The sequence below is a fragment of the Aegilops tauschii genome, chromosome 5 (genome assembly GCF_002575655.3).
Source record: "Aegilops tauschii subsp. strangulata cultivar AL8/78 chromosome 5, Aet v6.0, whole genome shotgun sequence".
Lineage (NCBI taxonomy): Eukaryota > Viridiplantae > Streptophyta > Magnoliopsida > Poales > Poaceae > Aegilops > Aegilops tauschii.
In genome coordinates, this window is record NC_053039.3 from 62,327,101 (window position 1) to 62,399,189 (window position 72,089).

Below are 72,089 nucleotides of genomic sequence, written 5' to 3' on the forward strand. Positions count from 1 at the left end.
CTGAGCGACATCACATAAAGGGCTTATATTGTAGCTTAATAATACAGTAGCTTGAGAACATGAATTATCACCATTACGAAACAAAAATAAGGTTAGTCCATCCGCAGGAATAACAATTAAATTGGGTTTACCACTTAAGCTTGTTCACCGGGAATATATTTCCACGAGGATAGATATAGATGTACTGATTACTCTACTTGATCATGGATACGATGACTTGGAAGGATTTGACTCTGCAGAGTTTGTACTTAACCACAGCCAACGGATTTCAGTAGTCATAGGGACTAGTTCCGTTTTACGGTGTTTTGGAAGAAACGCGTCTAACCAGTACACACCCTTTCAATCTTCCGAAGCCAAGGATCACCCTCAGCAACGTTCAAGAAAAACCTTGAGACGGGGAGGCTACAACCTCGCGTAGCATGGGATCAAAATTTCTATACGCGCGCTCTAAGGGGGTGCCCCCCCTCTCGGTCCCAACCGAAAACACCCATGCCCCCTGACGGGATGACTGGCTTTAATCCTGGGCCAAGGAACCATCATCCCGGCCCCTCTGTTTGGTGTGTACACGGAAAGAGGTTACCAACTTACTAAACCGCATCTTGGCAAAGAAACACGTGGTAGCACGGAAGGGAAAAGAACGATAACGTGATTCCGTCCACGTTAACATCAGAATTTGTCGGATAACGCAAGGCTGGTATGCTACAACAGTACCACCTTGCTGCCCTTCATGTCACCACATGATTAGGCCATCTCTCATCAGAGATCATCGCAACTTTGGGACATGCGGGTAGTTGCCTCACAAGCAACGAGGTACTCACCGACACTCATATGCCACGCACAAACTTTCACGCAAACATGTAAAACACCTATCATATCAAAGGTTCAAACATGCTTGCCTGGTTCGGAGAAGTCCGAGTCTAGCTCGGCGAAGTTCGCGGCTCCGTCACCTCTTCCGGAACCTACGGCATAACGAAAACGGGTACTAACGTGAAAACCAACGCGTGCACAGAAACTTCTCCAAAAAAAATCCAAATAAATCCCATAAAAAACTAGACAAAATTTTAAGACTGTCAGAAAAAGAATCACTCAAAAACCCCTTTTTATTAAAAAGTTATAAAGGTTTCTGTCCAGGGACTCATCTGTAATGAAACAGAAAAGTTCCAGGGTTTAAACTGAGAAACCAGAAAACGCTTCGGAAAGAAATGCGCTAGCTAAAGAGGGAAAGCGTATTTTTCCCGAAGGCGCCAACAGAAAACGGTTCGAGGGAGAAAAGAACAGAGGCTGACATGGGGGTCCACATGTCAGGTTTAAAAAGCTCGCCGGCGCCCGAAGACTGCGGTGGACGCCGGCGTCGAACCACGGCGAGTTAGGGGATCGGAGGGTACCAAGAGCTTCAGCGTGTCCTTCCGCATCGGTGGGTGGTGGACTCGACCGTCGGAGAGCACCACGTCGACGGCGACACTTTCTCCGGCGGACGGCGGCTCGGGTGATGGTGGGGAACTCCGGTGGTGAGCTGCGAACCTCGAATTGAAGCGCGGGTCAGAAGAGTGGATGCATAGGGAAGCTACTGGCACGACATGGGAGGCGGAGGTGCACGCACGGGGGCGAATCGAGCTGGATCCCGTGGCGGGTCGCGGCGGCCGGAGTCGAGGAAGGAGACCTCCTCGGGGCTCTTCCAGTGGCTAGGCGTGCTCTAGGCGGAGTGCAGGGATGGTGTGGGTTTGAGTTGAAGCTCGGGGCCTCTATTTATAGGCGGATCGAGGGGGTGGCCGTGAACGGAGAATCTCCGGCGAGCAATTACGGTGATGTCGTGGATGAGCAGGTGGTTTGAGTGGCCAGGCAGCATCAGTGAGGTCCACTGGTGCTGTTCCACTGCTAAACTGAGTTGGTCTTGGCGTAATGGCGTCGGTCCACGGTGGGGTGGCCGCACGGGCACGACGGCGGCAGAGAGCGCGCTCCGCGCCCTGCGGTTCACGACGAGAGTGGCAGCGTGTTCTGGGGAGTGGAAGGCCACGCGGCGAGCTCCGGTGGCTTGGGCGGCGCTGGGTGGCGCCGTCTGCGCCGCGCCTCCCTCTGGCGGCCGCAAAGCCGCCGCTGCCGTCGGTCACGGGGCGGCGCACCTCTTCCTGCTCGACGCCGACGTCCGCAAGGCTCCAGGCGCTCGTGCGGTGCGGGGACAAGGGGGAGAGGATGGGGAGCAAGGCGACATCGGGGCACTATCGAGATCGACAACAAGTTCTGAAGAAAACGACAGTAGCACTGAAATGTTCTCTGAACTTTACTGAACCTGATTTTGACAATGCATTGCAGGTGTTCGACAGAATGATTTGGTAATGAGAAAAAATTTCCTGGGGCTGGGACTTGGTGAGGTGACCACTCAATGCACCCAGAGGCTGCCTGATTTTTCTTGGAATTTTTGGAGAAGGATTTGAATGAATTTCACCAAATTTGTCAAATCTGGTCCAAACTTGCAGCAAGTGTAGTTTGAAAAATTTGAACTGAAGACCAGTGGATCTTCATGGATCTTGGTTGAGGGTTCAAAAGACTAGGAAGGGGAATTGGTTTGGGGGCAAAAATCAAAGCAGAGATGGTAGCTCCTTTGTAAATCTCCAAGGGCTAGAGTAGAAGGCAGAAATTTATTTGATAAGTTTTAAATGGAAAAAATAATCATAGGGGGAGGTCCAACTTGCTGGCTTTGATGCAAAACATGATCCAAAGATGAGGGGAGGGTTAGGAGAGTGGATTTGCACTAAGGCCATGGCAAGGGAGAATTGTTGAAAGTGGTAAAGGATTATTCCAAAAGCCATAGTGCATTTTCAAAGAGATTTTCAAAAGTCATTTTCCCCAAATGAAACGCATTTTGTCTTGAGTCCAAATAAAAAGCAAGAACCTCCAAGACCAAAAACAAATCTTGGGTGAATCCAAATAAAACTCTTGCCATAAAAAAAGTATTTGAGAGGGAGAGTTCCTTTGAAGAAAAAAAATTGAATCACCTCCCTCAAGTCAAATAAAATCTTTTGAAAAAAATCCAAATAAAATAATTTGGGTGTCACACTAAGTTCATGATAATTAAGTTCATCTAATCAAATTATTCAATGAACTCCCACTCAGATAGACATCCCTCTAGTCATCTAAGTGAAACATGATCCGAGTCAACTAGGCCATGTCCGATCATCACGTGAGACGGACTAGTCAACATCAGTGAACATCTTCATGTTGATCGTATCTTCTATACGACTCATGCTCGACCTTTCGGTCTTCCATGTTCCGAGGCCATGTCTGTACATGCTAGGCTCGTCAAGTCAACCTAAGTGTATTGCGTGTGTAAATCTGGCTTACACCCGTTGTATTCGAACGTTAGAATCTATCACACCCGATCATCACGTGGTGCTTCGAAACAACGAACCTTCGCAACGGTGCATAGTTAGGGGGAACACTTTCTTGAAATTATTGCGAGGGATCATCTTATTTAAGCTACCGTCGTTCTAAGCAAATAAGATGTAAAACATGATAAACATCACATGCAATCAAATAGTGACATGATATGGCCAATATCATTTTGCTCCTTTTGATCTCCATCTTCGGGGCGCCATGATCATCTTCGTCACCGGCATGACACCATGATCTCCATCATCGTGTCTTCATGAAGTTGTCACGCCAACGATTACTTCTACTTCTATGGCTAACGTGTTTAGCAATAAAGTAAAGTAATTTACATGGCGTTGTTCAATGACACGCAGGTCATACAAAAATAAAGACAACTCCTATGGCTCCTGCCGGTTGTCATACTCATCGACATGCAAGTCGTGATTCCTATTACAAGAACATGATCAATCTCATACATCACATATATTTCATTCATCACATCCTTTTGGCCATATCACATCACAAGGCATATGCTGCAAAAACAAGTTAGACGTCCTCTAATTGTTGTTGCAAGTTTTTACGTGGCTGCTATAGGTTTCTTAGTAAGAACGTTTCTTACCTATGCCAAAACCACAACGTGATATGCCAATTTCTATTTACCCTTCATAAGGACCCTTTTCATCGAATCCGTTTCGACTAAAGTGGGAGAGACAGACACCCGCTAGCCACCTTATGCAACTAGTGCATGTCAGTCGGTGGAACCTGTCTCACGTAAGCATACGTGTAAGGTCGGTCCGGGCCGCTTCATCCCACGATGCCGCCGAAACAAGATAAGACTAGTAGTGGCAAGAAAATTGACAACATCTACGCCCACAACAAGTTTGTGTTCTACTCGTGCATAGAAACTACGCATAGACCTAGCTCATGATGCCACTGTTGGGGATCGTTGCAGAAATTAAAAAATTTCTACGCATCACCAAGAACAATCTATGGAGTCTTCTAGCAATGAGAGGGAAAAGAGTGCATCTACATACCCTTGTAGATCGCGAGCGGAAGCGTTCAAGTGAACGGGGTTGATGGAGTCGTACTCGTCGTGATCCAAATCACCGATGACCGAGCGCCGAACGGACGGCACCTCCGCGTTCAACACACGTACGGTTGGGGAAGACGTCTCCTCCTTCTTGATCCAGCAAGGGGGAAGGAGAGGTTGATGGAGATCCAGCAGCACGACGGCGTGGTGGTGGAAGTAGCGGGGATCTCGGCAGGGCTTCGCCAAGCTCAGCGAGAGGGAGAGGTGTCACGGGAGGGAGAGGGAGGCGCCAGGGGCTTGGGGTGCTTCTGCCCTCCCTCCCCCCCTCTATATATAGGGCCCCTGGGGGGCGCTGGCCCTAGGAGATCCCATCTCCAAGGGGGGCGGCGGCCAAGGGGGGGGGCTTGCCCCCCAAGTCAAGTGGGGCGCCCCCCCACCCCTAGGGTTTCCAACCCTAGGCGCAGGGGAGGCTCAAGGGGGGCGCACCAGCCCACCAGGAGCTGGTTCCCTTCCCCACTTCAGCCCATGGGGCCCTCCGGGATAAATGGCCCCACCCGGTGGACCCCCGGGACCCTTCCGGTGGTCCCGGTACAATACCGGTGACCCCCAAAACTTTCCCGGTGGCCGGAACTGGACTTCCTATATACAATTCTTCACCTCCGGGCCATTCCAGAACTCCTCGTGACGTCTGGGATCTCATCCGGGACTCCGAACAACTTTCGGGTTACCGCATACTAATATCTCTACAACCCTAGCGTCACCGAACCTTAAGTGTGTAGACCCTACGGGTTCGGGAGACATGTAGACATGACCGAGACGACTCTCCGGTCAATAACCAACAGCGGGATCTGGATACCCATGTTGGCTCCCACATGTTCCACGATGATCTCATCGGATGAACCACGATGTCGAGGATTCAATCAATCCCGTATACAATTCCCTTTGTCAATCGGTACGTTACTTGCCCGAGATTCGATCGTCGGTATCCCAATACCTTGTTCAATCTCGTTATCGGCAAGTCACTTTACTCATACCGTAATGCATGATCCCGTGACCAAACACTTGGTCACATTGAGCTCATTATGATGATGCATTATCGAGTGGGCCCAGAGATACCTCTCCGTCATACGGAGTGACAAATCCCAGTCTCGATTCGTGCCAACCCAACAGACACTTTTGGAGTACCCGTAGTGCACCTTTATAGCCACCCAGTTACGTTGTGACGTTTGGCACACCCAAAGCACTCCTATGGTATCCGGGAGTTGCACAATCTCATGGTCTAAGGAAATGATACTTGACATTTGGAAAAGCTCTAGCAAACGAACTACACGATCTTGTGCTATGCTTAGGATTGGGTCTTGTCCATCACATCATTCTCCTAATGATGTGATCCCGTTATCAATGACATCCAATGTCCATAGTCAGGAAACCATGACTATCTGTTGATCAACGAGCTAGTCAACTAGAGGCTCACTAGGGACATGTTGTGGTCTATCTATTCACACATGTATTACGATTTCCGGATAACACAATTATAGCATGAACAATAGACAATTATCATGAACAAGGAAATATAATAATAACCATTTTATTATTGCCTCTAGGGCATATTTCCAACAGATCTTGCCTTCGGATCTGTGATAAGGTGTACCCGACAGTTTCTTTTGGGTATCCTATGAAGGCACACTTCTCCGAGTTTGGTTCGAGCTTATCAGGCTGAAGCTTTTTCACATAAGCATCGCAACCCCAAACTTTAAGAAACGACAGCTTAGGTTTCTTGCCAAAGCATTGTTCATACGGTGTCGTCTCAATGGATTTGGATGGTGCCCTATTTAAAGTGAATGCAGCGGTCTCTAATGCATAACCCCAAAACGATAGTGGTAAATCGATAAGAGACGTCATAGATCGTACCATATCTAATAAAGTACGGTTACGACGTTCGGACACACCATTTCGCTGTGGTGTTCTAGGTGGTGTGAGTTGTGAAACTATTCCACATTATTTTAAATGAAGGCCAAACTCGTAACTCAAATATCCGCCTCCGCGATCAGATCGTAGAAACTTTATTTTCTTGTTACGATGATTCTCCAATTCACTCTGAAATTCTTTGAACTTTTCAAATGTTTCAGACTTGTGTTTCATCAAGTAGATATACCCATATCTACTCGAATCATCTGTGAAGGTCAGAAAATAACGATACCCGCCGCGAGCCTCAACACTCATTGGATCGCATACATCGGTATGTATTATTTCCAATAAGTCAGTAGCTCGCTCCATTGTTCCAGAGAACGGAGTTTTAGTCATCTTGCCCATGAGGAATGGTTCACAAGCCTCAAATGATTCATAATCAAGTGCTTCCAAAAATCCATCCGCATGGAGTTTCTTCATGCGCTTTAACCAATATGACCTAAACGGCAGTGCCACAAATATGTTGCACTATCTGAAGGAAATATGCCCTAGAGGCAATAATAAAGTTGTTATTTATATTTCCTTATATCATGATAAATTTTTATTATTCATGTTAAAATTGTATTAACCGGAAACTTGATACATGTGTGAATACATAGACAAAACATAGTGTCCCTTGTATGCCTCTACTAGACTAGCTCGTTAATCAAAGATGGTTAAGTTTCCTAAACATAGACATGTGTTGTCATTTGATGAACGAGATCACATCATTATGAGAATGATGTGATGGACAAGACCCATCCGTTAGCTTGGTATAATGATCGTTAAGTTTTATTGCTATCGATTTCTTTATTACTTATACATCCTTTGACTATGAGATTATGCAACTCCCCAATACCGGAGGAATATCTTGTGTGCTATCAAACGTCACAACGTAACTAGGTGATTTTAAAGATGCTCTATAGGTATCTCCGAAGGTGTTTGTTGGGTTGGCATAGATCGAGATTAGGATTTGTCACTCCGAGTATCGGACAGGTATCTCTGGGCCCTCTCGGTAATGCACATCATGATAAGCCTTGCAAGAAATGTGACTAATGAGTTAGTTGCGGGATGATGCATTACGGAACGAGTAAAGAGACCTGCCAGTATCAAGATTGAACTAGGTATGAAGATACCGACGATCGAATCTCGGGCAAGTAACATACCGATGACAAAGGGAATGACGTATGTTGTCATTACGGTTTGACCGATAAAGATCTTCATAGAATATGTGGGAACCAATATGAGCATCTAGGTTCCTCTATTGGTTATTTACCGGAGATGTGTCTCGGTCATGTCTACATAGTTCTCGAACCCATAGGGTCCGCACGCTTAACATTCGATGACGATTTGTATTATGAGTTATCTGTTTTGGTGACCGAAGATTGTTCCGAGTGCCGGATGAGATCACGGACATGACGAGGAGTCTCAAAATGGTCGAGAGGTAAAGATTGATATATTGGACGATAGTATTCGGACACCGGGATGGTTCCGAAGTGTTTCGTGTACGTATCGGAGTACCGGGGGGTTACCGGAACCCCCCGGGGGAAGATATGGGCCATAGGAGGGAGGCTAGGCAGCCCACAAGGGGTGTGGCGCCCCCCCATGGGAGTCCGAATTGGACTAGGGGAGGGGGCGCGGCCCCCCTTTCCTTCTTCCTCTCCCTCTCCTTCCCCCTTTCCCCCTCCGATAGAAGGAAGGGGGCCGAATAGGACTAGGAGTCCAAGTGGGATTCCTCCCCACTTGGCGCGCCCCTAGGCCGGCCTCCTCCCCTCTCCCTCCTTTATATACGGGGGCGGGGGCACCTCTAAGGTTCATTAATTGTTCTTAGCCGTGTGCGGTGCCCCCCTCCACCGTTTACTCCTCCGGTCATATTGTCGTAGTGCTTAAGCGAAGCCCTGCGCGGATCACTTCACCATCACCGTCATGTAATCTTGTCTTGTCCATCACCGTCTATGTTTGGCAAGAAACCTAAGCTGTCGTTTCTTAAAGTTTGGGGTTGCGATGCTTATGTGAAAAAGCTTCAGCCTGATAAGCTCGAACCCAAATCGGAGAAGTGCGTCTTCATAGGATACCCAAAAGAAACTATTGGGTACACCTTCTATCACAGATCCGAAGGCAAGATCTTTGTTGCTAAGAGTGGATCCTTTCTAGAGAAGGAGTTTCTGTCGAAAGAAGTGAGTGGGAGGAAAGTAGAACTTGATGAGGTAATTTTACCTTCTCTCGAATTGGAAAGTAGCTCATCACAGAAAACGGTTCCCGTGATGCCTACACCAACTAGTGAGGTAGCTAATGATAATGATCATGAAACTACATATCAAGTTACTACCAAACCTCGTAGGTCAACCAGAGCATGTTCCACACTAGAGTGGTACGGTAATATTGTTCTGGAAGTCATGTTACTAGACCATGATGAACCTGCGAACTATGAGGAAGCGATGATGAGCCCAGATTCCGCAAAATGGCTTGAGGCCATCAAATCTGAGATGGGATCCATGTATGAGAACAAAGTATGGACTTTGGTTGAGTTGCCCGATGATCGGCAAGCCATAGAGAATAAATGGATCTTCAAGAAAAAGACTGACGCTGATGGTAATGTTTTCGACAAGTTCAAGGAGTTGACTATGATGAGACCTTCTCGCCCGTAGCGATGCTTAAGTCTGTCCGAATCATGTTAGCAATTGCCGCATTTTATGATTATGAAATCTGGCAAATGGACGTCAAAATTGCATTCCTTAATGGATTTCTTAAAGAAGAGTTGTATATGATGGAACCAGAAGTTTTGTCGATCCTAAAGGTGCTAACAAAGTGTGCAAGCTCCAGTGATCCATTTATGGATTGGTGCAAGCATCTCGGAGTTGGAATATACGCTTTGATGAGGTGATCAAAGCATAAGGTTTTATACAGACTTTTGGAGAAGCCTGTATTTACAAGAAAGTGAGTGGGAGCTCTATAGCATTTCTAATATTATATGTGGATGACATATTGTTGATTGGAAATGATATAGAAATTCTGGATAGCATAAAAGGATACTTGAATAAGAGTTTTTCAATGAAAGACCTCGGTGAAGCTGCTTACATATTGGGCATCAAGATCTATAGAGATAGATCAAGACGCTTAATTGGACTTTCACAAAGCACATACCTTGATAAAGTTTTGAAGAAGTTCAAAATGGATTAGTCAAAGAAAGGGTTCTTGCCTACATTACAAGGTGTGAAGCTGAGTCAGACTCAATGCCCGACCACTGCAGAAGATAGAGAGAAAATGAAAGTCATTCCCTATGCCTCAGCCATAGGTTCTATCATGTATGCTATGCTATGTACCAGACCTGATGTGTGCCTTGCTATAAGTCTAGCAGGGAGGTACCAAAGTAATCTAGGAGTGGATCACTGGACAGCAGTCAAGAAAATCCTGAAGTACCTGAAAAGGAGTAAGGATATGTTTCTCGTTTATGGAGGTGACAAAGAGCTCGTCGTAAATGGTTACGTTGATGCTAGCTTTGACACTGATCCGGATGACTCTAAGTCACAAACCGGATACGTATTTATATTGAACAGTGGAGCTGTCAGTTGGTGCAGTTCGTAAAGTGTCATGGCGAGATCTACGTGTGAAGCGGAGTACATAGCTGCTTCGGAAGCAGTGAATGAAGGAGTCTGGATGAAGGAGTTCATATCCGATCTAGGTGTAATACCTAGTGCATCGGTTCCAATGAAAATATTTTGTGACAATACTGGAGCAATAGCCTTGGCGAAGGAATCCAGATTTCACAAAAGAACCAAACACATCAAGAGACGCTTCAACTCCATCCGTGATCAAGTCAAGGAGGGAGACATAGAGATTTGCAAAATACATACGGATCTGAATGTGGCAGACCCGTTGACTAAGCCTCTTCCACGAGCAAAACATGATCAGCACCAAGACTCCACGGGTCTTAGAATCATTACACTGTAATCTAGATTATTGACTCTAGTGCAAGTGGGAGACGGAAGGAAATATGCCCTAGAGGCAATAATAAAGTTGTTATTTATATTTCCTTATATCATGATAAATGTCTATTATTCAAGCTAAAATTGTATTAACCGGAAACTTGATACATGTGTGGATACATGGACAAAACACCGTGTCCCTAGTAAGCCTCTACTAGACTAGATCATTAATCAAAGATGGTTAAGTTTCCTAACCATAGACATGTGTTGTCATTTGATGTACGGGATCACATCATTAGGAGAATGATGTGATGGACAAGACCCATCCGTTAGCTTAGCATAATGATCGTTAAGTTTTATTGTTATTGCTTTCTTCATGACTTATACATATTCCTTTGACTATGAGATTATGCAACTCCCGAATACCATAGGAATGCCTTGTGTGCTATCAAACATCACAACGTAACCGCGTGATTATAAAGATGCTCTACACGTATCTCCGAAGGTGTTTTGTTGGTTAGGCATAGATCGAGATTAGGATTTGTCACTCCGAGTATCGGAGAGGTATCTCTGGGCCCTCTCGATAATGCACATCATAATAAGTCTTGCAAGCAATGTGACTAATGAGTTAGTTGCATGATGATGCATTATGGAACGAGTAAAGAGACTTGCCGGTAACGAGATTGAACTAGGTATGAAGATACCGACGACCGAATCTCGGGCAAGTAACATACCGATGACAAAGGGAATAACGTATGTTGTCATAACGGTTTGATCGATAAAGATCTTCGTAGAATATGTGGGAGCCAATATGAGCATCCAGGTTCCGCTATTTTTTATTTACCGGAGAGGTGTCTCGGTCATGTCTATATAGTTCTCGAACCCGTAGGGTCCGCACGCTTAATGTTCGATGACGATTTGTATTATATGAGTTATGTGATTTGGTGACCGAATGTTGTTCGGAGTCCCGTATGAGATCACGGACATGACGAGGAGTTTAGAAATGGTCGAGAGGTAAAGATTGATATATTGGATGATAGTATTCGGACACCGGAAGTGTTTCGGAATGTATCGGGTACATATCGGAGTACCGAGGTGGTTACCGGAACCCCCCGGGGGAAGATATGGGCCATATTGGCCTTAGGAGGGAGCACACCATCCCACGGAGGGGTGGTGCCCCCCCCCCCAAGGAAGGAGGCCGAATTGGAGTAGGAGGAGGGGGCGGCACCCCCCCCTCTTTCCCTCGTTCCCCCTCTCTTCCCTTCTTCCCCCTTGCGGTAAAAGGAAAAGGGGGCCGAATCCTACTAGGAGCCCAAGTAGGACTCCTCCTACTTGGGGCGCGCCTAGGGCTGGCTCCCTCCCCCTCCCTCCTTTATATACGTGGGGAGGGGACACCTAGAACACACTTCAACTATTCCTAGCCGTGTGCGGCGCCCCCCTCCACAGTTTACGCTTTCGGTCATATTCACGTAGTGGTTAGGCGAAACCCTGGGCGGAAACTTCACCATCACCGTCACCACGCCGTCGTGCTGACGGAACTCTCCCTTGACACTTTGCTGGATCAAGAGCTCGAGGGACGTCATCGAGCTGAACATGTGCAGAACTCGGAGGTGCCGTACGTTTGGTGCTTGATCGGTTGGATCGAGAAGACGTTCGACTACATCAACCGTGTTAAGCTAACGCTTCCGCTTTCGGTCTACGAGGGTACGTGGACACACTCTCCCCCTCTCGTTGATGTGCTTCTCCTAGATAGATCTTGCGTGAGCGTAGGAATTTTTTTGAAATTGCATGCTACGTTCCCCAACAGTGGTATCTGAGCCAGGTCTATGCGTAGATGATATGCACGAGTAGAACACAAAGACTTGTGGGTGGTGATCATCATACTGATTACCACCAATGTCTTATTTTGATTTTTCGGCGGTATTGTTGGATGAAGCGGCCCGGACCAACCTTACATGACCACGTTCATGAGACCGGTTCCACCGACAGACATGCAACTAGTTTTGCATAAAGGTGGATGGCGGGTGTCTGTTTCTCCAACTTTAGTTGAATCGAATTTGACTCCGGCTGATCCTTATTGAAGGTTAAAACATCAAACTTGACGAAACACCGTTGTGGTTTTGATGCGTAGGTAAGAACGGTTCTTACTAGAAGCCCGTAGCAGCCACATAAAACTTGCAACAACAAAGTAGAGGACGTCTAACTTGTTTTTGCAGGGCATGTTGTGATGTGATATGGTCAAGACATGATGTGATATACGTTGTTGTATGAGATGATCATGTTTTGTAAAAGTTATCGGCAACTGGCAGGAGCCTTATGGTTGTCGCTTTATTGTATGAGATGCACACGCCATGTAATTGCTTTAGTTTATCACTATGCGTTAGCGATAGTTGTAGAAGCAATAATTGGCGAGACAACCACGACGCTACGATGGAGATCAAGGTGTCAAGCCGGTGACGATGGAGATCATGACGGTGCTTTAGAGATGGGGATCAAAAGCACAAGATAATGATGGCCATATCATGTCACATATTTTGATTGCATGTGATGTTTATCTTTTATGCATCTTATTTTGCTTAGTACGGCGGTAGCATTATAAGATGATCCCTTACTAAAATTTCAAGGTATAAGTGTTCTCCCTGAGTATGCACCGTTGCGACAGTTCGTCGTGCCGAGACACCACGTGATGATCGGGTGTGATAAGCTCTACGTTCACATACAACGGGTGCAAGACAGTTTTGCATGTGCGGAATACTCGGGTTAAACTTGACGAGCCTAGCATGTACAGACATGGCCTCGGAACACTGGAGACCGAAAGGTCGAGCGTGAATCATATAGTAGATATGATCAACATAGAGATGTTCACCATTGAAAACTACTCCATCTCATGTGATGATCGGACATGGTTTAGTTGATTTGGATCACGGATCATTTAGATGACTCGAGGGATGTCTATCTAAGTGGGAGTTCTTAAGTAATATGATTAATTGAACTTAATTTATCATGAACTTAGTCCTGATAGTATTTGCATATCTATGTTGTAGATCAATAGGTCGCGATATAGCTCCTATATTTTTTGATATGTTCCTAGAGAAAAGTTGAAAGATGATAGTAGCAATGATGTGGACTGGGTCCGTGATCTGAGGATTATCCTCGTTGCTGCATAGAAGAATTATGTCCTTGATGCACCACTAGGTGACAGACCTATTGCAGGAGCTGATGCAGACGTTATGAACGTTTGACAAGCTCGGTATGATGACTACTTGATAGTTTAGTGCACCATGCTTTATGGCTTAGAACCGGGACTTCAAAAATGGTTTGAACGCCATAGAGCATATGAGATGTTCCAAGAGTTGAAATTGGTATTTCAGACTCATGCCCATGTCGAGAGGTATGAGACCTCTCACAAGTACTTTGCCTACAAGATGGAGGAGAATGGCTTAGCCAGTGAGCATGTACTCAGAATGTCTAGGTAGTACAATCGCTTGAATCAAGTGGGAGTTAATCTTCCAAATAAGATAGTGATTGATAGAGTTCTCTAGTCACTATCACCAAGCTACTAGAACTTCGTGATGAACTATAATATGTAAGGGGATGACGAAAACGATTCCCGAACTCTTCGCGATGCTAAAATCGGCAAAGGAAGAAATCAAGAAAGAGCACCAAGTGTTGATGGTTGACAAGACCACTAGTTTCAAGTAAAAGGGCAAGGGAAAGAAAAGGGAACTTCAAGAAGAATGGCAAGCAAGTTGCCACTCCCGTGAAGAAGCCCAAAGTTGGACCCAAGCCTGAAACTGAGTGCTTATACTGCAAAGGAAATGGTCACTCGAAGTGGAACTGCCCCAAACATTTGGCGGATAAGAAGGATGGCAAAGTGAACAAAGGCATATTTGATATACAGATTATTGTGTACCTTACTAATGTTCGTAGTAGCCCCTGGGTATTTGATACTAGTTCAGTTGCTAAGATTAGTAACTCGAAACAGGAGTTACAGAATGAACAGAGACTAGTTAAGGGCGAGGTGACGATGTGTGTTGGAAGTGGTTCCAAGGTTGATAAGATCACCATCGCACACTCCCTCTACCTTAGGGATTAGTGTTGAACCTAAATAAATGTTATTTGGTGTTTGCGTTGAGCATGAATATGATTGGATCATGTTTATTGCAATATGGTTATTCACTTAAGTCAGAGAATAATTGTTGTTCTGTTTACATGAATAAAACCTTCTATGGTCATACACCCAATGTAAATGGTTTATTGAATCTTGATCATAGTGATACACATATTCATAATATTGATGCCAAAAGATGCAAAGTTGATAATGATAGTGGAACATATTTGTGGCACTGCCGTTTAGGTCATATTGGTGTAAAGCGCATGAAGAAACTCCATGCAGATGGACTTTTGGAATCACTTGATTATGAATCATTTGATACTTGCAAACCATGCCTCATGGGCAAGATGACTAAAACTCTGTTCTCCGAAACAATGGAGCGAGTTAATGACTTATTGGAAATAATACATAACGATGTATGCGGTCCGATGAGTGTTGAGGCTCGCGGCGGGTATCATTATTTTCTGACCTTCACAGATGATTTAAGCAGATATGGGTATATCTACTTAATGAAACACAAGTCTGAAACATTTGAAAAGTTCAAAGAATTTCAGAGTGAAGTGGAGAATCAACGTAACAAGAAAATAAAGTTTCTACGATCTGATCGCAAAAGCAAATATTTGAGTTACGAGTTTGGCCTTCAGTTAAAACAATGTGGAATAGTTTCACAACTCACGCCTCCTAGAACACCACAGCGTAATGGTGTGTCCGAACGTCATAACCATACTTTATTAGATATGGTGCGATCTATGATGTCTCTTACCGATTTATCACTATCATTTTGGGGTTGTGCATTAGAGACAGCTGCATTCTCTTTAAATAGGGCACCGTCTAAATCCGTTGAGACGATACTGTATGAACTGTGGTTTGGCAAGAAACCTAAGTTGTCGTTTCTTAAAGTTTGGGGTTGCGATGCTTATGTGAAAAAACTTGATATGTCCATTTTGCATCATGCTTTTATATCAATATTTATTGCATATTGGGCTGTTATTACACATTATGTCACAATAATTATGCCTATTCTCTCTTATTTTACAAGGTTTACATGAAGACGGAGAATGCCGGCAGCTGGAATTCTGGGCTGGAAAAGGAGCAAATATTAGAGACCTATTCTGCACAACTTCAAAAGTCCTGAAACTCCACGGAAGTCATTTTTGGAATTAATAAAAAATATTGAGCGAAGAAACTACCAGAGGGGGGCCACCCACCATCCATGAGGGTGGGGGCGCCCTACCCCCTGGGCGCGCCCCCTGCCTTGTGGGCCCCCTGGCAGGCCTCCGGTGTCCATCTTCTGCTATATGAAGTCTTTTACCCTGGAAAAAATCATAAGCAAGCTTGCGGGACGAAACACCGCCGCCACGAGGCGGAACCTTGGCGGAACCAATCTAGGGCTCCGGCAGAGCTGTTCTGCCGGGGAAATTTCCCTCCGGGAGGGGGAAATCATCACCATCGTCATTACCAACGATCCTCTCATCGGGAGGGGGTCAATCTTCATCAACATCTTCACCAGCACCATCTCCTCTCAAACCCTAGTTCATCTCTTGTATCCAATCTTTGTATCAAAACCTTAGATTGGTACTTGTAGGTTGCTAGTAGTGTTGATTACTCCTTGTAGTTGATGCTAGTTGGTTTATTTGGTGGAAGATCATATGTTTAGATCCATTATGCATATTAATACCCCTCCGATCATGAACATGAATATGCTTTGTGAGTAGTTACGTTTGTTCCTGAGGACATGGGAGAAGTCTTGCTATAAGTAGTCATGTGAATTTGGTATTCGTTCGATATTTGATGAGATGTATGTTGTCTATCCTCTAGTGGTGTCATGTGAACATCGACTACATGACACTTCGCCATTGTTTGGGCCTAGAGGAAGGCATTGGGAAGTAATAAGTAGATGATGGGTTGCTAGAGTGACAGAAGCTTAAACCCTAGTTTATGCGTTGCTTCGTAAGGGGCTGATTTGGATCCATATGTTTCATGCTATGGTTAGGTTTACCTTAATACTTCTTTTGTAGTTGCGGATGCTTGCAATAGGAGTTAATCATAAGTGGGATGCTTGTCCAAGTAAGGACAGCGCCCAAGCACCGGTCCACCCACATATCAAATTATCAAAGTACCGAACGCGAAGCATATGAGCGTGATGAAAACTAGCTTGACGATAATTCCCATGTGTCCTTGGGAGCGTTTTCCTTCATATAAGAGTTTGTCCAGGCTTGTCCTTTGCTACAAAAAGGATTGGGCCACCTTGCTGCACTTTATTTACTCTTGTTACTTGTTACCCGTTACCAATTACCTTATCACAAAACTATCTGTTACTGATAGTTTCAGTGCTTGCAGAGAATACCTTACTGAAAACCGCTTGTCATTTCCTTCTGCTCCTCGTTGGGTTCGACACTCTTACTTATCGAAAGGACTACGATAGATCCCCTATACTTGTGGGTCATCAAAACTTCAGCCTGATAAGCTCGAACCCAAATCTTAGAAGTGCGTCTTCATAGGATACCCAAAAGAGACTGTTGGGTACACCTTCTATCACAAATCCGAAGGCAAGATCTTTGTTGCTAAGAATGGATCCTTTCTAGAGAAGGAGTTTCTCTCAAAAGAAGTGAGTGGGAGGAAAGTAGAACTTGATGAGGTAATTGTACCTTCTCTCGAATTGGAAAATAGCTCATCACAGAAATCAGTTCCAGTGATGTCTACACCAACTAGAGAGGAAGCTAATGATAATGATCATGAAACTTCATATCAAGTTACTACCGAACCTTGTAGGTCAACCAGAGTACGTTCCGCACCAGAGTGGTATGGTAATCATGTTCTGGAAGTCATGTTACTAGACCATGACAAACCTATGAACTATGAGGAAGCGATGATGAGCCCAGATTCCATGAAATGGCTTGAGGCCATGAAATCTGAGATGGGATCCATGTATGAGAACAAAGTGTGGACTTTGGTGGACTTGTCCAATGATCAGCAAGCCATTGAGAATAAATGGATCTTCAAGAGGAAGACGGACACTGATGGTAGTGTTACTATCTACAAAGCTCGACTTGTCGCAAAAGGTTTTCGACAAATTCAAGGTGTTGAATACGTTGAGATTTTCTCACTCTTAGCGATGCTTAAGTCGTCCGAATCATGTTAGCAATTGCCGCATTTTATGATTATGAAATCTGGCAAAACTGCATTCCTTAATGGATTTATTAAAAAAGAGTTGTATATAATGCAACCAGAAGGTTTTGTCGATCCTAAAGGTGCTAACAAAGTGTGCAAGCTCCAGCAATCCATTTATGGACTGGTGCAAGCATCTCGGAGTTGAAATATATGCTTTGATGAGGTGATCAAAGCATATGGTTTTATACAGACTTATGGTGAAGCATGTATTTACCAGAAAGTGAGTGGGAGCTCTGTAGCATTTCTAATATTATATATGGATGACATATTGTTGATCGGAAATGATATAGAATTTCTAGATAGAATAAAAGGATACTTGAATAAGATTTTTTTAATGAAAGACCTCGGTGAAGCTGCTTACATATTGGGCATCAAGATCTATAGAGATAGATCAAGACGCTTGATAAGATTTTCAATGAATACATACCTTAACAAGATTTTGAAGTAGTTCAAAATGGAACAATCAAAGAAGGAGTTCTTGCATGTGTTGCAAAGGTGTGAAGTTGAGTAAGACTCAAAACCCGACCATGGCAAAAAAATAGGAAGAGAATGAAAGAGTTGAGTAAGCCATAGGTTCTACAAAGTATGCTATGTTGTGTACCAGACCTATTGTGTACCTTGCCATGAGTTTGGCAAGGGGGTACGGTAGTGATCCAGGATTGGATCACTGGACAGCGGTCAAAGTTAACCATAGTTATCTAAGAGGACTAAGGAAATATTTCTTGGTTATGGAAGTGATAAAGAGTTCGTCGTAAAGAGTTACGTCGATGCAAGCTTTGACACTGATCCGGATGACTCTGAGTCTCAATCTGGATACATATTGAAAGTGGGAGCAATTAGCTAAAGTAGCTCCATGCAGAGCATTGTAGACATAGAAATTTGCAAAATACATACGGATCTGAATGTGGCAGACCCGTTGATTGAACTTCTCTCACAAGCAAAACATGATCACACCTTAGTACTCTTAGGTGTTAATCACATGGCGATGTGAACTAGATTTTTGACTCTAGTAAACCCTTTGGTTGTTGGTCACATGGCGATGTGAACTATGAGTGTTAATCACATGACGATGTGAATTATTAATGTTTAATCACATGGTGATGTGAACGAGATTATTTAGTGCAAGTGGGAGACTGAAGGAAATATGCCCTAAAGGCAATAATGAAGTTGTTATTTTATATTTCCTTATACCATGATAAATGTTTATTATTCATGCTAGAATTGTATTAAGCGGAAACTTGATACATGTGTGAATACATAGACAAAACACCGTGTCCCTAGTAAGCCTCTACTAGACTAGCTCGTTAATCAAAGATGGTTAAGTTTCCTAACCATAGACATGTGTTGTCATTTGATGAACGGGATCACATCATTAGGAGAATGATGTGATGGACAAGACCCATCCGTTAGCTTAGCATGTTGATCATTCAGTTTTATTGTTATTGCTTTCTTCATGTCAAATATATATTCTTCGACTATGAGATTATGCAACTCCCGGATACCGGAGGAATACCTTGTGTGCTATCAAACGTCACAACGTAACTGGGCGATTATAAAGATGCTCTACATGTATCTCTGAAGGTGTTTGTTGGGTTGGCATAGATCGAGATTAGAATTTGTCACTCCGAGTATCGGAGAGGTATCTCTGGGCCCTCTCGGTAATGCACATCATGATAAGCCTTGCAAGAAATGTGACTAATGAGTTAGTTGCGGGATGATGCATTACGGAACGAGTAAAGAGACTTGCCGGTAACGAGATTGAACTAGGTATGAAGATACCGACGATCGAATCTCGGGCAAGTAACATACCGATGACAAAAGGGAATGACGTATGTTGTCATTACGGTTTGACCGATAAAGATCTTCGTAGAATATGTAGGAACCAATATGAGCATCCAGGTTCCGCTATTGGTTATTGACCGGAGAGGTGTCTCGGTCATGTCTACATAGTTCTCGAACCCGTAGGGTCCGCACGCTTAACGTTCGATGACGATTTATATTATATGAGTTATGTGATTTGGTGACCGAATGTTGTTCAGAGTCCCGGATGAGATCACGGACATGACGAGAAGTCTCGAAATGGTCGAGAGGTAAAGATTGATATATTGGATGATAGTATTCGGACACCGGAAGTGTTCCGAAGTGTATCGGGTACATATCGGAGTACCGGGGGTTACCGAAACACCCCGAGGATATGGGCCATATGGGCCATAGGAGGGAGGCAAGGCAGCCCACAAGAGGTGCCCCCTCCCCACCCCACCCAAGGGAGGAGTCTGAATTGGACTAGGGGAGGGGGCGGCACCCCCCCCCCCTCCTCTTTCCTTCTCCCTCTCCTACTCCTTCTCCCTTCCCCCCTCCGATAAAAGGAAGGGGGGCGGATCCTACTAGGAGCCCAAGTGGGACTCCTCCCACTTAGGGCGCGCCTAGGGCCAGCCTCCTCCCCTCTCCCTCCTTTATATAAGGGGGTGGGGGCGCCTCTAAGTAATAGATGATTTGGCAGCACTAATCATTTGCCATGAAGCAGTACAGTAATCATCAAAAACCTTGTTCTATTTAATCCTATTTGTACTTGCTCTTAATTAATATTGTACTCTAGTGATCAACTTACCATTACTCTAGGAATCTTCTCATGGGCCCGTGAGCAATCAGGTTCCGACATTTAGCCCACTCGGAAACACACCCCCACCGATGGAACCCTACAAAACCAACACCTGCCGCTGATCTCTCCCCACTCACTTTACTCACTCCACCCCAACCACCCGCAAAACCCTAGCTTCCCGCCGGCGCTGGCGATGGCCAGCCGGTTCTCCAACGTCGACCCGGTGACGGCGGCCGACATGCGGCGCCAAGGCCTCGACCCGCACGAGCTGGACCGGAGCACGGAGCAGCTCATGTCGCTCATCCACGGCAGCCTCCCAGACCCGCCCGTCTCCACCACCGCTCGCCTCACCGCCCTCCACGCGCGCCCCTCCGACGGCGTGGACCGCATCAGCCGCCTCTCCGACACGCTCCTCCGCACATCGTCTCCCGCCTCCCCGTCAAGGACGCCGCCCGAACCTCCGCGCTCGTCACGCGCTGGCGCGGGGTCTGGAGGTCGACGCCGCTCGTCCTCGTCGACACTCACCTGGTCTCCGGTGGCCGCACCCCTGGGCGCGCCAACACGCCGGACGTCACCGCGGCCGTCTCCCGCATACTCGCCGCGCACCAGGGGCCCTTCCGCTGCGTCCACCTCACCTGCAGCCGCATGGGCGCATACCAGGCTCAGCTCAAGCGCTGGCTCCGTCTCCTCGCCGCCAGGGGCGTCCAGGAGCTCGTCCTCGTGAACCGCCCGTGGCCACGCGAGGTGCGCCTGCCCAAGACGCTCTTCACCATCTCCACCCTCACCCGCCTCTACATCGGCGTATGGAAGTTCCCGGACGCGGCCGGCCTCCAAGACGCCTCCTTCCCTCACCTCCGGGAGCTCGGCATCTTCAGCGTCTCCGTGGAGGACGGGGACATTGACGCCGTCGTCACGAGGAGCCCCGCCCTCGAGATCCTCAACATCCAAGGGAGCATGAAGGGGGTGCGTCTCCGCCTCGTCAGCAACAGCCTCCGGTGCGTGCAGATACGCTCTTTCGCCATGGAGAGCATCGACGTGGTGAACGCCCCGCGTCTCGAGTGCCTCCTCGTGTCGGAGTGTCTCGACCCTGCCGGCGGATCGTGCACCAGAATCAAAATTGGCCATGTCCCCAAGCTGAAGTTACTGGGATACCTGGAGCCAGGAAAATTCGTGCTAGAGATCCAAGACACCGTCATCATGGTAATACACATTCAGCCTCCGAATGATCTTTCAACTTTGCTTGAATTTGCAAAAATTGCAGTTCAGTGTGCCATCATTCTTTCTGAATTTGGTCCATTTCAGGCTGGGATTAAGACAAATGCAAGCATGATGGTCACGAGCGTGAAGACCCTTAGTTTGAGGGTGCGCTTCGGAGTCTATGATGATGTCAAGATGGTGCCCGCCTTCCTCAAATGCTTCCCCAATGTTGAGGCGCTGCATATTACGGTACTAGCATTGCATTCTCATATTGGTGCTGCTGCGCAGCTGCGTTATCCATTACTTGCTGAAATGTTTAGTAATGTAAATAATTTGCAGTCTGAAAAATGTGATCAGCTCACTGGCAAGTTTGACCTCGAGTTCTGGGAAGAGGTTGGTCCCATTGTAAGTGTGTTCTTGCGCCTCAAAGTGATCACGTTTTGTGAGTACCGCGCGAAGCAAGATGAGCTTGCCTTCCTCCAGTACATCTTCTAGAATGCAATGGTGCTCAAGTATGCACATGTTCAGATGGTCAATCATAGATTCACTTCACTGTCCATTGATGAGATGATGTACACCATAAACCATATGCCTGATAATAAATGGGCCAGTAAATTCATCTTTGCTATCGGTGGGTCTCATGGTCCTGAAGGAGGTGAACCTTTGGCTTTTCAGCGAGGAGCAGACCTTTCCAATGACGATCCAGTTGCACCGGTTAAATTCATCACAAGGGGTTAGTTTTCTTTTGCAGTATCTACATGTGATGCACTGTTTTGGATTGTCAATACGTGTTATCTGAAGATTGGGCATGCCTCTAGCTTTTACTAACATGATTAGTTTGAATATATTGCTGTAGTAATTTGGTAGAGCTATTGTACAATATGACCATCTAGCAGCATATTTATTGCTTGCAGATTGCACCCGGTAATCCTGACTGCTCATCTATTTTTTTTATCCCGGTAGTGTTTCATTTTAGTTATTCCAGTATTGAAATGTGAATCTCCTAGTACAGCTATGAGAGCTAGGTTGATTTAGGCATGCATTTCAATGATGATTTGTATTTCAACCAACATTATGACTAGACATCCTTGACCAATTGTACTTTAAACACCAAGCCTTGACTTTCAGGAGGTTGCATGTTTCTCACTTTTGATTTTGCACAAAGATATGATGCATCATGCATGTTATTGAATCATATCGCTTTGCTCCTTGTCCTTGCATACTCATATTTTATTCGTGTTCCTTGTTATATTTAACCAACTTGCTTCATGTTTTTTTGTGCATACCCTGTCAATTAATTAAGATAAGAGCCCACACACAGCTGAACTCCTAGTGACGCTCTCAGCGCATTACCTCACATTTCAGACCACAATGGTGCCACTTTGCCACTACACTAGCTAAATTACTTGGCATTTCAGTGATGATTTATCTTTCGACATCCTTGACCAATTGTTTCCTTAAATACCAAGTGTCAATTTTCAGGAATTTAGAGGCTGTATGTTTCTCAGTTTGATTTTGCACAAAGCTATGGTGCATGTTGTTCAATTCTATTCACTTTGCTCCTTGTATGCTCATATTTCCTTCGTGTTGCACTATTCTTTACTGCCATATTCAAGCAACTTGGTGTATTTGCTTCATTTTTTATTTTAGTTTTGTGAGGAGTATTTGCTTCATGTTGTCTGCATACCTTGTCAATAAATGAAAGAGCCCACGCACAGCTGAACTCCTATTGACACCCTTAGTGCTATATAAAATGTTATGTAATGTACCTCACTTACTGGCAAATTCACAAATCGCCAAGACCTTAAGTGTGCATTTGAATAGAGCCTCAATTTCTTTGTAATGACTCGGTTCCTTCTGTTCTACTATGTTGCTGGACCACTTGTCTACTTCCTCATCCTAATCAGGCTGTCCTTTGTTATGCTTTCGTGCGGTATCAGATGCAGGCGCAGCGCCTCACACTCACCAGAAGAAGTCACAAGCTGGAAAGCGTCGCAACTGAGATCTTCGACAAGTGGAGTCATGGAGTGTGCACTGCAGGCTGTAGGCGTGCTTAATCTGGAGTACTAGCCTGACCTGGTTGCTTTGCATGGTTCTTGTGGTGATCGAGCTCTGAAAATGGTGTCAAGTTCCTACTCTTTTTTGCATGAGAGCAGTGTGCGCGTTGTGGACTTGTGGTATGTCGTCTGTGTGTGTATGGAGCTGTGTAGTCTATGGCCAGAGATCATTTCCAGTAACTGAATGTAGTTGGCAATTTTAGGCACTGCAGTGATCGAGTCAACTGCATTATGAACTACCTGTATGCCGGAGCTCATCTAGTTCTAGTTCAGCATGGCCTGAGCTCATTCTCTGGTACCTAAAAAGGCATGTCGAATTTGGCAACTATTAGGCAGAACTAACGAATCGTTGGACTATGAAACAAGTTTAGTTATACTGTGATGAATTACTTGTACCTTGCGAAGAAAATGCTGAAGGAGGCATCCTAGAAAGCTAACATTGATAGGCCACTTGATAGTTAAAGACAGAACATCTGAAGTTACTGGAAATCTTATCTGGCTGAAGTTCGCAGGGAAAGCATGGCATTCGAACGTTTTTACTGACAATTTTAGTTGTATCGGGGGTGACAATTTCTTCAGAATAACATGACATTTCTGGTTCAAAAAATGCCATGTTATTCTGAAGAAACTGTCGTCCCTTGACAACTAAAACTGCCATCAAAATATTCGCAAATGTCACCCCCTCCCAGCGAACGTCAGCCAGATAAGAGGGTCCAAAGTTATACTTATCAACTAAAAAACTGTACACACAAAGTAAATGCATGTAAGTCTTTTGGAATTTTGAGATATTGTGTACTATCTGCAGGGGCAGAGCCAGGATTCAGACATGGGGGAGGGGAGGGGAGGAGATGATGATGGTGAAGGCAAAAAAAATGCATCACAAAACTACCCATCAAAAAAAATTATAACTTAGCTCTTACTCTTCAGTTGGTTTTGTGGCATGGCAGCCGTCATCGTGCCACCCTAACTCACTCTTGAAAATTGTGTTTGCTTCCTTAATATATAGACACATAGGTCTTTGTGTTTGCTTCTACCTTAATATATAGACACGCAGATCTTTTCTACTCCCTCCTTCCCATAATATAAGAGCATTTTTTACACTAGTGTAGTGTCAAAAATGCCCTTATATTATGAGTCGGAGGAAGTAATATATAGGCACACGGATCTCACGTGTGTTCTCGAGAACAAAAACTACACAATAGTTTTGTATCCAAATATCATTCATATATCACTTTGTCAGACATACACTTATTTTACAGGTGGGGCAATGTCTAGCTACAGCTAATAAAGCGAGAAATCTGAAATTAATTTTATCAGCATTCGAGCAACTCTCAGGTCTTAAGATCAATTTTCATAAAAGTGAATTGTTTTGCTTTGGCGAGGCCCAAGACGAGGCTCACCTGTACGCCGAACTGTTCGGATGTGGGTTGGGCCAGTTTCTGATCACATATTTGGGGATACCGATACATTATCGGAGACTCACAAATGTTGAATAGAAACACGTCGAGGAGAGGCTGCAAAAAAGACTTATCAGTTGGAAAGGTAAGCTGCTGTCTCTAGGAGGAAGATTGGTCCTAATAAATTCGGTACTAAGTAATATGGTACTATATATGATCTCCTTCTTCCAGTTGCCAAAAGGAGTTTTACTTAGATTGGATTATTTCCGATCAAGATTCTTTTGGCAAGGAGATAGCAAGAAAAAGAAATATCGATTGGCTAAATGGAGTGTGGTTTGCCGTCCCAAAGACCAAGGCGGGTTGGGCATTCATGACCTTGAGCTTAAGAATAGGTCCCTACTCGGTAAATGGTTGTTTAAATTACTAACGGAAGATGGTGTATGGCAAACCCTCCTCAGACGGAAATATGTGGGCTCCAAGGCAGTATCCCAAGTATATTGGAAGCCTGGGGATTCTCACTTTTGGGCGGGTCTAATGGCTAGGAAGAAATATTTCTTTTGCTATGGATCTTTCTCGATTAAGGATGGCTCGGAAATTAGATGAGTCAATTGCAAAAAACCACCACATTTGTGGCTAGGTTTGCAGGAAACTACCAAGTCGTTAATCTGTTGCAAAAAACACCGTAAAATCTCTTAACCCGTTGCAAAAAGCACTGAACAGCCGTTTAGCCTCGTTGGATCTCTTTTCCGACAGGTGGGCCGCGAAAACGCTGACGTGGCGTGCGGACAGGCAAACGGCGCCGTTAGGAAGAAAACGGTCAAGACGCCGCGCCGGTCGGTCTGGTTCAGACAGTCCCCCCCGCGCCCCTGTCCTGTCTCTCGCCCCGCTCCCCTCTCCTCTCTCGCCCCTGCTTGCCGCCGGTGATGGCCACCTGGCGTGGCAGTGATGATGGCGGTGGCGGTGGTGCTGGCGATGCATCTGGTGGCAGTGGTGCTCCTGCAGATCCAACAGAGGTTTGTGGCAGTTCAAACCCATCTCAGGCTCCGCCTCTTCCACAGCCGCCGTCGCCGTCTTACTGTGTTGAGTACGCGGCGGCGAGGGCATTCGCCAAGGCCGTGAAGGAAGATCCAGAGGGGAGCCATCACTACGCATCCTCCTTCGGCGGTGTCTCGTAAGTTTTCTCTTTCCATACCCCGATTTGGTTTCTAGGGTTCTAAGTGTATGTAGTAGGCACCGTCGCCATTATTGTTGTTGTAGGTTGTTTATGTGGTCAGACATGTAAGTGAAGTGTTTATGTAGTTCTAGGGTTCTAAGTGTATGTAGTAGGCACCTAAACATTAACTGAATTTTTAACTGAATTTTGAACTGAAACTGTATTTTTAACTGAACTTTTAACTGAACTTTTAACTGAATTTTTAACTGAACTTTTAACTGAATTGCTTTACTTGAACTGTAGATTGAATGATGAAGTGTGGGAAGTCAGATTCCATTTCCATGACAGAGATAATCTTGAAAGAAGCCTAAATGTGGATGATATCACATTTTACAATCTGATTGCACTAATAGAGCTTGAAGGATATGGGATGACAGACTTTATGTATTATGTCAGAGATCCAGGTGTTGGGGTTTCAGGTATGGAAGAACTGACAGATGATGATAAGGTGGAGGAAATGTTGGATGACCTAGTTATCAAAGGTCAGAAGGTGGTGAACATAACAGTCATCAGAAGTGATGCTCTAAGACCTAGTGATTTGAACATTGGACCAGTTTGTGAGGAGCAGGTTCCATTATCTGAAATAGGTGTGCCAGTGGTGTATGAGATAGATACAGCAGGAGTACTGTTTCCTAGCCCAACAAAGCCACAACAAGTGCCAGTGCAGGTCATTAACACACAGGAGAGTACATTTTTTAAGCAGAAGTGTGCACCAGTAGCAGAATTTGCAATGGAGCAAGACCAAGATCAAGAGCAAATTGAGCAACTGATGGAGCAGAAGAGGAATGAAGAGATTGAGAAGTTCAGGAAAAAGGGGAAAGAAAAAGAGAAATACAAGGCAGCTAAAAGAAAACTTCCAGAGCTAATGGCTGAAGATTTCACTGATAGTGACAGTGACACAGATTTACTAGCAGATGAGGATATAATTGCTAGGCTTGAGGCAATGAAGAAGCATAGAGATGATCCACTTCATCATATTGAAGGGGACACTAATGTGGATGAGCCATATGAAGCAGATGAGGAGGAGGAGGAGGAGGAGAAGGCACCAGAGGAGGAGGAGGAAGGGAGCAGCATAGGAGGAAGTAAAAGAAAGGGGCCAACTACAAGATCTCATTCTAGTTTAGATGTGATTATTGAGGAAGATTGGTTTCCTTCATCTGATGAGGAGAGCAACCCTGGTGACCTAAGTGAGGAGGACAATGATGGGGCTCAAATACCATGTGTGAAGCTTCCAGCTGATAGGAAGAGCAGGGCTAAAAAGAGGAAGCCTAGAGTTTGGTATGATGAGCAAAGGGAGAACCCAGAAGAGCAATTTATGAAGAAGCTTTGTTTCCTAGATGTGACCCAGTTCAGGAGGGCACTTCTTAATTTTCACATCTCACAAAATAGGAACCATGCCTTCCACAGGAACTGTCCAGACAGGATTATAGCTGTCTGCAAATTTGAGAACTGTCCATTTTCATTGCAGCTTCTCAGATAGCACATGAGAAGACATTCTGTATAAAGAAACTGAACTTGCACCACAGCTGCCCAGTAGTAGGAGAGAGCACAAAAGTTACTGCTAAGTGGTTGGCACATGAATGTGAGCAACAGTTGAGGACAGATCCCAAAACACCTGTCCAGACTATAATTTCAAACTTGAAGCAAAAGCATGGAATAGAGGTATCTATACATATGGCCTATAGGGCAAGAAAGCTAGCTAAAAATGTAGTCCTAGGAGATCAGAAGGCACAATATCATAGGATAAGGGATTACCTATATGCTGTGCTAGAAACCAATCCAGGAAGTAGATGCATTGTCACAACAAAGCACCTGAAACTACATCCAAGCAAAAACCCAAGATTCCATGGCTTGTTCATCTGCCTCAATGCTTGCAAAGAGGGTTTCCTTAATGGTTGCAGACCATTCATAGGTATGTGCACACCTACTAATTAACTAGTGACTCTACATTTATATGTGCAGACCCACTAATTTGTTGGTAATCTACTTGTGATCTTGTATGATAGGTGTTGATGGTTGCTTCATAAAGTTGACAATAGGGCAGCAAATCTTGGCTGCCACTGGAAGAGATGGAAACAATAACATATTTCCCATTGCTTTTGCAATAGTGGACAAGGAAAACACAGCAAGCTGGTCTTGGTTTCTTTCTCAATTAAAATATGCCATTGGTGGTGAGTCAGGCAAGTTTGGCTACTACACTATTATATCTGACAGGCAAAAGGTACTACTATCTCTACTCTAATCATTGCTTGCATTGCTTATTAATTGTCTTTGTTTATTAATTTCATACATGGCATTGTTGTAGTATTCTCAAACTGTAGTTCATTCAAACAGGGCCTTCTTACAGCCATAAACAATGTATTCCCCAATTGCAAACAAAGATTCTGCCTTAGACATATTTATCAGAACTTTCAAACTGCTGGTTTTAGAGGGGAAGAGTTGAAGAAATACATGTATCAGGCAAGTTATTCCTATACTGAGCATGGTTATGTAACTGCAATGGAAGGCATGAAAAAGGAGTGTGAGCCAGCTTGGAAATGGCTATCTAGGATACCAAAACATACATGGGCTAGGCATGCCATGGACAACAATTGCAAAACTGACTTGGTAGTGAACAATATAAGTGAAGTTTTTAACAAGATGATACTTGATGTCAGAGCCAAACCCATTAGAACTATGGTAGATGGGATCAGGACAAAGCTGTTAGTGAAGTTCAATGCAAATAGGACAAAGACTGAGACTGCTAAGTGGCAGATATGCCCAACATATGCTGAGAAGCTAGAGGAAGCAAAACATCATTCTAGGTTTTGTCAGTCTATCAAAGCTGGACCTGATCTCTTCCAGGTGACAAGTGGAGAAAGCACATATGCAGTTAACTTGTTGCTACATACATGTGGTTGTAGGAAGTGGGACATGTGTGGAGTACCTTGCAATCATGGTGTTTCTGCAATCAACAAGGCAAAACTACAGCCAGAAGATTTTGTTCATGATTTCTTCAAGAAACCAATGTATAAGGCAGCTTATAGTCCAATAGTTTTCCCTGTGCCTGGGCCTGATTTGTGGCCAAAGACTAGAACCCCTGACATTGAACCACCAGTGTTCAAAGAAAAGCCAGGAAACAAAGAGACAAAGAGGAGAAAGAGCAAGTTTGAAAAGCCAGCTCCAAAGGATACATCTAGGATGGGAACTATCACTTGTAGCAATTGCAATAGGACTGGGCATAGATACACTAGTTGCAAGCAGGCTCTTAAACCATCCCTAGCTATGAGAATGAACCAGCACCAGGTAACTATTGTTGTAGGTTTTTGTACAATTTCACATACTAGTTTCTAACATTTGTATGCTATAATTTCAGGAAAACAAGAGAGATGATACACCCAGAACTGTATCTGCTCCTGCTCCCATGCCACCAAGGAGAAGTGCTCCTTCTGCTCCTGCTGCTGCTCAAACTGCAGCTCCAGCTCCAAGGGCTCCAAGGGTATCAAGGAGAGCTCCTTCTGCTCCTGCTTCAGCTCCCAGTGCACCAAGGAGAGCTCCTTCTGCTCCTGCTTCAGCTCCCAGTGCACCAAGGAGAGCTCCTTCTGCTCCTGCTACAGCTGCTGCTCCTCCTGCTACAAGGGCAACAAAGAAAGCTAAAACTACAAGGGCTGCAACTTCTACTGCTGGTGCTGGTCCAAGTTCTACTGCTGGTGCTGATCCAAGTTCCTCTACTGCTGCTGGGCCAAGAGGAAGAAACAAGTTCATCCCCCCAAGAGTTGCAGGTAGTGGAAGAGTGAGGAAGCCATCCTTTAAGATGTCTGAGTGGTTCAACTGTTCTCAAGGGAGCAGGTGAAGTTGTGTTAATTTGTGGTCAAAACTTGTGTTGCTTCTGGTTGTCATGAGTACTTTCATGTTCTAACATGTTCTAAACATCTTTATTCTGGTTGTCATGAGTACTTTCATGTAAGGTACCTAGTGGACTTGTTGGTCTGTGGTGAGCTGATGATGTTCAAGACATCTTTATTTTGGTTGAGTACTTTCTGGTTAGTTGTGGCTCCTAATTTTCTTATTGTTTGCTAATAAGTGTGATGACCTAATTTGATCATCTAGGGTGCCTCGGCATCGACGGCATCCACGATAACCTAATATGATCATCTAGGGTGCCTCGGCGTCGACGGCATCCACGATAACCTAATATGATCATCTAGGGTGCCTCGGCGTCGACGGCATCCACGATAACCTAATATGATCATCTAGGGTGCCTCGGCGTCGACGGCATCCACGATAACCTAATATGATCATCTAGGGTGCCTCAGCGTCGACGGCATCCACGATAACCTAATTTGATCATCTAGGGTGCCTCGGCGTCGACGGCATCCACGATAACCTAATTTGATCATCTAGGGTGCCTCGGCGTCGACGGCATCCACGATAACCTAATTTGATCGTCTAGGGTGCCTCGGCGTCGACGGCATCCAAGATAACCTAATTTGATCATCTAGGGTGCCTCGACGTCGACAGTATCCAACATATCCTCATTCCATCATTTAGGGTGCCATAGTTAACATCAATGACATAGTTAACATCATGACAGTATCCAACAACTCTAGTTAACATCATGACAGTATCCAACAACTCTAGTTAACAACATAGTTAACATCATGACACCATAGTTCAAAGCTTACAAGACATAGTTCAAGGCTACACCCTACTTCAAATACTACAAACTGCCACTAGTTCACACATTACAAGCCATAGTTCAATGCTTGAAACTTAAGATAATGACCCACATGGTCAGATTACAAATCACTCTTCATCGCAAATATCCTTGATGTCCTTCAGCTTTCTCTTGTTCTTGTCACTAGCTTTGACAAGATCAGCAATGTGAAACTCCAAATTCCTCCTCTCAGTGCTCAACTTTTCCTTCTCCTTCAAATGAGCAAACTTCAGATTCCTAATCACATTACCTTGGGCAACCTGAATGCTCTTCAACTGGTCAACCTTTTGCTTCAGTTCTTTGTTCTCAGCATCCATTGCACCCAGCTGTTCCTTCAAAGCTGAAATATTGTTGTCCAAAGGAGGAGTGATCTCCTCATGTTCACCTTGTTGGACTTCATTTTCCTTGGGAATATTGTCCTGGGTATCAAGTAGGTTGTTCACATCCTCAACAAGCTTCTCATAAGTCTCCTGTAGCTTGTTCTTCTGTGATGTGAGATTGTGGACAAGTGATGAATGTTCCAGACATGCCATCCTATTAGCACGCTGGCAATCCTCATACAAAAGCCATAGTTTGTGAAGAGCATTCTGCAGATGCTCTGGCCACTCCTCATCTACCCAATGAACAACACCGCAACTGCTTGCTTCCTGCAAAACAACAAGTACAAATGCATTTACTTCCTTTTTCACTTCACTTCTATTCTGGCCACTCCTCGTCTACCCAATGAAAAACACCACAACTGCTGGCAATTCTATTCAGTCTATTAGCAAACAACAAGTACAAGTACAAAACAACTATAGTATACTGCACATGCACAATTCAGCTCAACTCTGAATTTATATCTGAATTTTTAACAGCATACTACACTGAATTTACTTCATTTATACCTTAATTTTTAACAGCACAATACAATTCAGTTCAATTCATTTACTTCATTTATATCTATGAACAATGCACTATGATACTTTTTAACAGCACAATTTACTTCACTCAGTCACTATGGATACCTTAATTTTATATCTTTATACTTAATTTTTAATAGCACAATTTAATTCATTTACTTCATTTATATCACTGTGGTGTTGTTCATTTATATGTATGAACAATTCATTTACTTCACTCAGTCACTATGGTATGGTACATGACAGTACCTTTAACTAAACTACTAGGTGAACAGTGAACATGAACAATGAACAGTGAACATGAACAATGAACAGTGCATATGAACAATTTATAGTTTCTTCACAAAATGAGCAAACTACAGATTTTTGCTAGCACTCACATCAAGTCCACAGGCAATGAACCTCCTCCCAGTGCTAATCCCTTCGAAGCAAACATGCCTCTTCGCCGGCTGGCCATGCTCACACATCACCATCACCTCATCATCAACACCAGAGTAGTTCGGGTCCTCGATTGTAGCCGGGATCTACATCAACAAAAGAAATGCACAAAATCCATCTCACGGGTTCAAATCGAGCAGGAAAAACAAAATCCCCAAACCGAAACCCTTGCTCAAAGAACCCTAGCTACGAGTTCAAATCACTGACCTTGATAGGGGAGCCGCCTGAAGAGTACTCGTAGCCCGATTCCTCGCTGTCGTCGCTCCACGAAACCATGGCGGACGGCGGCCAGCTGGCTTCTCACCGACGGCGACCAGAGCCAGAGAGAGGAGGCAGAGGAGAGGGGCGAGAGAGAGAGAGGGCGCGGGGCATCTGTCTGGCGAGCACCGACAGGACCGACCGGCGCGGCGTCTTGACCATTTTCTTCCTAACGGCGCCGTTTGCCTGTCCGCACGCCACGTCAGCGTTTTCGCGGCCCACCTGTCGGAAAAGAGATCAAACGAGGCTAAACGGCTGTTCAGTGCTTTTTGCAACAGGTTAAGAGATTTTACGGTGTTTTTTGCAACAGATTAACGACTTGGTAGTTTCCTGCAAACCTAGCCACAAATGTGGTGGTTTCTTGCAATTGACTCAAATTAGATTCTGGGAGAATAAGTGGCTAGGAAATGCCACTCTCCGGGAACAATATCCGGCTCTATACAACATTATACGTCACTAGGGCGATACTATCGCCACGGTAATGGAATCATTTCCGCCAAATGTGACATTCAGAAGGGATTTATTTGGACCCAGACTACAATCGTGGAACATCCTGCTCCAGCGGTTGTCCACAGTGCAATTGTCACATGGGTCTGATGTATTCCGATGGAACCTACATGGGAATGGACAGTTCTTAGTAGAGTCTATGTATAGAGCGTTAATCCAGTCTGATGTGCCAGTTGATAATAACAAGAAGATCTGGAAGATGAAGATACCGCTTAAGAATAAAATCTTCGCATGGTATCTTCGTCGTGGAGTTATTCTTACTAAAGATAACCTTATTAAGAGGAATTGGCATGGAAGTCCGCAATGTGTCTTTTGTCACCATGATGAGACAATAAAACATTTATTCTTTCAATGCAAATTGGCTCGTTCTATATGGTCAGTCATCCAAATAGCTTCTGGCTTGTATCCTCCTTGTAGTGTTGCTAATGTGTTTGGCAACTGGCTACATGGGATTGATCACAGGTTTAGAACCCTTCTCAGAGTGGGAGCGCGTGCCGTTATTTGGTCGCTTTAGCTCTGTAGAAATGATAAGGTTTTTAACGATAAAAGTACTTCTCTTATGCAGGTTATCTACAGATGTACCGGGACTCTTCGTTTATGATCCTCTCTACAATGTGTGGAGAATCGAGACATGTTTATGGAGGTGTGTACACGATTGGAGGCTACGGCGAGGGATACTTTTACCCAACATGGGTGGCAGCATGATCTTAGGATTGGCCTCCCTCCGCTTTAGGCATTATATGGATACTGCATGTTTTTCTTGTATTTCGCCTTTTTTTAATGAGAGGATATTGTTTGGCTATGTGCATCTTAGCTATGCAGAGGCTGGGTGTAATGCTTAAATCTTTTAAGTAATAAAGCGCCCCTTTTCAAAAAATATAGGGCAATAATTTCACATACGCAGACGAAGTTGATAAGAAAACTACTTTGAGATATGACATGAAAAACCTTGCTACAAAAAAGGGAATAAGGAAATTTAAAATATACAAATAAGAACGATCATTGTATAACCAAATGATTGGCATTTAGGCCTTCTTTGGTTTGTAGGAATTTCATAGGATTTCTATAGGATGGGATTTGCAAAGGAAAATTTTCTTTGAAGCTCTTTGGTTTGTAGGAATGGATTCCTATTCCTATGTAGGATAGGAATCAATCATTCGCATTTTGGAGGAAAAAAACATTAGCTAAGACTCAATGGAAAAATTCCTATCCTATGCATCAAATGACATCTCCTTTTCTATAGGAATTGAGATGCATGTCATCTCACTTCCTATGATTTTCCTATTCCTGTAATATTTCTATCCTATGAACCAAAGGAGGCCTTAGCTTGCATTTATATAGGTTTGAATGACAAATCATCACTGGTTGTATTGTGAAATTCTGTTGTTGTATTAGGAAAAAATACCTAGAGAATCAATCCAGCACTTGCTCTTTCCCTCTTCTGCTGAGTTGAAAACTCAAAGTAGATCGGCTGGTCGTCGTTGGCTTGCGCGCGATTTCTAACGATTGTGGGTGCCCTTGGCCCTAGCGTTGCGATGCAACCCAAAATGTTAAATATCTGATGTATAACAATACAAGATGAGAATTGAGAGAGATTAGCAGATAGTGTCATGTATTAACCTTGGCTAGTGCGTGGGCTGCAACCTGAAGAATTGGCAAGTGAATCAGCATGTGTTGCCATGTGAACTAAATTCACATGCCAAGGGGTAACAATCATCAATGATGGCTGCTGCATTGCCTGCATACTGACTGTCCTTGAACTCTAAGTACCTTTTCTAAACACATTGCATTGTACATGGTGTAATCTGCACGCACATGTCTTTTTTTAGAGATTTGCACGCACATGCTAATCATGGATATAGTGCCCAGCCCTTAGGGGAGGCTAATCTGGACTTCCCAAGGACCTGAAAATGACTCACTAGTGGGCTTTTACATGGGCATGTTTTCCTTTACTTTTTTCCTGTTTCTTTTTTTTTGTAAATGCACATTTTATTCAAATTTCATGAACTTTTTTCAAATTAACGATTTTTCAAAATTGATGTTTTTTCAAATTCAATGATCTTTTCAAAATCAATAAACTTTTTTTCCGAATTTGATGGTTTTTCTCAATTTGGGGAACTTTTTCAAATTGACTTTTCTTTTCAAATCCGTGAACTTTTTTTAAGTTTGTAAACTTTTTTTCAAAATGTGTGAACATTCTTTAATTCACTTTTTTTGTGGTTTTAAATTTTTACATTTTTTTCGTATTTTTAACGTCAACTGGTCAATCACGACCAGTCAAAATGTGATGGAGCAACCAAGGGGAAAACCGGTCAAGCGACCGATCGCTCGCCTTCTACATGGGCCGGCCCACATGCAGGGGTGTGTGACTGCTGGTTCCTCCAAGTGGCGCTTAACTTAAGGCAGCACATAGGAGCTCCCGGGGGCCAAGTACTTATTTACGTGCATCGTATCTCTAATTAGCTATGCCATGCTCAGTGCCTGGTTGATCAATAGGGGTCGGGGGCTAGGCCTCTGCTCGCCCCCATGTCTCCACCACTGGCTATCTGCCTCGGCGATTTCTCCTCTGGTGAGAATAATGTGGCTTCTCAACATATCTGAATGACACTGTTACCATAAATTAGTTATTTGGTGCTTCCTCCCTTACTGTTGACGGACGACTCAAGAACAAGCTTGAATTCATGGCTCATTTTTTATATACATGTAGTTCAAAACGAATATTATTCGATAAGTGGCTAGAAATGCAATTCTTTTTTAAAATTAGCAAATGGTTCAAAAAAAGGTTAAAATCCGGATTGCTAACATAGTTTAATACGTTCCATGTGGGAAAATTAGGGATGTTTTAGAAAAAAACATTGTCATATTTAATCCTTTGAGTGCATTTCTAGTCATTTAACTGATATATTTAAAGATTAAACTATAAGTGCATCAAAAGTTGGCAACATTAGGTTCAATAATCCTATTTGTATTCTTAAGTGCATGTTTAGGCCTTATCCAAAAAAGATAAGGGATTCAAAACACGGTGTCAGGGCTTGGCCCCAAAGATGGAGATTATTAAAAAAATTTAATTCCAAAAAATAACCAATTTCTAAAAAAATATGAAACTTGGCATTGTGTCATCATATGGTCCCTAAAGAATATGGTAAAAAAATTGTAAGATTTTGCAAAATTTATGACGTACGTTGTGTGAAAATTGAACCATCTTCGGGGATGAAATGTGATTTTGAGAAGGAACGAGTTGACTTTGAAGGTGAAGTCTGACAGAGCTAAATCCGACACATCTCGGGTAGGGGTCGCGAACTAAGGGTCTGGAGACAATGATAATAAGGACACAAATTTTTACACAGGTTCAGACTCTCCGGAGAGATAACACGGTACGCCCTGCTTGTGTTTCCTTTGAATAGCGTACAAAGTATAAATGATCTATCTCAAGATCGTTATTTTGTCGTATACGAGCCCTGCCCCTCATTTTATATAGGTATCGAGAGGGCCTAGTCGGTTACTTACAAAGAGAACATGTTCTAAAACAACACCCCATGCTTAGGTTAGTTAATTATTAATATATGTATTTGTATAGTCAGCAACTGGCTATGCTATTAGTCATGCTTAGGTTAGTTAACAAATATTTATACTGCACCGCCATGTACTCCTTGGAATTAAGCATGCATCCATGATTACTAGAAGTTAATCTCCTTCTTAAGAGGTTGTCTTTCCTACTCTTTAAGAAAAGTCTCCTTCCTCCTTTCGTCGGCGCCGCCGCTGATCCGCCCCACCTCTGATGGCCTTTGGGTCGTGGAGACGGCGCAATTTAAACCAAACTTCTGCGAGTTCGTTCATATTTAAAATATTTTAAAAAAAAAACCGCTACTACTCTGCTCCTCGCCGTCTCCCTCGCCGCTCCTCGCCGCCCGCCGCCCTTGCAGTTCTACATGCCGAGGAAGCTGTAGAACCGCGTGTAGTCGCCGCCGCCGCCGTCGTCGTCGTCGCCTCCGCCGCGGCCGCCGTCCCTGCTGCAGCCCTCCCCCGGTTGGCGCAGCGGGTTGGACGGTCCGGCGGCGTCCTCGTCGTCGTCGTTGTCGAGGACGCGCGTCGTCACGCCTTCACTGCGCCGCCCGTGAGGCATCAATGGCGGAGGCTGACCGGCGCGGCAGCACGCGGCAGCTTTGGCATTGATTCGCCGCGAGAAACAAGGCGATGAGGACGACGAAGCGGCGAGAAGCGAGACGAGTCGCTGGCAAGGAGGGCACGCGGCTCTTTCGCGCCAAAAACAATTCGCCCGGCGCCCCAAGCGCCCCCAGCACGTCGGGGTCGGGTTGGGTCCGCCGGCACCAATTTTGGCCCGAGCCGGCGAAAATTGGGCCCTTGGGACGCGACTGGACCGATTTTTTTACGCCGGCGGCTGAAAAGTCGCCTGGGGGGTCTAGTTGGGGACGCAGCTGGAGATGCTCTTAGCACTAGTATAACTGGGATCTTCTGATGGGCCCGCGAGCAACCACGTTCCGACATGTTGCCACTCACTTTACTCATTCCAGATTCCACTCCAACCACCCGCAAAACCCTAGCTAGCCACGCCCGTGCTCCCCTGACCACCTCCCGCCGGCGCCGGCGATGGCCAGCCGGTTCTCCAACGTCGACCCGGTGACGGCGGCCGACATGCGGCGCCAAGGCCTCGACCCGCACGAGCTGGACCGGAGCACGGAGCAGCTCATGTCGCTCATCCACAGCAACCTCCCGGACCCGCCGGTCTCCACCACCGCCCGCCTCACCGCCTTCCGCGCGCGCCCCTCCGACGGCGTGGACCGCATCAGCCGCCTCTCCGACGCGCTCCTCCGCGACATCGTCTCCCGCCTCCCCGTCAAGGACGCCGCCCGCACCGCCGCGCTCGCCGCGCGCTGGCGCGGGGTATGGCGCTCGACGCCGCTCGTCCTCGTCGACACCCACCTGGTCTCCTCCGCGCGCGCCAGCACGCCGGACGTCATCGCGGCCGTCTCCCGCGTCCTCGCCGCGCACCAGGAGCCCTTCCGCTGCGTCCACCTCACCTGGAGCCGCATGGGCGCGTACCAGGCCCAGCTCAAGCGCTGGCTCCGTCTCCTCGCCGCCAGGGGCGTCCAGGAGCTCGTCCTCGTCAACCGCCCGTGGCTCCGCGAGGTGCCCCTCCCCAAAACGCTCTTCACCATCTCCACCCTCACCCGCCTCTACATCGGAGTCTGGAAGTTCCCGGACGCGGCTGGCCTCCAAGGCGCCTCCTTTCCCCACCTCCGGGAGCTCGGCATCTGCAGCGTCGCCATGAAGGACGGGGACATCGACGCCGTCGTCGCCAGGAACCCCGCCCTGGAGATCCTCAACATCCAAGGGAGCATGAAGGGGGTGCATCTCCGCCTCGTCAGCCACAGCCTCCGTTGCGTGCAGATCTGCTCTTTCGTCATGGAGAGCGTCAGCGTGTTGAACGCCCCGCGTCTGGAGCGTCTCATCCTGTCAGAGTGTCTCAACCCTGCCGGCGGATCGTGCATCAGAGTAAAGATTGGCAACGTCCCCAAGCTGAAAGTATTCGGGTTCCTGGAGCCAGGAAAATACGTGCTGGAGATCCAAGACACCGTCATCATGGTAATACGCATCCATCCTCCGAATGACCATTCAGCTTTGTTCAATTTGCGAACAAGTGCAGTTCAATGTGCCATCTTTTTTGCTGAATCCATCCATCCATCCAATTCACTGATTTCAGGCTGGGATTAAGACAAGTGCAAGCATGATGGTCACAAGCGTGAATGTCCTTAGTATGAAGGTGCGCTTCGGAGTCTACGACGATGTCAAGATGGTGCCCGCCTTCCTCAAATGCTTCCCCAATGTCGAGGCGCTGCATATTACGGTACTACTAGCATTGCATCCTCATACATACTCATCGTGCACGATCCATTAATTACCTGCCGATGAAATGTTCACGAAATCCCATCATTTGTTGCAGTCTGAAAAATGTGATCAACTCGCTGCCAAGTTCGACCTAAGTTCTGGGAAGAGGTTGGTCTCATCGTAAGTGTGCTCTTGCGGCTCAAGGTGATCACATTTCGTGAATATCGTGCCAGGCAAGATGAGCTTGCCTTCCTCCAGTACATCTTGCAGCATGCAATGGTGCTCAAGTATGCAGTGGTTCAGATGGTCAATCCAAAATTCACTTCACTGTCCGTAGATGAGATGGCCTACACCATAGACAATATGCAGCCTCCTCAAAATTAAAGGTGGGCCAGTTCAGTTGGTTTATTAACCATGGGGACTCATGATCCTGAAGGAGGTGAAACTTGGACTTTTCGAAAAGGAGCAGACCTCTCCGACGACGACCCTATTGCACCAGTTAAATTCATCATAAGGGGTTAGTGTTGTTTTGCAATATCTATAATTCTACACATGATCGATGCACAGTTTTTAGATTGTCAGTATGTTTTAGTATCTGAAGATTGTGCTAACATGATTATCGAATATATTGGTGAAGTAATTCAGTAGTGCTATTGTACAATATATATGACCATGTAGCAACATATTTATTGCTTGCAGATTGCATCCTGTAATCCTGATTTCTCATTAACGAAACTTAATTTAATTACCCTTGTACTGTTTCATTCTAGAGGTAATCCAGTATGAAATGTGAATCTTTGTGTATAGCTATGCGAGCTAGGTTGTTCAATTTAGATATGCATTTATTTAGCTTTCAACCTCATGACCACTAGACATCCTAGACCAATTGCTCCTTAGGCACAAGTCTCAACTTTCAGGTTGCATGCATGTTTCTCAATTTTGATTTTGCACAAAGTTATGATGCATGCATGTTGTTTCCACTTAGCCCTGCTGCACTAGCCAAAGTACTTACCTTGGTTAATTAGCCACTAAAATTACAGGCCATCACGTATACCATTTATGTAATGCGCCTCACTTACTGGCAAAATTCACACATTACCAACACCATAAGTTTGCATTTGGATAAACAGCCTCAATTTCTTCACCATGTCTCGGTTCCTTCCGTTCTGCTATGTTACTGGACCACTTGTCTACTTCCTCATCCTGATCAGGCTGTCTTTTGTTATGCCTTCATGCGGCATCAGTTGCAGGCCCGGCTACTCACCAGCAGAAGTCACGAGCTGCCAAGCGTCGCAACTGAGATCTTCGACACAAGGAGTTATGCATCGCCGGCGTGTTTAATCTGAAGAATTAGCCTACCTGGTTGCCTTCCATGGTTCTTGTAGTGATCGAGTGCTGAAAATGGTGTCAAGTTGCTACTCTGTTTTGCACGAGTCTGTGTGTGCAGGGAGCTGTGTGGTCTATGGCCAGAGATCATTCTCCAGTAACTGAAAAAGACAAGGTGTAGTTGGCAACTTTAGGCACTGTAGTGATCAAATTCTGCAATGGTGTCAACTCTAGTTGCTTCGTTTAATTATGATGAGCTACCTGTATACCGGAGCTCATTCTAGTTCTGGTTCAGTATGGCCGGAGCTCATTCTCTATTACTGTGCCTAAAAACGGCATGTGGAATTTGGCAACTACTCCCACTAGTGTCAAGAACGTTCTTATATTATGGGACGGAGGGAGTATTAGGCAGAAGTAACGAATCCTTGGACTAGAAACAATCAAAGCATCAATCATTTCTACACACGCAACATCAATCAAGCATCAATCATTCCTTAGCAATGCATCTTGTGCTAATTCAGGATACATGAACCGGTACCCTTGCGCCGCGTGACTCGAGGGCGAAAGCCTAGCGCCGTCGGGATCCTCCCTCGCCCTCGTCCCTCATCGCCGCCTGCAGTGGCGAAGCCAGGAGTTCAAACTTGTGATGTCAATTCAAAATTGTGATGTCAAGTAGTTGTATTGAGATTAGTTCTACATTATTTTTTGGAGGACTTCTATTGTTTTTGTCTTAATCCTGTGTAGTCAACTGACTACACAGAATACTCCTGGCACCGCCACTAGCCGCCTGAGGCTAGCGCCGGCCAAGGAAGGTGGCGGCGGAGCCGTGCTGCTCCGCCCTGGTGGAAGGAGTGGAGGGCCCCAAGATTATAGTTGTGAATAATTAAGAGTTGAGTTACCTCATTATGAGAGTGTGATATCTCAAGTCGGTGAAGGTCCTCAGGAGTGTTGGTACTACAACCACCACGCGACGGGTTCCTACAGTTCATCTCGGAGTTGAGGTAGCCCTCGGATTTTCAACAGTAGTGAGTTCCGGTTCCCTGACCAGCCAGTGGCAGGTGCTACCGCTATGGCCGGTCATTTTGCATCCTCTGCCATGGTAGCTGAAGAAGATGATTTGTACAGTTAAATTGTCCATTGTGCTTTTTCCGTGATGTACTTTCCTTGTTTGTGGCGATCTTGTATTGTCATCTGTAGGGCAGGGAAAGACCATGTACTTAATTTTACACTCATGTTCTGATTACTTAATTTTACACTCATCGCCAACTTGAAGTTCCTCCTCCTCTGCTTCCAACAAATGTCGGGCCTCACGATCAACTTCCATAAGAGCAAAGTGATGATCCTTGGCTACTCTCCTGAGGAGGCCCAGGCCATGGCCGACCGTCTGAACTGCCGGCTGGGCTCTTTCCCCACCACCTACCTGGGGATCCCCGTTAGTGACTAGACTGACCGTTGCCGACCTCCGCCCGGCGGTCACTAGGATGCAGCACCGGGTTGAACCGTGGAGGGGCAGGTGGCTTTCGAAGGCAGCCAGGGTAATCCTCATTAACTCCTCGTTGTCCAGCCTCTTGTGGCTCCTCGTGAGCTTCTATAGCTTACATGAGACCTTACATTAGGAGATTGCCAAATACCAGTCCTGGTTCTTCTGGGCTGGCGAGGGAGAGAAACAAAAATACCATATGGTGAGCTGCCCAGACATCTGAAAACCCAAGGACCAGGGTGGCCTTGGGATCCTGTCCTCCAGGCGCATGAACATTGCTCTCTTGACGCGCTGGCTCTGAAGGATCGCCAATGGGGAGGGGGGACTCTGGTTAACCCTCAATCGCAATAAATACCTTCGCGGTCAGCCCCTCGCCTTCTGCCAGCGCACCGGTGGATCCCAATTCTAGCAGGCGGTGATTCAACTCCTCCCTATCCTCCGAATTGGTACCTCCATCTCGGTGGGCTCAGGATCTGCGACGTTGTTTTGGTTCGACCGTTGATTGGGGACTCCCCCCTTGCCGCTCGTTTCCCGGAATTATTCTCCATCGCGGTTGACCCTAGGGTCTCCGTCGAGACGGCCCTTATTGACTTAGGGCGGCTCACCTTCCGTCGCCCCTTTGGCCCACTCGAGGTGGCCGCGTGGGATACCCTCCTCCAGTCCATCGCTCTCCAATTGTTAGATGTGGACAGCTTGCCCGACTCCGTGTCATGGCGTTTGGAGCCCTCGGGGCGTTTCTCCACGAAGTCCTTATATCCGGCCATTGCCCCTTCTCGACTCCTGAGCCGTTTAGCCTGATTTGGGACATCCGCCTACCGCTGAAGATCCGGATCTTCATGTGGCAGTGGATCCGTGGCCGCCTCCCTTCTGGGGTTGAGGTCCTCAAGCGCAATGGCCCGGGAGATGGGATGTGTCCCCTGTGTGGCACGGCGGAGGACGCCAACCACATCTTCTTCTCCTGCGTACGGCCCAATTCCTGTGGACCTGCGATACGGTCGGTGGTCATTGGTGTAACACCAACTTCCCGGACTTGCTGGCGGAATCCACGCCTCTGCCCCCCGCCACCGCCACATTAGGTGGTTGTGCGTTGGGGTTCTTGCCTGGACGCTTTGGACCATCCGCAATAAGCTTGACATCCAAAGAACGCCTCTTCGACGTGCGACTGGCGCGATCTTCAAACTGTGTGGTTACTTGCAGCTTTGGCAGTCACTTAGCCGCCCCCGGGATCGGGACGCCATCGACACCATCCTCGCCGACCTTCACGCGATGGCCTTCCGTGTGGCGCCTCCTCTCCCACCCCACCCCCGGAGCCCGACTAGGCCTGCGGCCTTCCTAAGGAGCTGGATCCTTGGCCCGCTCCTTGGGTTGTTGCATGTTGTGCCTTGTTTTTTTCTGTTTTCAGTGCTTGTTGAGATGTGCCCTCAGCATTAACCCTTTCAGTACTCTTTGTATGTGTTGACTCTTCGCGTGTGTGTGGTGTGAACCTGTGTATGGATGATTGGCTCGGGCGGTTTGCTTTATATATAAAGCGGGGCGAAAGCCTTTTTCGGTATAATGAAGATCATGGCTTTCACTTAGATGAAGAAAACTACGGAAAAAGAAATGCAAATCTTCGATGTCCTGCTGTCTCTAGGTGCAAATGTCAATAGGAGGCATGCTATTATCCGAATACAAATCTTTATTGTGTACTTGCGCTTAATTTCTTTGATGATGCCAACTGTAAGACATCGAAAGATCATTTACTTATCTTTACGTTCTTGTTCTGATATAATGAAGATCGACCCCACAAAAAAAGAAAAGGATATAATAAAGACCGTATCTTCCACCTAGATGAAGAAAAAAGACATCGCCTGTCTCAACTAAGGAAAAAGAAATACAAACTTTGATATCCAAGTATTGGCATGTACTACTGTAGTACGTTTGCTGCTCTACGGGCTGTGCCGAACTGCTGGTTGGTTCACTTGGTTGAGAAAGGTCACACATTCAGTACCTGGATGTCAATACAGGGTATTAGTACATGGAAGGTATGGTATGATAAACGATCAGCAATGTACCTTCAAAACCATGCCTGCGCAGCCTCGATATATCTCCTACATACAGAAGTACGCAGCAGTTTTGTAAGAATGAAACCAATGCCCCCACAGATGAAATAAATCCAACACTTAATAATCTGCGCTGCTACAAAACACATGTGCCGAGATTCAGGTCGCCGCAGCTACCATAAATCCAACAATTAATTTATTGCATCGGGTAAGTGGTATCTTCTGATATTAGTTAGAATGTTGGTAATACTTTGGTGTAACGGGTGCTAGGTTTTTGTTTTGTTCCTTGTGGAAAAATAGGCATCATAGTAGCCTCTATGATGCACTGTCTCAATTTTTGGATTCTCCTGAAAAAAGAACTGAATTATTCATGTAGATGTCGATTAGTTATTTATTCTCAGGCTAAGTTGGCTAGCATTGAAATATTGCTAGGAGACATAAAGGTCACAGGAGAAGAGTTGTTGTTTGGATTTTTAAACCGGTATGAATCTTAATTTGATACCTGAAATCTATAGAAATGAAACATTTGTTTTATTTTAGTAACCGATGCTTTTGGCCTTTATAATGAGAGCTCTTGTTCTTGATAAGTAGGTGCGGAGTAGCAGAGGCACTTGATATATGTATTTTTCTTACTATAGTTGATCAGCGTGTGTGTTCTTTACAACCTAAATGTTTAAGGTGCTGAGTTACAACTTACATCAGTGATAATTAATTATACAGGGACTTCTGTGGGGATTTCAGAAAAATTATGTACCTGTGGTGAAGAAAAGGCATGTTCAACCGGACAAGGATGGAGCACTCTGCTCAAAACATTGAGGATGCTGTAGCTGCCAGCAGATTTGCCTACCTAGAAGCTCCATGTTTTTCCTTTGTTATCTTTTTGGAAGGTGGGTTCTGAAATAAGTACTTTGATATTGAGGTGATCTGTCCCTAAACTTGCATAATGGTTATGGGAGCTTGCTAAATTGCCACAGATGAACTTAGACTGTTCTTCAGCACACGGCAAATGGCAGAGAACACGAGCCTGGCTTTCTTCTTGATGGTTTCAGGATAGCCTCCATATGCCTACGCCCTACGGGTATAAATATCAGACCACCAAATCAAGAAAGTACTTGAAAGGAAAAAATGAAGCACTCACCAGCCAGTTGTGAAGTTAAACGATCTCTGAATTGCTGCAATATCTGAAGAAGATACAGCCTGAAGACCATCCATAGCTTCCATGGATACACCAAATGTGCAAGTCTCTAGCACATCATCTTGTTTAAGGAACAGCTTCCAGCAAGAAATGGACAACTAGTCTAATTTTCTCACGCGTAACAATTTTCAGAGTAACACCATGAATAGGATCAGGACCAAGCTGCTCCAGCCTCACCAATTGACTGATACTTGTGGACAAAGCAAACTACTACCAAAACAATAACCATACATGGCAAGGCACCCCATTGGAATGCTCTTATTTAACGATAATCACAGCAGGAAATAAGCCCGGGCGATTGGACATAACTCGCCTAATGCAAAACATCAGGATTGTGGAAACTTATATTGCTACATAAGCGCAATCACGTGGCAGAGATTAGTAACTTCTAGTACAAATCAAATCACAGAAGCAATCACTAACAAAGTAACAATAGTAGTACAACTACTTGCAGATAACCAGAGTCAAGCTCTGCGTGCTCAGTTAAACCCAACACGTTCAACAATACAGTTGGTTCTGTGCCTAACGCATAAATGTAACTTACTGTGAGCGCATCATCAACCTAAAAACTTACATTACAAAAAGCACAATCGTGTGGCAGAGATGGTAATCAGAAGCTGCTGAAATGAACTACTGCTTTTGATATATCAGTTTGCCAAAAGAGGCAACAGAGCATTGGCAGTCATCCATCAATCAATTCCCCATCCAGCAATAAGAGCACTTGAGAGTTCCAGATAACCAGAGTCGGCAAGCACCAACTAAAGCAACAGAACCAGCTACAGTCGCTACTAGATAGATAGATAGATACAAGCAATGCAGATGCAATCTAGGAGGAGGTGAACTTGGTGACGGCCTTGGTGCCCTCGGAGACGGCGTGCTTGGCGAGCTCCCCGGGGAGGACGAGGCGGACGGAGGTCTGGATCTCCCGGGAGGTGATGGTGGGCTTCTTGTTGTAGCGGGCGAGCTTGGCGGCCTCGGCGGCGAGCTTCTCGAAGATGTCGTTGATGAAGGAGTTCATGATGGACATGGCCTTGGAAGAGATGCCGATGTCGGGGTGCACCTGCTTCAGCACCTTGAAGATGTAGATCTTGTACGTCTCCACGCCCTTCTTCGCCTTGCTGCCCTTCTTCCGGCCCCTCGTCTTCGCCTCGCCGCCGGCCTCCTTGGACGCCGTCTTGCCCGCCGGCAGCCGCTTCTCGGCCTTGGGCTTCTTCGCCGCCGGGGCCTTCTCGGCGGCCTTCTCCGTCACCGGCTCCTCCTCCGCGGGCTTCTTCGCCGCCGGCTTCTTCTCCGCCTTGGGGGCCATCGCCGGTTCGGGAGAGTGGGGGATTTGCGGGTGCGGTGTGGGTGCTGGAAGAAGGTGGGGGATTTGGGGCGAGATGAGAGGAGAGGATGGGCGGGGCTGCTGGGTTTATAGGGAGGGGGAGGTGGGCGCTGATTGGTCCAGGGGTGGTTGCCCCGGATCGGTGAGGTGGAGGCGTAGGATGCGTTCGGCGATGTTTGGTGCGGACGGGCGGGATGCGTTTCGGAGCGGATCGCTGGGTTATTTTTTTCAGGGCAAAAATGATCTTGGCGGGAACGGAAAGGCCGGAACCGCGGGTCGATTTACGGAGCGGAAGCGCGCGACCGCGAGAATGGTTTTGGAATTCGCAGTAATCCTACACGCCACCAGCATTATAGAGCACCTAAGCCATGATGGCCTTCAGAACAAATCATTAGAACACCTACAACTGGACGCACCATATGCTATCCAAACGCTCCAACGGTTGCTGGGTCACTGTCCAAACAAAAGAAAAAAAGACCACCCACGGCCTTCTCAAACAAAGCCCGAATATCTTGGATTGTCCGGCAAACCTCATACCTAGTTCATATATGAGACGGATTTGGGAAGATCCAGACGCGCCTAGACACCGTCGTCACGTCAGACCAGACCACTACGGCTCGTGCCGTCCTCACCCTAGTCCCCGCAAAAACCCGAAGCCAGACACCAAACCCTAGTCAACCGTACTTTCTCAGCCTTTCCGCTCCACTTTCATCTCCTCACCTTCCTTTCTCCGCCCTATCCCTCGTTTCATCGACTGAGAGAAGCTCGTTGCGGGCCATCGAGCTCATCGACGGTGAACATCTAGGAGCTAGCACTCCGTGTTGTACTCCGTCGCTCACGGATAGTCCAGGGCGGGAGCTCCTCGTCCACGGCGTCGTCGGCGACCCGGGTGGGCACTTTGCGGGCGTCCGCACACCACCCACACCCGCTTCTGACCACCCTGACCCAACCATACCCCCACCTCCCTCGCCCCGCGCCAGCTGCCCGCGTTCTGCTGTAGAGCGCCCCTCTCCACATTGAAGATGGCTCAGGGCGGACGTGACCTCTCACCGCCTGCGCCGTTGAAGTGGCGCGGTGGCCGAGGGCGCCGCCCGACTGAACACACCTCCCCGCCGCATTCAAATGCCTCCATTAAACCTGCGTGGAAGTCGGGAAACCTACTTTGGCCACACGTCCGTTCATGAGCGTCCCGGCATTAAACACAACGTCGGGCAAACTCCTCCCATACGCCCTCTATTTAAACGCGGCTAGACGTCGGGCAAGAATCGCACCACTCCTCCTTCCACCATTTTCTGCACCCTTTCGATGGCATCTAACGAGCAGGAAGAGCAGTTCTCCGGCATAAGTCGGCTGCAGGGTGGCCTGCTGAGCCCACATGTACGAGGGACGAAGCTCGCTGCTCCACCTCCCTCGCCTAGCTCGACGAAGCAAGTTGCCGCCCCAAGCCGGTTGCATAGAGATCAACGGGTCGGTTACCAGCGCGTCTCTGTCTGCCGCCAACATCGTGGGAAAGTAGAACGCTGTAGGCTACCGCCGCTTGGGTCCCCTGCACAGCTGGTGACTTGCCCTGTTCTTCAGCGCGGATCACCGTCGACCCCCACTTGGGCTCCACGGAAGCGGAGGTGCCCCCTTCCCCTCCGGCCGAAGCATCAGCCGACGGTTCCAATCCGATGAGTGGTGGGGAAGTGATACGTCTCCAACATATCTATATTTTTTATTGTTTCATGCAATTATATTATCAATCTTGGATGCTTTATATGCTATTTATATCATTTTTTGGGACTAACCTATTAACTCAGTGCCCAGTGCCTGTTCCTTTTTTTGCTTGTTTTTGGCTTTTCAGAAAATCAATACCAAACAAAGTCCAAACACGATGAAACTTTACGGTGATTTTTTCTGCACCAGAAGGGGCCCTAGAAGGTTTGGGAGGAGGCTAGAAGACTTATGAGAGAGCCACGAGCTCACAGGGGCGCGCCCTAGGGGGTGGGCACGCCCCTGAGGTTGTGACTCCCACGCAACTCCGTTTGACCTAATTCCACCTCTATAAATTCCTAAATATTCCCAAACCAACAGAGAGACACATGAAACACTTTTTTCGCCACTGCAAGCGTTTGTTCTTTCGCGGTCCCATCTGGAGGCCTTTTTGGGTACTCTGTCGGAGAGTGAATCGATCACGAAGGGCTTCTACATCAACCTTGCTGCCCTACGGATGATGCGTGAGTGGTTCACCACAGACCTACGGGTTCATAGCTAGTAGCTAGATGGCTTCTTCTATCTCTCTAATATTCAATACCATGTTCTCCTCGATCTTCTTAGAGTTCTATCCGATATAATCTTCTTTTGCGGTGCGTTTGTTGGGATCCGATGAATTGTGGGTTTATGATCAAATTATTAATTGAAAGTAACAGTCTTTTATGAACTTTATTATGCATGGTTATTATAGCTTTGTATTTCTCTCCAATCTATCTGTTTGGTTTGGCCAACTAGGTTGATTTATCTTCAGTGGGAGAGGTGCTTTGTGGTGAGTTCAATCTTGCGGTGTCCTCACCCAGTGATGGAAAGGGTAGCGAGGCACGTATTTCTATTGTTACCGTCAAGGGTAAAATGATGGGGTTTATTCATATTGCTTGAGTTTACTTTGTCTACATCATGGCATCATACTTCATGCATTGCTCTGTTTGTTATGACCTTAATACCTAGAGAGGCAAGCATAGAAGCGCTCTCGAGTACTAGTAGTAGATGCAGAATCGTTTCGGTCTACTTGTTACGGATGTGATGCCTATATACATGATCATTATCATGAATAACATCATACCACACGTTTTTCTATCAATTGCCCAACAGTAATTTGTTTACCCACCATATGCTATCTACTCAAGAGAGAAGCCTCTAGTGAAAACTATGGCCCCCGAGGTCTACTTAATCATATTACAAAAACCAAAAATACCTTGTTGCAATTTATTTACCTTTCTTTTGTTTTGCAATTTATTTATCTACCACTACAAGATTTAATCCTTGCAAGTAACGAGTTTAAGGGGATTGACGACCCTCTTGCCTGCGTTGGGTCCAAGTATTTGCTTTTGTGTGTGATTCGCTTACCAAACCCTGCTCTTTGCCTGCTTACCGAGCTCTCCTCATACCGAGTATCTAGGCATTTCTTCTCACAGACCGGTTGGGAGAAAGTTGGCATTCTTTAATATTTCACTGCGGACCCGTACTTACTTGATGGAATGGATGGGATGATGTGTTTCAGTTCAACCAGTAGTGGAGGTTTCCTCGGCCTAGTCGCGTAAGAGCCCCCTTCTTTTTCTAGTTAGTTGAAAGAAAAGCAATGGGGAAGGTTGGCTTACCAGTTAATTGGTCTGTATCATATCTTGCTATGGTGGGACATCCTCTTCAGTTTAGGTATACGGGCTGGCTGTTAGCTTTAGTCGTTCGGCACTCTTCCTTCATCCTCATCCAACAAGGAGAAGTGTCTAATCAAAATCATTGGTTGAGCCTCGTGTATATTATATGATGTCGTCCTGGAATTGAACTAGCGTTTAAGGTCGATCAAGTTCAAACAATTCGGCTCTGCAAGATCAATCAGATATCAAGTAAGAGATAGGCGCTTCCTATTAGTTATAGACTGCTTCTATGACAAGTGGATCCCTTTAGGTTTAGTTGTTAATTGTACTATTCTCTTCAATAATTAGGTCTTCCGTATTCCTATTGAGGTAAGTGGTCTTCACCACTCACTAAGTCTGGATTCGTTTCATGGGTATTATTTGATGAGTGATCATCAATCTCTTCCATTGCTCCTATGTGCTGCTATACATACAAGGTACATGGGCCATGGGGCCTAACACACACTAAACAACCCAGCCCAATACTCAACACTCCCCCGGCTAAAGATATCTAACATGCCTATCTTGTTACAAATTGCTAAACCCTCACAAGGACCTACTCGTTTAGTAAAACAATCAGCTGCCTGTTCACTATACTTAATGTTACCCCCTTCTTCGACCGAACAATCTCAATCCGAAGGAAGTATCGAAGAGGACCAAGATCCTTTACCTCAAATGCTTCTCCCAATCTTGCCTTCAAACATTTGATTTCTTCAACATTGTCTCCAGTAATCACAATATCATCCACATACACTGCCAAAATGGTGATATGGATTCGTCTATGCCGGTACTGTATGATCTCCATTACACTGAGAGTAGCCCATACCACAAACAACTCTCCTGAACCTGTCCACGCCCATGGTGACTGTTTCAAGCCATACAAAGATTTCTTGAGCCTACGCACCTTCCCATCAGTCTGTTTGTTCCAAAACCTGGAGGAATGTCCATATGGATCTCTTCTTGTAAATAACCACCATGAAGAAAAGCATTCTTCACATCTAGCTAGCTGATGTAAAGGCCACCCAAAGTAAGTTGATTGCGCATGAGATTAAGTTTCTCATCGTGTCCATCTTCGCCACTGGTGCTTTGGTCTCATCATAGTCTATCTCTCGTCTTCCTATAACCTTTTGCAATTAGCCTTGCCTTCTATCTATCCACCTTACCCTCTGGAGTCTGTTTTACGGTGAACACCCATTTGCATCCAACTGCTCTTTTTCCTGTTGGCAAGCATCGATACCTGTCTCCTAATGAATTGACCTTCTCTTGGGCTCTGATTCACACAATAGGAAAGCCCTTGCGATTTGGGTCACCCTTTTCCTCTATACATCTGTTCAGCAAAGGGGGCTTGCTATTCTCTGCAATTGAAGGTTGGGCCTACATATCTCTTATTTGTGTGGATCAACCATCCAACCTTTCTTCTGTCTTTCCATAAAAGCGTAGGTAGAATGCGTATAGTAATGGTAGAGCTAATGTATGGCTAAGCAGGGCTGATGGAGCTCTTGGAAAGAAGTCGGTATCTAGCTTATCCCTATTCTAGCACTCTGCTGTGAAGTAAGAAACCCATTAACAAGCAAGGCTGTAGTGAACCTCTTCCTTAAGGGATTGTGGAATGCACACATCCCGGAATACAGTTGGGTGATCCATTAAGCTAAGCAAGAGCTATGAACAACCTAGTGACGCGGTGGCAAGCATCGATATGAGGAAGGTGATAGATCAGATACGATTTCCTTCATAGGATACTCTTTTTCCTTCGGATTGTGGAATGATAGGAAGGGCCTAATAGTAGTGATTTAGTGCGATGTGAGGTGCCCCGCGCGTGAGACTTTCTGAGGTCAAGAAAATAATAACAGGGCGGCTTTCTTAGACTTGGCTCTATAGCACTCTTTGAGTACGTTCGTTAACGAGGTAGCAGTTCTACACGAATGAAAACAGAACTATCTTCTCTTTCTTGGGCGGGGCACCAAATTCATGCATCTTTACCAATTAACCAATTTCTTGACGCTGGGTGGACCTAAAGAGATACCACTTCCTCATGAATTTATCTTGAATCGGGACCTTTTGGCTCAACTTTATCCTAGTTTTGCCGAAGGAGCAACCCATTTTTCACTTTAAATTGGTCCAAATACGCAGAATTTCTGACTTTTCGCGGAGGACTAGATCCAGTAACCGGTGGTCTCTGGCTGACCGATATTGTGCACCATCATTTAGCTATTGCTATTCTTTTCCTAATCGCAGGTCATATGTATAGGACCAATTGGGGTATTGGCCATGGACTTAAAGATATTTTGGAGGCTCACAAGGGCCCATTTACAGGACAAGGCCATAAGGGTCTTTATGAAATCTTAACAACGTCATGGCATGCTCAATTATCTATTAACCTAGTTATGCTAGGCTCTACAACCATTGTTGTAGCTCATCATATCTATTCTATGCCTCCCTATCCATACCTAGCTACTGACTATGGTACACAACTTTCCTTGTTCACACACCACATGTGGATTGGAGGATTTCTAATAGTCGGTGCTGCTGCACATGCAGCAATTTTTATGGTAAGAGACTATGATCCAACTACTCGATACAATGATCTATTAGATCGCGTCCTTAGACACCGCGATGCAATCATATCCCACCTTAACTGGGTATGTATATTTCCAGGTTTTCACAGTTTTGGCTTGTACATTCATAATGGTGCCATGAGTGCTTTAGGCCGTCCACAAGATATGTCTTCGAATACTGCCATACAATTACAACCTATCTTTGCTCAATGGGTACAAAATATCCATGCTACTACGCCTGGCATAACAGCTCCTGGTGCAACAACAAGTACTAGCTTAACGTGGGGAGGCGGCGAGTTAGTAGCACTAGGTGGCAAAGTGGCTTTGTTACCTATTCCATTAGGAACCGCAGATTTTTTTAGCCCATCACATTCATGCATTTACCATACATGTGACTGTATTAATACTTTTGAAAGGTGTTTTATTTGCTCGGAGTTCCCGTTTGATACCCGATAAAGCAAATCTAGGTTTTCGCTTTCCTTGCGATGGGCCTGGCCGAGGGGGAACATGTCAAGTATCCGCCTAGGATCATGTTTTCTTAGGTTTATTCTGGATGTACAATGCAATTTCGGTAGTCATTTTCCATTTTAGTTGGAAAATGCAGTCGGATGTTTGGGGTACTATAAGTGATCAAGGGGTGGTAACTCATATTACAGGGGGAAACTTTGCACAGAGTTTCATTACGATTAGTGGGTGGCTTCGAGATTTCTTGTGTGCACAGGCATTGCAAGTCATTCAGTCTTATGGTTCTTCATTATCTATATATGGTATTTTTTTCTTAGGTGCTCATTTTGTCTGGGCCTTCAGTTTAATGTTTTTATTCAGCGGCGGTGGTTATTGGCAAGAACTCATTGAATCTATCGTTTGGGCTCATAACAAATTCAAAGTTGCTCCTGCTACTCAGCCTAGAGCCTCGAGCATTGTACAAGGACATGTTGTAGGAGTAACCCATTACCTTCTGGGTGGAATTGCCACGACATGGGCATTCTTCTTAGCGAGAATTATTGCAGTAGGATAGTGGCTAGGAGGATTTGAAAGGCATTATGGAATTAAGATTTCCCAGGTTTAGCCAAGGCTTAGCTCAGGACCCCACTACTCGTCGTATTTGGTTTGGTATTGCTACTGCACATGATTTTGAAAGTCATGATGATATTACTGAGGAACGTCTTTATCAGAACATTTTTGCTTCTCACTTTGGGCAGTTAGCAATAATCTTTCTATGGACGTCCGAAAATTTGTTTCATGTAGCTTGGCAAGGCTGGATACAGGATCCTTTACACGTAAGACCTATTGCTCATGCCATTTGGGATCCTCATTTTGGTCAACCCGCCGTGGAAGCCTTTACTCGATGAGTTGGCTGCCTGCCATAATCTTGTTGTCTTCTTCTTTCCCTAACCTTATCTTAGCCTTAGGCGCCTCTCGGAAACTTCATAATCTGAATCACTTTCCTCTCCGGGTAGTAACCATTGAAGGAAATATGCCCTAGAGGCAATAATAAAGTATTATTTATTTCCTTATATCATGATAAATATTTATTATTCATGCTAGAATTGTATTAACCGGAAACATAATACATGTGTGAATACATAGACAAACAGAGTGTCACTAGTATGCCTCTACTTGACTAGCTCGTTAATCAAAGATGGTTATGTTTCCTAGCTATAGACATGAGTTGTCATTTGATTAACGGGATCACCTCATTAGGAGAATGACGTGATTGACTTGACCCATTCCGTTAGCTTAGCACCCGATCGTTTAGTATGTTGCTATTGCTTTCTTCATGACTTATACATGTTCCTATGACTATGAGATTATGCAACTCCCGTTTACCAGAGGAACACTTTGTGTGCTACCAAACGTCACAACGTAAATGGGTGATTATAAAGGTACTCTACAGGTGTCTCCAAAGGTACTTGTTGGGTTGGCGTATTTCGAGATTAGGATTTGTCACTCCGATTGTCGGAGAGGTATCTCTGGGCCCACTCGGTAATGCACATCACTATAAGCCTTGCAAGCATTGTGACTAATGAGTTAGTTGCGGGATGATGTATTACGGAACGAGTAAAGAGACTTGCCAGTAACAAGATTGAACTAGGTATCGAGATACCGACGATCGAATCTCGGGCAAGTAACATACCGATGACAAAGGGAACAACGTATGTTGTTATGCGGTCTGACCGATAAAGATCTTCGTAGAATATGTGGGAGCCAATATGGGCATCCAGGTCCCGCTATTGGTTATTGACCGGAGAGGTGTCTCGGTCATGTCTACATAGTTCTCGAACCCGAAGGGTCCGCACGCTTAACGTTACGATGACAGTTTTATTGAGTTTTGATGTACCGAAGGAGTTTGGAGTCCCGGTTGAGATCGGGGATATGACGAGGAGTCTCGAAATGGTCGAGACATAAAAATCGATATATTGGACGACTATATTCGGACTTCGGAAAGGTTCCGAGTGATTCGGGTATTTTTCGGAGTACCGGAGAGTTACGGGAGTTCGTATTGGGCCTTAATTGGCCATACGGGAAAGGAGAGAAAGGCCTCAAAAGGTGGCCGCACCCCTCCCCATGGTCTGGTCCGAATTGGACTAGGGAAGGGGGGCGCACCCTTCCTTCTTTCTCCCCCTTCCCTTCTCCTACTCCCACAAGGAAAGGAGGAGTCCTACTCCCGGTGGGAGTAGGACTCCCCCCTATGGCGCGCCTCTCCCCTTGGCCGACTGCCTCCCCCTTGCTCCTTTATATACGGGGGCAGGGGGCACCCCAGAGACACAACAATTGATCCTTGAGATCTCTTAGCCGTGTGCGGTGCCCCCCTCCACCATATTACACCTCGATAATACCGTTGCGGAGCTTAGGCGAAGCCCTGCGTCGGTGGAACATCATCATCGTCAGCACGCCGTCGTGCTGACGAAACTCTCCCTCAACACTCGGCTGGATCGGAGTTCGAGGGACGTCATCGAGCTGAACGTGTGTAGAACTCGGAGGTGCCGTACGTTCGGTACTTGATCGGTCGGATCGTGAAGACGTACGACTACATCAACCGCGTTGTGATAACGCTTCCGCTGTCGGTCTACGAGGGTACGTGGACAACACTCTCCCCTCTCGTTGCTATGCATCACCATGATCTTGCGTGTGCGTAGGAATTTTTTTGAAATTACTACGTTCCCCAACAGTGGCATCCGAGCCAGGTTTTATGCGTTGATGCTATGCACGAGTAGAACACAAGTGAGTTGTGGGCGATATAAGTCATACTGCTTACCAGCATGTCATACTTTGGTTCAGCGGTATTGTGAGATGAAGCGGCCCGGACCGACATTACGCGTACGCTTACGCGAGACTGGTTTCACCGTTGCGAGCACTCGTTGCTTAAAGGTGACCAGCGGGTGTCTGTCTCTCTCACTTTAGTTTAACCGAGTGTGGCTATGCCCGGTCCTTGCGAAGGTTAAAACAACACCAACTTGACAAACTATCGTTGTGGTTTTGATGCGTAGGTAAGAAGGGTTCTTGCTAAGCCCGTAGCAGCCACGTAAAATATGCAACAACAAAGTAGAGGACGTCTAACTTGTTTTTGCAGGGAATGTTGTGATGTGATATGGTCAAGACATGATGCTATATTGTATGAGATGATCATGTTTTGTAACCGAGTTATCGGCAACTGGCAGGAGCCATATGGTTGTCGCTTTATTGTATGAAATGCAATCGCCATGTAATAGTTTTACTTTATCACTAAGCGGTAGCGATAGTCGTAAAAGCAATAAGTTGGCGAGACGACAACGATGCTACGATGGAGATCAAGGTGTCGCGCCGGTGACGATGGTGATCATGACGGTGCTTCGGAGATGGAGATCACAAGCACGGTGCTTCGGAGATGGAGATCACAAGCACAAGATGATGATGGCCATATCATATCACTTATATTGATTGCATGTGATGTTAATCCTTTATGCATCTTATCTTGCTTTGTTTGACGGTAGCATTATAAGATGATCCTTCACTAAATTATCAAAGTATAAGTGTTCTCCCTGAGTATGCACCGTTGCGAAAGTTCTTCGTGCTGAGACACCATGTGATGATCGGGTGTGATAGGTTCTACGTTCAAATACAACGGGTGCAAAACAGTTGCACACGCGGAATACTCAGGTTAAACTTGACGAGCCTAGCATATAACAGATATGGCCTCGGAACACAGAGACCGAAAGGTCGAGCGTGAATCATATAGTAGATATGATCAACATAGTGATGTTCACCATTGAAACTACTCCATCTCACGTGATGATCGGACATGGTTTAGTTGATTTGGATCACGTAATCACTTAGATGATTAGAGGGATATCTATCTAAGTGGGAGTTCTTAAGTAATATGATTAATTGAACTTAAATTTATCATGAACCTAGTCCTGATAGTATTTTGCAAATTATGTTGTAGATCAATAGCTCGCGTTGTTGCTTCCCTGTGTTTATTTTTTTGATATGTTCCTAGAGAAAAATTATGTTGAAAGATGTTAGTAGCAAAGATGCGGATTGGATCCGTGATCTGAGGATTATCCTCATTGCTGCACAGAAGAATTATGTCCTTGATGCACCGCTATGTGACAGACCTATTGCAGGAGCAGATGCAGACGTTATGAACGTTTGGCTAGCTCAATATGATGACTACTTGATGGTTTAGTGCACCATGCTTAACGGCTTAGAATCGGGACTTCAAAGACGTTTTGAACGTCATGGACCATATAAGATGTTCCAGGAGTTGAAGTTAATATTTCAAGCAAATACCCGAGTTGAGAGATATGAAGTCTCCAACAAGTTCTATAGCTAAAAGATGGAGGAGAATCGCTCAACTAGTGAGCATGTGCTCAGATTGTCTGGGTACTATAATCGCTTGAATCAAGTGGGAGTTTATCTTGCAGATAAAATAGGATTGACAGAATTCTCTAGTCACCATCACCAAGATAGTAGAACTTCGTGATGAACTATAGTATGCAGGGGATGACGAAAGTAATTCCCGAGCTCTTCGTGATGCTGAAATCGACGAAGGTAGAAATCAAGAAAAACATCAAGTGTTGATGGTTGACGAGACCACTTCAAGTGTTGATGGTTGACGAGACCACTAGTTTCAAGAAAAGGGCAAAGGGAAGAAGGGGAACTTCAAAAAGAATGGCAAGCAAGTTGCTACTCAAGTGAAGAAGCCCAAGTCTGTACCTAAGCCTGAGACTAAGTGCTTCTACTGCAAAGGGACTGGTCACTGGAGGCGGAACTGCCCCAAATATTTGGTGGATAAGAAGGATGGCAAAGTGAACAAAGGTATATTGGATATACATGTTATTGATGTGTACTTACTAGTGTTTATAGCAACCCCTCGGTATTTGACACTGGTTCAGTTGCTAAGAGTAGTAACTCGAAATGGGAGTTGCAGAATAAACAGAGACTAGTAAAAGGAGAGGTGACGATGTGTGTTGGAAGTAGTTCCAAGGTTGATATGATCATCATCGCACACTCCTTGTACTTTCGGGATTAGTGTTGAAACTAAATAAGTGTTATTTGGTGTTTGCGTTGAGCATGAATATGATTTGATCATGTTTATTGCAATACGGTTATTCATTTAAGTTAGAGAACAATTGTTGTTCTGTTTACATGAATAAAAACCTTCTATGGCCATACACACCAACGAAAATGGTTTGTTGGATCTCGATCGTAGTGATACACATATTCATAATATTGAAGCCAAAAGATGCAAAGTTAATAATGATAGTGCAACTTATTTGTGGCACTGCCGTTTAGGTCATATTGGTGTAAAGCGCATGAAGAAACTCCATACTGATGGGATTTTGGAATCACTTGATTATGAATCACTTGATGCTTGCGAACCGTGCCTCATAGGCAAGATGACTAAAAACGCCGTTCTCCGGAACTATGGAGAGAGCAACAGATTTGTTGGAAATCATACATACAGATGTATGTGGTCCGATGAATATTGAGGCTCGTAGCGGGTATCATTATTTTCTGACCTTCACAGATGATTTGAGCAGATATGGGTATATCTACTTAATGAAACAGAAGTCTGAAACATTTGAAAAAGTTCATATAATTTCAGAGTGAAGCGGAAAATCATCGTAATAAGAAAATAAAGTTTCTACGATTTGATCGTGGAGAAGAGTATTTGAGTTATGAGTTTGGCCTTCAGTTAAAACAATGTGAAATAGTTTCACTACTCACGCCACCTGGAACACCACGGTGTAATGGTGTGTCCGAACGTCGTAATCGTGCTTTATTAGATATGGTGCGATATATGATGTATCTTACCGATCTACCACTATCGTTTTGGGGTTATGCATTAGAGACAGCTGCATTCACGTTAAATAGGGCACCATCAAAATCCGTTGAGACGACGCCTTATGAACTGAGGTTTAGCAAGAAACCAAAGTTGTCGTTTCTTAAAATTTTGGGTTGCAATGCTTATGTGAAAAAGGTTTCATCCTGATAAGCTCAAAACCCAAATCGGAGAAATGTGTCTTCATAGGATACCCAAAGGAGACAGTTGGGTACACCTTCTATCACAGATCCGAAGGCAAGATATTCGTTGCTAAGAATGGATCCTTTCTAGAGAAGGAGTTTCTCTCGAAAGAAGTGAGTGGGAGGAAAGTAGAACTTGATGAGGTAACTGTACCTGCTCCCTTATTGGAAAGTAGTTCATCACAGAAATCTGTTCCTATGACTTCTACACCAATTAGTGAGGAAGTTAATGATGATGATCATGTAACTTCAGATCAAGTTACTACCAAACCTCGTAGGTAAACCAGAGTAAGATCCGCACCGGAGTGGTACGGTAATCCTGTTCTGGAGGTTATGTTACTAGACCATGACGAACCTACGAACTATGAAGAAGCGATGGTGAGCCCAGATTCCGCAAAATGGCTAGAGGCCATGAAATCTGAGATGAGATCCATGTTTGAGAACAAAGTATGGACTTTGATTGACTTGCCCAATGATCGGCAAGCCATTGAGATTAAATGGATCTTCAAGAGGAAGACGGACGCTGATAGTAGTGTTACTATCTACAAAGCTAGACTTGTCGGAAAAAGGTTTTTGACAAAGTTCAAGGTGTTGACTACGATGAGATTATCTCACTCGCAGCGATGCTTAAGTCTGTCCGAATCATGTTAGCAATTGCCGCATTTTATGAAATCTGGCAAATGGATAAACAAAACTGCATTCCTTAATGAATTTATTAAAGAAGAGTTGTATATGATGCAACCAGAAGGTTTTGTCAATCCTAAAGGTGCTGACAAAATATGCAAGCTGCAGCGATCCATCTATGGACTGGTGCAAGCATCTCGGAGTTGGAATATACACTTTGATAAGTTGATCAAAGGATATAGTGTTATACAGACTTGCGGTGAAGCCTGTATTTACAAGAAAGTGAGTGGGAGCACTACAGCATTTCTGATAAGTATATGTGAATGACATATTGTTGATCGGAAATAATGTAGAATTATTCTGCAAAGCATAAAGGAGTGTTTGAAAGGAGTTTTTCAAAAGAAAGACCTCGGTGAAGCTGCTTACATATTGAGCATCAAGATCTATAGAGATAGATCAAAACGCTTGATAAGTTTTTTCAATGAGTACATACCTTAACAAGATTTTGAAGTAGTTCAAAACAGAACAGTCAAAGAAAGAGTTCTTGCCTGTGTTACAAGGTGTGAAATTGAGTAAGACTCAAAGCCCGACCACGGCAGAAGATAGAAAGAGAATGAAAGTCATTCCCTATGCCTTGGCCATAGGTTCTATAAAGTATGCCATGCTGTGTACCAGATCTATTGTATACCCTACACTGATTTTGGCAAGAGAGTACAATAGTGATCTAGGAGTAGATCACTGGACAGTGGTCAAAATTATCCTTAGTGGAATAAGGATATGTTTCTCGATTATGGAAGTGACAAAAGGTTCGTCGTAAAGGCTTACGTCGATGCAAGTTTTGACACTAAATCTAGATGACTCTAAGTCTCGGTCTAGATACATATTGAAAGTGGGAGCAATTAGCTAGAGTAGCTCCGTGCAGAGCATTGTAGACATAGAAATTTGCAAAATACTTACGGATCTGAATGTGACAGACCCGTTGACTAAAATTATCTCACAATCAAAACATGATCACACCTTAGTACTCTTTGGGTGTTAATCACATAGCGATGTGAACTAGATTATTGACTCTAGTAAACCCTTTGAGTGTTGGTCACATAGAGATGTGAACTATGGGTGTTAATCACATGGTGATGTGAATTATTAATGTTAAATCACATGGCGATGTGAACTAGATTATTGACTCTAGTGCAAGTGGGAGACTGAAGGAAATATGCCCTAGAGGCAATAATAAAGTATTATTTATTTCCTTATATCATGATAAATATTTATTATTCATGCTAGAATTGTATTAACCGGAAACATAATACATGTGTGAATACATAGACAAACAAAGTGTCACTAGTATGCCTCTACTTGACTAGCTCGTTAATCAAAGATGGTTATGTTTCCTAGCCATAGACATGAGTTGTCATTTGATTAACGGGATCACCTCATTAGGAGAATGACGTGATTGACTTGACCCATTCCGTTAGCTTAGCACCCGATCGTTTAGTATGTTGCTATTGCTTTCTTCATGACTTATACATGTTCCTATGACTACGAGATTATGCAACTCCCGTTTACCGGAGGAACACTTTGTGTGCTACCAAACGTCACAACGTAAATGGGTGATTATAAAGGTACTCTACAGGTGTCTCCAAAGGTACTTGTTGGGTTGGCGTATTTCGAGATTAGGATTTGTCACTCCGATTGTCGGAGAGGTATCTCTGGGCCCACTCGGTAATGCACATCACTATAAGCCTTGCAAGCATTGTGACTAATGAGTTAGTTGCGGGATGATGTATTACAGAACAAGTAAAGAGACTTGCCAGTAACGAGATTGAACTAGGTATCGAGATACCGACGATCGAATCTCGGGCAAGTAACATACCGATGACAAAGGGAACAACGTATGTTGTTATGCGGTCTAACCGATAAAGATCTTCGTAGAATATGTGGGAGCCAATATGGGCATCCAGGTCCCGCTATTGGTTATTGACCGGAGAGGTGTCTCGGTCATGTCTACATAGTTCTCGAACCCGAAGGGTCCGCACGCTTAACGTTACGATGACAGTTTTATTGAGTTTTGATGTACCGAAGGAGTTCGGAGTCCCGGATGAGATCGGGGATATGACGAGGAGTCTCGAAATGGTCGAGACGTAAAAATCGATATATTGGACGACTATATTCGGACTTCGGAAAGGTTCCGAGTGATTCGGGTATTTTTCGGAGTACCGAAGAGTTACGGGAATTCGTATTGGGCCTTAATGGGCCATACGGGAAAGGAGAGAAAGGCCTCAAAAGGTGGCCGCACCCCTCCCCATGGTCTGGTCCGAATTGGACTAGGGAAGGGGGGCGCACCCTTCCTTCTTTCTCCTTCCCCCTTCCCTTCTCCTACTCCCACAAGGAAAGGAGGAGTCCTACTCCCGATGGGACCAGGACTCCCCCCTATGGCGCGCCTCTCCCCTTGGCCGGCTGCCCCCCCTTGCTCCTTTATATATGGGGGCAGGGGGGCACCCCAGAGACACAACAATTGATCCTTGAGATCTCTTAGCCGTGTGCGGTGCCCCCCTCCACCATATTACACCTCGATAATACCGTTGCAGAGCTTAGGCGAAGCCCTGCGTCGGTGGAACATCATCATCGTCACCACGCCGTCGTGCTGACGAAACTCTCCCTCAACACTCGGCTGGATCGGAGTTCGAGGGACGTCATCGAGCTGAACGTGTGTAGAACTCGGAGGTGCCGTACGTTCGGTACTTGATCGGTCGGATCGTGAAGACGTACGACTACATCAACCGCGTTGTGATAACGCTTCCGCTGTCGGTCTACGAGGGTACGTGGACAACACTCTCCCCTCTCGTTGCTATGCATCACCATGATCTTGCGTGTGCGTAGGAATTTTTTTGAAATTACTACGTTCCCCAACAACCATAACTTTAGCTAGGAACTCGACATTATAGGACCGAGTCTTCTTTAGTAGTAGCTATCTGAGTTTTTCCGCTTTCCCCGATCTACGCCACTTCATCCGTTGTGGCCCGTAATGCCATAGCTTTCAGGGTTGGGTTCTGATAGAACTCTATCCATAGAGACCTCCTCCCTTTGCTCGTATATAGCACTTAGAAGAGTGACTTCTCCCCGATAAGGGTTTAGAGTATAGAGAGGATGCCTTTCTATAAATAATAGTAATAGTAAAAGACAGAAAGCAAAGACTAGATTAGATGTCCGACATTTCTTTTTTATCGAGTTTTTCAAAGATTGATTGGACTTGAATTCCCACTCGATTGCTTTTTCTCTCTCCTCATGTTTTGCTATTAGTTTTTATCAACATGGAGATACGAAAGTAGAGAACGCATTGCATTCAATGTGATTTCCGTTGCCTTGCTTCGATTTCGTGCGTTTAAAGGCAGGGTTGAGCAACCAATCATAAGCCAGCGAGGATGCATTTTCCCGTGCCCCTATTTAGTTAGTACTTTTGAATTAAGAGCGAGAAAATGAACTATTTCATTTAATAAAAAAGTGCAACGACTGTAGAGTGAAAAGGCCATGAGGATGGCTACGGCTTTGAAGCTCCTTTATCTACCATAGATAGAATGGAAGTGTTTTTTCTCACTGCACTGATCCACCAAGGCTAGGGATATCCAATGGGATGGAGCTATTTCCCTTGGCACCTTATAGTCCTCAGACAATGAACGGATCACTAGATGCCCTAATCTACTCCTATGCTAAGTGTCTTTGTTTGGTTTGATTTCTTGTGAAAGCGGCTAGCCCCATCACTAAAGCATGCATGTTCCATATGAAGGTGATGTAGGTAGGGCTGGTAGGGGAAGTAAGAAATAGGTGAGACGTGTTAATGAAACTAGCCTTCAGCCTTAGATTTCTAAGTTCCGTTTCCACCATTACTAGTGTTTCCTTGCTTTTCATAATAGAAAAAGATCAACTAAACTAAACCAAAGATTGTCGTAGAGATTGGCAGGACTGGGAATTATTCCGGGCGATGAAATGGATGGAATTTCTTGAAACATAACTCACTTCACTTATAATCAAATTTGGAAAAGGGAGACTAGCTGCTGCAATAAATCAAGAAGAAAGCAGGCGCAAAAGAGAAGCTCAACGAGAGAGATTCTAGACCGGTCATGGTTGGGGCTGATCGATCGCTCCTTAAAAGGGAGTTAACTGCTTCGAACCATACATGAAACTTATCTCATAGAGTGAGCTAGCCCCAGATAGCGAAGGATAGCTATTGACTTATTGGGAAACCCACCTCCAATACATGGTTATCCCATACCCCCTATTCCTTCATTTTAGGTTTTCATGCCCGAAATAATGACATATTTCATACACCTCTTTTAAATTCTCTAGAGATAGTTGTCATTTATCTCTTCTTCCGGGTCCCTCCTATTTGGTTGGAAGTTTCCTGCTCCAGTTGGGAAAGCAAGGGCCCTAGTTTCGTTATTGAGTCTCGTTATGGTCGAATATGAATGAATCCTGGAATGGAATAAAAACATGAGTAAAATGCATCGTAGTCCCTCAATCGAACAACCAACTAGTTCATATTTAATCTTATGTATTATTTTCCCACACCTTAGCTTTGAATAATTGAATGAATGAGTGCTATTTCAGAGTTCAAGTTTAGGTATTAGCTCGCTATAGTTTAGACAGTAGTTCTGCCCCTTTGTTCGGTGAACTAGTTCTGGATATAAGCATTAGAATGAGAGTGGCTACGTATTCGGATTACTCGACTCACTTTCCTGTTTCCGAATCCCTTCTTGCATACAATCCTAATTCACAATCCGATTCTTGCTCGATTCTATAATGAAAAACAGACCTTGTGCCATGGATTTGATGAAGCTTGAAAGGACTCCCCTTGTTCGAAGCCAAAGATAAGAAGCATACGGGTGACAACTCCAATCCTTATATATCAATCCAATTACCGGAGGAACAAAGAACTAACTTTTCCCGACGCCCGAAAACAACTTGTTTGTTTTGGTGGAAGAGGAAGAAATAGAGAAAGATCGCCGCTTTTCATACGCTAATTCGTGATTCAAAGCAGAGCGGGTGAGGGAGCTATACCCGGGACTCAATCAACATATGCCAAGTGTTCCGTAATCTATGGGCAGCACTCCGTAGGAATGTTATAGTCTAGGCATGTCGTAGTAGTCATTAGACAGAAAGAGGAGAAACTTAACATGTCTTATTCCGAATTCCTGCGGTTGTCATTATGTTCCAGCAAGGAAATAGTCATTCTTTCATTCTGAGCATTCGACTAACGACACAGATTTCTAGTGCTATAACAGAAACTGCCCTTAACGCGCAAATGAAAGCCCTCACAACACTCTTTACCTGCAACTGCTCCCGCTTATGGTAGTAGATAAACAGGTGGTGGACATGTATCTACAGCCTCTGCTGCTGGTAGATTGACTGTTTTATATGGACTAAAAAAACGGAGGGTAGTGCTTGAGAATGCTACTCTATTCCTGGAATTAGCCATCCCCTTCTTTGATTATTTGACCTGCTCCTCGAAGCAAGGAAGGGAATGAAGATGGCATTGAATGCCCTTTCCGCAAGAAGGATATTAGTTGGCTTACCGCATCTACCTTCTCATCGCGGGATAAGGGATGGGGCGTTAACTTAAGTACTAAAGCTGCTGGAGCGGCTGCCTTCGTTGATTCCCCACGAAGGAATCGGAATATCGCTACTTCCCCTTACTGCCCTAAGCAGGGGAGATGGATTAAAAACCTTGTGTGGAGGAAAGGCTATCAAAGTCGTTGACCATTAATCCGGTTGATGGACAAATGGACAGTGAATCAACGGAATCGAGTTGTTCTAAGGATTCAGATTCGGCAGTCGAGACATCTATATCTATGGAATTTCAAAAGAGAGAAAAAGGATCCGAATCCGACCCGAGGACGAGCTCAAACCTTAGGGTTTGAAAATAAGAAGTAAAGCTCTCGTTTACTTCAATCAAAAAAGGTAGGTCATAACACAGATTGAATAGACCTTACTCAATCACTCATCGCTGGAAAAAGTAGAGCGATTTCCTCGCAAAAAAAGCACGAGTGAGATATTCTTCCTTAACAGGGATCTCAATTGCGGGAAGAAGTACAAAGGGCAAAGGCAGAAGTGGAAGGGTCAAACTCCTCTATTGGGGAAAGACAGGAAGGATAAAAGTGTAAAATCACTTGTTTGAAACATCTAAAAAATAGAAATGGCTATTAGAAGTTGTATTTTTGGTGGTCAAAGGGGAGGAATCAGAAAAGAGGGAAGCGCTCTCAAGGTAGAATCAGTTCCAGGCAAGTATGACCATTGAAAGGAAAGAGTCCCTAAACAGACAGGTTTTCAGCAAATAAGACGAGTCCTGGTCTTCGGCAACAAAAGAAGCCGAAGCAAGAGCTCGATCAAAGAACCTTTATAGATCCTCATCATCCTCAGGTTCTGGATACACAGCGAGAAGGGAATCTTCCTGTTCGAATGAAAGATTTTCGAAAGAGAGGGGAGAAATCAATCACATACGTGAGCGGATCGAGCTATTATATAATAAGTAACGACTGAAAAAGCTATTCTTGGTAGATCCACTTGTCAAGGCGTGGAAAGCCGTGTTCCTTCTCAGCTCACGCTTTCTTGATTGATTTGAAAGACCCCACACACCACCGTATCCTTGGCTTTCTTCCCACTTTCAAAGAACTTGCTATCATTCTTTCGATTCTATCTCCTCGCTTTAGGTCTTATGCTTCTTATTAAAGGGGTTATGCCACTCCGAGTCCATCAGTGTTGAAGGAATGGACAAAGACAGGCAAAGACAAAGTACTGATTTGACTACCGATAGAGAGCAGAGCTAGAGACAAGATGCCTAGGACCTAGAGGAGATCCATAAGAACCAAGTCGTGGAGAAGATAGCATCAAATTGGAGATAATAAACCTAACTCTCCGTGCTTTAATCGAGAATGGATACAGGGTCGTCGAGCGAAACCTTTATTTGGGGGTAGACCTACCTTGTTTTGTTGACTTATTGCTTTCCAGCAAAGCGTGTCGGCCCTATCTCTAAAGCACCAAACTTCCACATTTTAGGAGATGCCCTATCTTCCCTTAAAGAGCCAACTTATTGAATAGAGCTGTCACTCCTTACCTTACCTAAGACCCCTTCGGGATATCTTTTGAAAACCTTTTCTCTAAAAAGAAAAGATGTTTGTGATCCCTTGCCCGCTCGATTAAAGAAAGTGGGATCTGGCCTTGCATTTTTTAGATAGGGCTCCCTCACGGCATTCTTGCTCTTGCATTTGAAAGTCGAATCAGGATTCCATCTAGAGAAAGGTTCCGAATGGAACTAGTGAATGTGTATGCCGAACGTAGGCAGGTATACCTGACCTTTGATATTAAGCTATGATCTCTCTTCTCTCTCTTGAAGTTCCCACAAAGCGACTCTGAACCTAAGACTGGGTTGTGGGATGTCTTTCGATATTCTAAACTAAGAAACATGCAATTGGATTTATTTTTATATCCCTATGATAGGAAATGAAAGAAAAGGTCGAGCTTAAGCCGATTCCATTGCAGAAAGAAAAGAGGCTCTCCCATTCCCACCTGATACGTCAAAAGCAATTGACTAATAAGGGGAACCAACCAGTCGAATTCGATTGATTATGTCACTCCGCATTACTATAAAATGGCAGAAGCTTTCTACTAAAATGGGCTTTGGCACTCCTTCCACTATTACTCGAAATAATAATAATAGTGAAAGGGCAGTCGAATTTGTGACTACGTCAAAGGCTCGTTTCACTCGAATTTAAAGGCTGTAACTCCTACTTATTTCTATTAATTAAAGCTTGCCCATGGTTGCTTTCTTCCCACTCTTTCTTCTTTCCCCATCACTAGATTCCGGTTAAAACGCTTGGTCCACCCATGCTTTTCCTCTCCATTTTTCATATGGAAAGGGAAAGCAGTGCCAACTTATTGGAATTCAGCATGGCATATTTCCCAACCTTCATTTCTGCTATTCCAGGCTCTAGTGCTCAGTCATAAACCTATTGCCCGCTCCGCTTTCCCATTCCTATTGCTTTCGGTATCTGAATCTTCCTGAATTCAAGTAGAGAATACCAGGGCTTTCTTCTTCTTTGATTTTCCTTGGGGCAGAGGATAAAGAAAATGGATTTGCGACATAGCACCTGCGACATTAGGATTCTAAGATTTAGGAGGGGAAGGCTGAGGAGAGGGATCACATGCATTGAAGCAATCTCAAGATTCAAAAACGACCAAAATAATGGTATAGGGAGAAGAAAGAGAGGAGAGTCATGAAAATAGGGTAAACGCAAAGAGATGATGAAAAGCAATCAAAGAGGAGAGGGAAGAATGACAATGGAAATCATAAAGCTCAGCGAGGAGCACATTACTATGAATAATAATGGAGAGGGACATTAAAGGGGAAAACTGAGCAAAGAGATATATAAATAAATTAGAAAAGCTTTTCACTTCTACTTCATTTTCTTGTTTAGATTCATTACTTCAGTGATTGAACATGGGCAGATACCTATAAGGATCCCATTTCATTGACCTTCGCCCTTTTATATCCCTCGTTAAGATATCTTATCCGGACCAACTCCCACGTAGAAAAACAAGAGCAGTTAATACGTCTCCAATGTATCTATAATTTTTGATTGTTCCATGCTATTATATTATCCATCTAGGATGTTTTATATGCATTTATATGCTATTTTATATGATTTTTGGGACTAACCTATTAACCTAGAGCCCAGTGCCAGTTTTTGTTTTTCCTTATTTTTGAGTTTCAAAGAAAAGAAATATCAAACGGAGTCCAAACGGAATGAAACCTTCGGGAGAGTTATTTTTGGAACGGAAGCAATCCAGGAGACTTGGAGTAGACGTCAGGGAAGCTTCGAGGAAGCCACGAGGCAGGGAGGCGCGCCCTACCCCCCTGGGCGCGCCCCCACCCTCGTGGGCCCCTCGTGGCTCCCCTGACCGACTTCTTTCGCCTATATAAGTCCATATACCCTAAAAACATTGAGAAACATAATAGATCGGGAGTTTCGCCGCCGCAAGCCTCTGTAGCCACCGAAAACCAATCTAGACCCGTTCCGGCACCTTGCGGGAGGGGGGATCCCTCTCCGGTGGCCATCTTCATCATCCCGGCGCTCTCCATGACGAGGAGGGAGTAGTTCACCCTCGGGGCTGAGGGTATGTACCAGTAGCCATGTGTTTGATCTCTCTCTCTCGTGTTCTTGATTTGGCACGATCTTGATGTACCGCGAGCTTTGCTATTATAGTTGGATCTTATGATGTTTCTCCCCCTCTATTCTCTTGTAATGGATTGAGTTTTCCCTTCAAAGTTATCTTATCGGATTGAGTCTTTAAGGATTTGAGAACACTTTATGTATGTCTTGCATGTGCGTCTCTGTGGTGACAATGGGATATCACGTGATCTACTTGATGTATGTTTTGGTGATCAACTTGCGGGTTCCGTTTGTGAACTTATGCATAGGGGTTGGCACACGTTTTCGTCTTGACTCTCCGGTAGAAACTTTGGGGCACTCTTTGAAGTTCTTTGTGTTGGTTGAATAGATGAATCTGAGATTGTGTGATGCATATCGTATAATCATACCCGCAGATACTTGAGGTGACATTGGAGTATCTAGGTGACATTAGGGTTTTGGTTGATTTGTGTCTTAAGGTGTTATTCTAGTATGAACTCTATGATAGATTGAATGGAAAGAATAGCTTCGTGTTATTTTACTATGGACTCTTGAATAGATCGATCAGAAAGAATAACTTTGAGGTGGTTTCGTACCCTACCATAATCTCTTCGTTTGTTCTCCGCTATTTGACTTTGGAGTGACTCTTTGTTGCATGTTGAGGGATAGTTATATGATCCAATTATGTTATTATTGTTGAGAGAACTTGCACTAGTGAAAGATGAACCCTAGGCCTTGTTTCTACACATTGCAATACCGTTCGCGCTCACTTTTATCATTAGTTACCTTGCTGTTTTTATATTTTCAGATTACAAAAACCTATATCTACCATCCATATTGCACTTGTATCACCATCTCTTCGCCGAACTAGTGCACCTATACAATTTACCATTGTATTGGGTGTGTTGGGGACACAAGAGACTCTTTGTTATTTGGTTGCAGGGTTGCTTGAGAGAGACCATCTTCATCCTACGCCTCCCACGGATTGATAAACCTTAGGTCATCCACTTGAGGGAAATTTGCTATTGTCCTACAAACCTATGCACTTGGAGGCCCAACAACGTCTACAAGAAGAAGTTGTGTAGTAGACATCAAGCTCTTTTCTGGCACCGTTGCCGGGGAGGTGAGTTCTTGAAGGTATATCTTTAGATCTTGCAATTGAATCTTTTTGTTTCTTGTTTTATCACTGGTTTAGTTTATAAAAGAAAACTACAAAAAAATGGAATTGAGGGTACCTCATATGCTTCATCTTTTTAACATCTTTCATGAAAATAAGGATTCCGATAATTGTGCTCAATTGCTAGAGGAAGAATGCATTAGAATGTTTGGCACTAAATCTTTGAATGATGAGCATGATTGTAATGTTGTTAGTATGAACTCTTTGAATACCCATAGTACTAATGATGATTGCACTAGTCATGATGAAAATGTCTCTTATAAGCATGTCAACTTTTGTGGAGTGCATAGAGTTTGCAAGTACACACCAGATAGGGAAAATAGATTTTGCAAGAGACATAAGTATTTGGAAACTAAATGGTTGCAAGAAAGGCTAGATGTTTGTGCTAAAAATTTAAACTTTCTTTGCCGTCCTTGTGAACTTTGCAATGAACGTGATCATTTCAATACCCAATGCAAATTGTTTCATGATCGTATCGTGTCCAAAAATTGTGATGACTTGATTTCCCTTGCCCATCATAATGAACTTAGTTTGCTTTTGGGTTATGAAGAAATGAAACGTATAACTAAGGATCTTCCAGAATTTGTCCTTGATAAAGTTCTTGATTTTGATCTAGAAGAAATTTGTATGTATTGTGCGGTGAATTGCATTGAAAATCCTTATATTGCCAATTACATAAAGAAAAGAAAACAAATATAAGATGAAGAGAATACGAAAGGGAAGAGACTTCCCAATATCCTCCTATTATTTCTTATGATGAATCAGATAACGAGGAGGAGCTTTCTATTCAACCAATCTCATTAATAAGGAGCTCAAAAAAGAGGGTTAAACCCACACATAATGTGAAGAAGAAAAAGAAAAGATGGAGAAGCAAATGTGAAAAGGTATCCCTCCCAAATGATGTTGCTCCTATTACTCATTGTGATGATGATAATTGCTATAGCATTGGTGCTATCCATACTATTAATGATGAGAGTGATTATGCTTATGATATGAAAAGGCCCAAGCTTGGGGATGCTATGTTTGATGAGAATGACAATTTGAGAATATATTTGCTGCAATTAATGTTTGTCCCAAGCTTGGGGATGCTATGTTTAATGAATATGATATTTTTAGCCTCCCAAGTTTTGATGAGCAAATTTATTATGATGATAGCATGCCTCCTATTTATGATAGTTATATTGATGAAAGTGGGTTTGGAAGAGTGTCAACTTTAGGAAGTAATGATCCCACTATTTTGGAGGGTGTTGAATCTTATTGTGACAATTATGAAAGTGGATTTGGAGAGGTCATGACTTTATTTAGTAATGGTTCCACTATCTTGGAAGAGGTTTCAATCGATTATGATGAGAACAAAGTTGCTACTTATGATGATTATTGTGATGACACTTATGCTATAAAAAGTAGTGATGATTGTATTAAAACTTGTCATGATTATGATTACCCTTTTTCTGAACATTACTCTTTTAATGTGGAAACAATTTATAGTATTCGAGTTTCTTATGATTCTCCCACTATTTCGAATGAGAAGAATTTTGCTTATGTGGAGAGTAATAAAATTTCTATGCTTGTAGATCATGAAAAGAATGCTTTATGTGCTGTTTATATGGTTGAATTCATTCATGATGCTACTGAAAATTATTATGAGGGAGGAATATATGCTTGTAGGAATTGCAATAATTTCAAGTTTCCTCTCTATGTTCTTAAAATCTTGAAGTTATGCCCGTTTTGCCTTATGCTAGTTGATTATTGTTCCCATAAGTTGTTGGATCACAAAATCCCTATGCATAGGAAGTGGGTTAGACTTAAATGTGCTTGACATGTGTTTCATGATGCTCTCTTTATGTTTCAATTCTTATCTTTTATACGAGCATCATTGAAATCATCATGCCTAGCTAGAAAGGCATTAAAGAAAAGCGCTTGTTGGGAGACAACCCAATATTTATCCCTACTGTTTTTGTGTGTTCACATGATTAATCTACTGTATTAATCATGTTTTATAGCTTTTGTTTCAATAAAGTGCCAAGTAGAACCTTTGGGAAGACTTGGGTGGAAGTTAATGTGATCTTACTGTAAAAAACAGAAACTTTGCGCTCACTAGTTTAGCTGTCATTTTTTACAGAAGAGTGATTTTAAGTTGATTATTATTTTCAGAAGATTAATAGACAAATTACTCAGGTCCACCAATTTATTTCAGAATTTTTGGAGTTCCAGAAGTATACGTTTGATACAGATTACTACAGACTGTTCTGTTTTAGACAGATTCTGTTTTCATTGTGTTGTTTGCTTATTTTGATGAATCTATGATTAGTATCGGAGGGTATGAACCATAGAGAAGTTGGAATACAGTAGATATAACACCAATATAAATTTAGAATGAGTTCACAACAGTACCTAAGTGGTGGTTTTATTTTATTATACTAACGGAGCTTACAAGTTTTTTGTTGAGTTTTGTGTCATGAAGTTTTCAAGTTTTGGGTAAAGATTCGATGGGCTATGGAATAAGGAGGGGCAAGAGCCTAAGCTTGGGTATGCCCAAGGCACCCCAAGGTAAAATTCAAGGACAACCAAAAGCTTAAGCTTGGGGATGCCCCGGAAGGCATCCCCTCTTTCGTCTTCGTTC

The 72,089-nt window shown here is 44.5% G+C and overlaps 3 protein-coding genes and 2 pseudogenes across 3 annotated transcripts; 3 read left to right on the forward strand and 2 right to left on the reverse strand.

The window, feature by feature from the left end:
• The first annotated feature begins 20,304 nt into the window (after positions 1 to 20,304).
• Positions 20,305 to 23,781, forward strand: LOC109738713 (F-box/FBD/LRR-repeat protein At1g13570-like; annotated as a pseudogene).
• Positions 23,782 to 25,518: 1,737 nt separating this feature from the next.
• LOC141022320 (uncharacterized) lies at positions 25,519 to 27,499 on the forward strand. The gene is made up of 2 exons (XM_073498604.1): positions 25,519 to 25,975; positions 26,261 to 27,499. Exons 1-2 carry the CDS (start codon positions 25,728 to 25,730, stop codon positions 27,495 to 27,497), a joined length of 1,485 nt encoding a protein of 494 aa, XP_073354705.1. The 5' UTR covers positions 25,519 to 25,727; the 3' UTR covers positions 27,498 to 27,499.
• Positions 27,500 to 30,802: 3,303 nt separating this feature from the next.
• On the reverse strand, positions 30,803 to 31,246 carry LOC109738887 (uncharacterized). Its single transcript, XM_020297989.2, has one exon. It carries the CDS (start codon positions 31,244 to 31,246, stop codon positions 30,803 to 30,805), a length of 444 nt encoding a protein of 147 aa, XP_020153578.1.
• A 6,110-nt stretch (positions 31,247 to 37,356) lies between these two features.
• On the forward strand, positions 37,357 to 40,347 carry LOC109738883 (F-box/LRR-repeat protein At3g26922-like; annotated as a pseudogene).
• A 4,979-nt stretch (positions 40,348 to 45,326) lies between these two features.
• Positions 45,327 to 46,099, reverse strand: LOC109738758 (histone H2B.2). Its single transcript, XM_020297858.3, has one exon. The coding sequence runs from the start codon at positions 46,012 to 46,014 to the stop codon at positions 45,535 to 45,537; it is 480 nt and encodes a 159-aa protein (XP_020153447.1). The 5' UTR covers positions 46,015 to 46,099; the 3' UTR covers positions 45,327 to 45,534.
• Between the last annotated feature and the right edge of the window lie 25,990 nt (positions 46,100 to 72,089).

Coding starts and splice junctions, on each gene's coding strand:
- LOC141022320 (XM_073498604.1), top strand. CDS start 25,728: ATGGCCACCTGGCGTGGCAGTGATGATGGCGGTGGCGGTGGTGCTGGC. Junction 25,976..26,260: donor TCCTCCTTCGGCGGTGTCTC/GTAAGTTTTCTC, acceptor CTTGAACTGTAG/ATTGAATGATGAAGTGTGGG.
- LOC109738887 (XM_020297989.2), bottom strand. CDS start 31,246: ATGGCATGTCTGGAACATTCATCACTTGTCCACAATCTCACATCACAG.
- LOC109738758 (XM_020297858.3), bottom strand. CDS start 46,014: ATGGCCCCCAAGGCGGAGAAGAAGCCGGCGGCGAAGAAGCCCGCGGAG.